The 72,089-nt window shown below is 44.5% G+C and overlaps 1 protein-coding gene across 1 annotated transcript; it reads right to left on the reverse strand.

The window, feature by feature from the left end:
- Positions 1 to 940: 940 nt before the first annotated feature.
- Positions 941 to 49,662, reverse strand: Nedd9 (neural precursor cell expressed, developmentally down-regulated 9). The gene is made up of 7 exons (XM_055595259.1): positions 49,544 to 49,662; positions 29,786 to 30,229; positions 10,076 to 10,177; positions 9,489 to 9,590; positions 7,435 to 8,676; positions 5,868 to 5,957; positions 941 to 3,192 (listed from the first exon to the last, which is right to left on the reverse strand). Exons 1-7 carry the CDS (start codon positions 49,553 to 49,555, stop codon positions 2,683 to 2,685), a joined length of 2,502 nt encoding a protein of 833 aa, XP_055451234.1. The 5' UTR covers positions 49,556 to 49,662; the 3' UTR covers positions 941 to 2,682.
- Between the last annotated feature and the right edge of the window lie 22,427 nt (positions 49,663 to 72,089).

Genomic DNA, 72,089 nt, shown 5'->3' on the forward strand with positions numbered 1-72,089 from the left:
ACTATTTTGGTAGGGTGTGGATACTCCAGACAGGTCCTAGGGAGGATGTGGGCCTTGTGAGTATTAAACTAGCCCCACCCGTAGCCCTCAATCTGCTTCTCGATCCAACAAGATGTTAGCAAGCCAGGCTGCAAGCTCCTACTGCCAGGAACCAAACCAACATCCAGACCCTCCAGGATGGACACACTGACTGCACCCTCTAAACTGCAAGTCAAAGGAAACCTCTCCTCCATGGTTTTTTTGTAACATATTTTATGGCAATCACAAAAAAAGTAATTAATACACAGGTGTATTCAAATGCTTTCAACATCTCAGCGCATTATCTGAATAAAAGGGTGGGACATTAAAAGTAGTAATCCACATGGCTAGGGACCTCTGTCTCTTAACATAATTTGCTTTGAATCATTTCTTTATGCCAACTGCAGAATGAATAAAACCATGTCTATTGATTCTAAAACGTCTTGAGTAGTCATAGCCACGGAGTAGAAACAGAAATCATCCTACCCACATTAAATGTGTGGGTGCTGTAGCCAGATGTGGTGGTGCACACCTTTAATACAAGCACTCTGGAGGCGGAGACAGGCCAATCTCTATGGCTTCAAAGCCAGCCTGGTCTACAGAGAGAGCTCCAGGCCAGCTATGACTACACAGTGGATTCCTTTTTCTCTCTCTCTCTCCATATACATACATACAGACATATATATTAAATGTGTAGGCATTTGATACTAAAAAAAAACAGTTTCTGATATTTAATTTGATGATATCCACATATTCTAGAATTTTCTTCAATTCAAAGGTACTGGAGTAACACACACTTTTTCTTAAAAACAATCTTATCTATAGTATATATAAATAAATAATAATTTGACTTTCTATACTCAGATAAGCCAATATTTAAATCTGTGATAAAGACAGACACAAGGAAAAGAAATCCAGTGGCTATGAAGAAAAAGATCTAAAAATTTAATGGCTTGTATATACAAGATGGCAATGAGCAATACAAAGTGAACAGTTTGGTTTTGACAATGTGGAATGTCATCACTCAGGTTAGGACAAAGCAGCCATCATCCAGCAGATACACACTGTATAGGAAGATCGACAAGTACACCCTTCGTGACTTCTTCCAGTGGTACTGACGCTGCAGGACCCCCATCCTGACACACAGAACTGCCATCCAACAGCTCAACTGTTCATCTTCGAGAATTATGGTTGTAGTTTGTTTTGAAAAGCACCTTCTCTTTGATAACTTCCAACTGATTAAAAAAAAAAAAAGAGTCGCATTGAGAGTACATGTTCTTAAGCCCCTCCCTGCTTTTGTAATTTGGTTGTTTAAAACAAACAACATTAACTCAGTCAAGACATCCACCACGAATAAAAACACATTTGCAAATAGGCTGCAATGAAATATTTCCACGGATGCAGACCACAAGAAACATACTTCTGGACTTGGTCATGAAGGAACAGGGAAGCAGTTTATCTGCCCATGATCAGTCTGGTGGCTCCTGTGTCATTGCTGTATCCACACAGCAGGTGTGAAGGGACAGACCATGGGATCGACACCGTGAGTAGCTGTCGCATGGTGGTGCGGCTTATGCACAAGGTCCATGGCTACAGGGAAATGTGAAGCTCAGATCCCTGCCGCTGTTGTGAGGATGTCTGCATATGTAAGTTTTTAGAAGGGTGTAGGATACACCAAGCAGTGAGGGAGCAGGACAGGGCCTGGTGGCTCCACAGCTCAGTGACTGGGGAGCTGGCCATTTCCTTTAGATAATCAGGGCACAGAGGACTTTCTTGAACCACTGACAGTTGGAAACACCCCTTCTTTTTGTCCACAATCAAACTTTTGATGTATCTTCATGAATTCTTGTTGCAAATTATTTTTTAATTCAACTTTGAAAATATCCTTTGGAAAAGCTCATGGCTGAATCCCTCACAAGTTCAGCCCCGGGAAAGCTGTGTTCTCTCCTTGCTGCTGTTTCCTTTCAGAGCTGAAGCGTCACAGTCACTGCTGTAGACATGGCCTCTTAGCACATGTCCCTCGCCTCTCTATCACCTGAAACACTGGACCTTAGGTTAAGGCATACTTTTCAAAACTCTCTCCCTTTTCAAACAGAAGTGGGGTCTGTTTACCACTGTGTTAAGGACAGTCAAGTTTGGAAGAAGTTTCCAACAAGAATAAGCCATGCCATGACTTGCTATGTGGAAGGTGAAGACTTGGGGAATACATCATGAGTTCCAGATTTGGGGGTGCAGGGCCCAGATCACTACTAACACATGCAGAGCAATATTACAACAAAGCAGTATAATTTTTCACAAAACCCAGACAACACAGCATTAGAAGGCGCTTACTAAGGTGCTTCTTAATTCATGTTTTTAATGGAATGTATCAGACACACATCTGCAAACAAACACGGCTGCAGAGACATACACCAACATGGACACATTTCTTTACAGCTTAGGTTTTAGAGACTTAAATGTTTATATAAGAACCACACAGGGGAAAAAGAAGATTTCCCACTTCAGCTCCCTGAATTGATGAAAATCAACTAACTCACAAAACATTAAAATATTTCATTGTCATATAAAACATCTACAAAAATAGATAACATTTACAAAAACCAGATAGTATTTCCAGTTTTCCTTAGCAATTATGCACTCAGTCCCTTCCACCTCCTTTTCTTCTCAGAAGGTGGCCATCTCCAGCAGGGAACGCTTGAAGAGCTGAGCATTTCTGGACAGGTCTGTTACCTGATGCACCATCTCCTGTAAGGCAGTAGTGCTGGGGTAGTGGAGGGCGGCCATCTTGGTTGCCATCACTATCGTCTTGAGCTGTTCGCAGAGTTGGTTGCTGGAGTTCCTGACTTTATTTCGAATGTCCTGGGCAGCCACCTGCCTTGTCAGAGTGTCTCCAATGAATACCAGTTTGTGTGCACTGAGAATGACAAACTTGCTGTGTGCCACAAAGATCCGTGGGGGCTGAGCTGAGCTGACACAGCTGAAGAGGGCATCAATGGCGTTGAGGAGGGATATGAAATGGGTCTCACATTGGTCATAGTAGAAGCAAAGCAACTGCCTATCCTGAGCGCCAACACTGTTGTTCGTGGTTGGGAGGCTTTGAGAGGGCTTCCATTTGGAGATGTCATTCTCCACAGGCTTGGTGATTTCTTGTTCCAACAGTTGGAACTGACTTAGCTGGAAGGAAGATAAGAGCTTTCATTAAGGGCAAGACATGCACTGTAAAGGGAAAGAAATGTGGGGGTGGAGTCAAAATATAGCAGTTTCATCCTAATAGATATCAGGTACTTAGGAGCTATGAGACCTTGGCCAGGTTGCCTTGCTTCCTAAAATGTACAACATGAACACTGGGAAGATGATTCCCAAGGGATCCTCCAGTCTAGACCTTCTGCTATCACACCATTTGTCTTTTTTGCATTGACTGAAAGGCAACAGCCTCGTCTTCTATGCCATTATGATGGTGCAATAAAATACTGTTATTCACAAAGTGAATATTAGTATTTTTCAGAAAGTGCTTGAAATACTGTTTGGTGAATTGCAAGCTCTATGTAAAGGTTTTGAAATGTTGAGATGCAACAAGGGAAAAAATCAGATATAGTGACATATCTGTCAAATAGATCACCAAGAATTTGTTACTTCCTGGGCAAGGCCTCACCTCTCTCTTCAAGATGGAAATTTCATGAAGACTCTCTCTACAGTGAGAATTTTATAATTTTGGTTTCTTAAAAAAATATACAGCAACATTATAAGAATATGTTTCAGTTTTAATCCCAGGTGTGGAAATATGGGGCTGCTTCTCAGCAGCTGACCATGATTTGCCTCATGCTCTGGTAAGGGTGTGGTTTTGCCAGCTGCAGATAGTTTCTGTGAATGCGTTATGTTTGGATTCTGGGGACTGTTCAGAGTATATATAAATGTTAGAGCCCTAATAGGTATTGCTGGTTGGTGGTTGATGTTACTGGTTGCTGTTGGTGGCGGTGTTAAGTAGCAATGCCCAAAGAAGAAGAAATGAGATATTCTGACAGTGAAGGTCAAACTTGTCCCAAGGAGCTCAAGGCCCCTAATCAGTAGGAAGTAGTCTAATGATAATGACACCCCCTTTCCCCTCTATCCTTTTTTCTCTTCTATCTAGTGTTAGAGGCTTGAAAGGAAAGAAGGGGGTGGAGAAGGGTGGAAGGAAGAAGAACCCACAAAGTAGCAAATGTCAGCTACATCTCTGTCCTATTCTTTCTGTCAAGATGTACATGTTATTATCCTTTACTATAGGGAAGTCTTAGAAAAGGACACAACAAAGAAACCTGGGCATTAATTGTTTATTATAGTTTAACGTGTAGGTCAGAGGACAATTCATGCAGGTCATTTCTCTTCTATTGTGTAGTTTTTATGGACCAAACTCAGGTCACTGGCTTGGCAGCAAGTGCCCTTACACGGAATCATCTCAAAGGCCTGAGAACCAGCTTTCTTGATTCTCTCATTAGCATTCCTAACTGGACTGTTATTTCAAATTGAAATGATGACTTTTAGCTATTTTACTAAGAACCCTGAGTTTGGGACTCAGTTAATCTCCCACCCTGGTTCAGAGCTGAGTCAGTCCAGGGACAACCTCATCCTGCTTTCCTGCTGAGAAGTGCATAGTCAATTCTGTATTCTATAGAACTACTTACTTCTTAGGAATTACTTTAGCTTCTGCTAGTTCCCTCAAACTCTGCTGTCTTACTGGGCCAACTGCCAATATAAGCATAGTAGATATACAGTGGTGTTCCAATTCCAATATTATATGATAATAATGAATTTGATTTCAATTCATGTGTTTATAGAGAGTAGTACTTTCCCATTTTATAGAGAAGGAACTGAAGTTTTGGCCCATAACCTGTTGGCTAGAAAGGAAGGGTTTGAACTCAGGTTTCCTAGAGATCTCTTGTGGTGTGCTATTTCATGTCATCTTAAATATTTAGTTCATTTCTCTTTGTTTTCATGTCTTTGCTTTAGCAATATCTATCCTTATCTGATCTGCTCACTAAACCTCTGAGTGACTGTCCCCTCAGAGCCCTTGGTAAATAGACTTGGACAGGGCTCACAAACATTGGATCTTTCCCTTTGGCCCATAGACTGGACCATACAAAAGACAGGTAGAAGGATGGGGTTGAGGAGAGAGTTTTAATCAAACTCTCTTGGGAATTTGATAACCACAGAAGGGAATCTAAGGAATTATCTAAGGATTATCTAATGAATCACAGATGAAATGCCATATACAGAGAAAGCTTTGGAGCTGGGCATAATGGCACACACCTGCAGCCCCAGCACTCAAGAGACTGAGGCAGGAGAATACCAAGTTTGAAAACAGCCTGGGCTACATAGTGAGAACCTATTTCAAAGCATTACACAATGCTTTGAGTGGCCATTTATGAGTCTTATGAAGTTAGATGGGAACTGAGTGAGGAGGTGACTAGAAAAATGATTGGGTAGTAGAGGAGAATGAAGCAGCTATTGGGAAAACAAGGAGAGGAGATGGGCCTTATTGCTGTCAGTCTTGGCTGCATCTTCATTCCCTGGAATTCTCTCACCATGGCCTCAGAAGAAAACCAATTAGCTTGGGCCAGCCTGACAGGCTCTTGTGTCTTGAGGCCAAAGGGTTTAACTCAAACAGTCCTAAGGTGTGATACGGTAACAGGCGCAGCCTGGCATACTAAAAGCTGTGGTCGCAGGCCACACACCCTTACTTGGTTCTTACATACTGTTATATTCGTGGGTCTTCTTCCTGCCAGTGTGCTGGCAGGACCCCGATCTTTTCCGTTCCCTACTAAGCGGAGCCCCTTCCACCACCGAAGAGCCTTTGTTCTGTCTGAACTTACCTGATGATGTTCCAGCTGTGCCTTGCTCTGCTTGATGATATTCTCTTTCTCCAGGAGCTCCTTCTGCTGTCTCTCAAACTCCTCCTTGCCCTGTTGTTTTCAACACAAAGACCAGATTACCTCATTGCGGTGAGTCACTTATGTGAACAGCTTCACTGACAAGTGCACTCAGCAATTCATCCACTTCCCTCATGTCCCATTAGACACTGTGAACCACAGAGAAGGACTTCCGGAATCACTGTGGAGACAGGCTGAAAAGTAAAGCCTGTTTTCACGAGGGCTGACAGGGTTGCTGCTCTTTCTAGCTGGAGAGCTTCCCAAGACCTTCTTCACACCCTCTTATGAAGCATTATTTTTCATGTTTTTTTTTTAATGGAGTATATATGAGCTTTCAAACAAAGGGTGGAAAAAAATGGGTGCATATTACACTTCCAATTTCTTTGAATACCTCTCCTTAGTGTTTTCCAGTTTACAATATGAGGAGACCAGTGAGATGAAGGTTAAATACCTTCATCTAACCCAGGCCACTCCTCAGCATAAGCTGTGGCTCAGTTGATCCTTTCTCCTTTCCCTTCTCTTGCACCAGGGGCTTTCAGTACCTTAACAGTTTCCAGTACAAGCCGTGGCTCCCAGGCAAATGGAAACGATTGGGAGAATAAGACACTAAGCCAAATGCTAAATCACAGATTATGGTAGGTGCTGGAATTCTTCAAAGCAGGCCAGGGAGCTTTCAGGATCCCAGCTGAATTTGGGAGCTAGCACAATTTACACTTAGAGAAAGCAGCTTGCAGAGTTTAACATATGCAGGTCAGGCTGTTGGCCAATGGGCAACGACCACAGGGCCTCCGGATCTGATGGAGCTATTGTCTATGTCTCTCTCTCTCCTTCCCTCCCTCTCTCTTTCTCTCAGCCTAGAGAAGTGGTTCTTAACCTTCCTAATGCTGCAGACCTTTAGAACAGTTCCTCACGTTGTGGTGACCCTCAACCACAAAATTACTACTCCATAACTGCATTTTGTTCTACCATTATGAGTCATAATGTACAAATAGCTGTGTTTTCTGATGCTCTCAGGTGACCCCTGTGAAAGGGTCATTTGACCGCTCCAGGAGGTCATGCCCCCACAAGTTGATAATCACTGGCCTAGGGGTACCTTAGAAACTCTCTACGTACAGATAGTTTCAACAGGTTTTTTTCCTTAACAGTGATATCTTTTTAAATTTATTTCCGTCACAATGGGCTGTTCAATGGAACTATGCTATGAAACACAAACAGAGGAAAAACTGATAGCATGACTCACGGACCCCACCAGTCCACATTGATGAGTGTCCTCCAGTTTTCCTGGGGTGTATCAATGAGACTGAATACAACCCTTTGAGCTAATACTTTCTAAAATAAAATTAAGGCCCACGGAGGTCAAATAAAGTGGCTATACAATTTTTGTACAATCTCACCGTCAGTTTTCATAACATCATGCTCTGTCCTTTGGCTGTCCAGCCTAACAGCCCCATGGACATCAGTCCTAGGATCCTCGAAATGTGGATGTGGGGACCCTTATCGGTATCCTTACCTGTAGATGAACATAATCATAGTCATCCATCCAGCTCCTCTCAGAACCATCACTGCTACTACAGTCTGGCGGCTGGTCCTTGCCTAGAGCAGGAGGCAATGGCTTACTGTGGACCTGGGCCTTGTAGTCACCAGGACGCAGCGGCTGTATCGGGGAGCCCGTATGCGTATACTCGATTGAGTTCATGATGCTGTCAGGCCCATTCTTCAGATGGGAACTGCCAGGACCTGCTCTAAAGAGGGTCTCTGCAAAGGTGCTGATGGTAGTGGTCAGTTGCTTGGCATCATCTGGCACTGTCTTGGCTACCATCACAAATCGGTCCAGATCATCACACTTATTTTGGGGCTTATTGATAGCTAGGATATTCAGGGACCAGCTGCATTCATTCAAATCGTGGCTGGTCTGGCTTAGAATCTGGTGGGAATCCTCTACCCTTTGGAGTTCGCGCTTCATTTTGTTGTGGAGGACGAGTTCTGGGAGGCAGGAGGCATTGGCTAAAGCTCCCTTGGCAAAATGGAGGTATTCCCGCAAAAACAGCTCCACCTTGTCCACTGCTGTGCGGATCTCGTTGATGTGTCTTTCCATGTATCCGTAACACCGCCAGTCTGTGGTGGCCAGTGACATGAGACCACAGACACCCATCTCCAGGGTCTGCTGGAGCTGATAGAGCTTCTCAATGGCCGTGTCTGGGTCCAGCAGGAGCCTTTTGTCCTGAGATGGGGAGGCTGACAAGGAGGACTCCTTTGAGGAGGTGGAAGATGTGGACATGTTACTCCTGGTACTGCCAGTGCTGGAGAAAGACAGTCGGTTGATCCCGTCTACCACGTCCCGAGCTCCTTTGGCATCTGTTGGGTTGTGTAAAGGGATATCATAAACACCATCTCTTTCCTCCAGATTCGCCTTTTCACTGGTTTCTGTCGGTGCCTCCAGGAACTGCACTCCCCGGGGCACATCATACGCGTCACTCTGAGTGCCCTCAGACTGTCCTAGCTGGGAGGGTGGGTGGGGCAGGGAAAGGCTCTGGTGTCTTCGTGTCATCGGTTCTGCAGCTCCTGGAGCATCGCAGGTGAACTTGATGTGAAGGTCCTTCCCTGCCGTCTTGGTGCTGGTTGGAGGGATGTCATATACCCCTTCAGGTCTGGTGTCTGGCCTTCCATCCTGCTTCATAGGAGGAGGGAAATCATATTCCTTTTCCCTAAGCCCTGCCTCATCTCGGCAAGCCGACGGTGGAATGGAATAGACCTAAAGAGTAAGGAAATAAAAAGGGGTCAATTTAATTGTTTAGTTAGAGCTTGGATGGAGGCAGAAAATGAATAATCCGTGAAGTGTGGTCCAGAGTTCACAGACTTGTTCCTCCTATCGTTTACTAACCTCAGATGCTTCCCAGGCTACAGCATGCTCGTTAGAGGCTGTGCGCCCTCATCCTTCCACATGACCGTCCTTTACCATTCTCAGTGCTAGCTTGGGTCTAGCATTCTCCTAGCTAAGTTGTTCACCACTGGGCTGCGGTCTCATGTGCATTCACTGACTATCCTACCCATGTTTATCCATGCAGAGAGACACAAGATATGATGCACCGGGTTGAGGGACCTGAGTTCTGTTCTTTGTCATCAGAGCACATGTGTGAAACTGCCTGAGTCTCCCCCGTATTCACAGGCACAGTTCCCTATAGCAAAGTTAAGTGTACCTGAAGTGGAGCTGTGACCGGAAGATAACAGAAAATCGAATGAGCTACCTCTTATGTATGGACCAAGAAAGCTGTAGGGTCTAAAAATACGTGATGTGTTAGATATTGCCAAACTGAACTCATTACCTCCCCTTTCACTTGACTGTCATTACTGATGTCTCTGTATTTTAGGGGCCCCTTTAAATTTGTAATTTTAATTGCTTTCTTGTCTCTTGCTTCCTACACCCTTTTCTCTCTCTCTCCTTTCTCTCCCTCCCTCATGAAGACAGTATGTCATTTTTTTATCCCAAAGAACAAATATACATAAAACCCCTACCACACACACACAGATACTCATCCAAACACTGTGCTTTTCCAGTTCACTTACCCCTTGGGTAGGGGGAATGTCATACACCCCTTGAGGTTTGATCTCTCCCACTGGAACTGAAAACACAGGGCCTTTCACTGATGAAGGAGGGATGTCATAAACCTGAAGAAAAATACTTGAGTTACCCAGAATGGAAATGTCATTCCCTGCTCACTTCTCTTGCTTTTGTTTCCTCATGAATTTATTTATTAAGTCACATACAGACTTGGACTTTAGCAGCATTCTATGCCATCAGGGGTTTATGGAATTTTTCTTTATAAATTTTGCATTCTTTGATTTAGGTTAAATATGAAAATGATCTTACGTGAACTATTAACTCAAATCTAGATCATTAAAATTGCACATTTTCATAAATAAAATGACAAACTGATAAAGCAAACAAGAGATTTCTCAGATAAAAGACTAAACTTTCTGATAAAGCAAACCTAGAAAACCCAATTTAAGTAACACTGACTAAAATGGTCCCAGGACAGGCAGCTTAGGGCTCCATATTGTGAGGTTGTGGCTGGTGTCCCTCTTTTCCTGCGTGGTCCTGAAGAGATGCTGCCCCCAAAGCCAGATCCCCTGGTGATGTGCCCATTACCTACCCCTTGAGTGGTGTGGGAAGGAGGAACATCGTAGACATCCTTTTGGTGTCGGGATGGGTACTCGTACACGTAGCCGTGGCCTGTCCTCACTGGGGTGATCACCTGTGGGTGAGAATACACAGAGACATCAAATGACAGCCCCAAGTCCTCAGCATACCTATTATCCTGTAGTCAGGCACACAGACCTGATAAATACCCCAGAGAAAGGAAAGAAGGGAGAGAAAAGGAAGGGAAGAAAAAAAAAGGATAAGAGGGAGAGAGAGAGATGAAGACACATGAAGATACAAGGTTAGAGTATAAAGGAAGTGTCTGAAAAAAGTTCATCAATAGAGTCTCAAGTCCCTATCTCCAAGGAGATTTGTTTAAATTAAGAAAGTCAGACTGGAGAGAAGGCTCAGCAGTTAAAGACACTTGCTGCTCTTACAGAGGTGCTAGGATTGGTTCCTTGCATCCACATGGTGGTTCACAACCATCTATATCTCTGATCCCAAGGTCACTGATTCCCTTTTCTGGCCTTCAATGTTACAAGGCACATGTGTGGTGTGTACACATGTGTGTGTACACATGCAAGCAAAACATTCATACACATACATATAAAATAAAAATAACTTGTGAAAGTGTTAGCCAATCCTTTTGGAGTGGCCGAAGCATAACACTACAGTTTTTACAAGGCTCCAAAGCTTTGGTGAATACAAATAGTTTGGCCACTTAAAATTCCTCTCATACCTTCCGAAGTATGCCTCTTCATTTGAAATTATTATTGTGATTATAGCTGAAATTCCATGGGTTACCCTAGTCCTTTCACAATCCACTGCAACAGTCCAGTTCTGCAAACTGCCTGGGGGCGTTCTCTCTAATGTATGAAACAAGAGAAACACAACCCCATTCCCCCCGTGTCTACAGGAGATGTTCCAACATCCTTGGATGCACAAGCCCACCACGGGGTGAGGGGTTTCGCATGTAACCTCCATACATCATCTGGCACACTTAAAACGCTCTCCAAATTACTGTATGGTCTACAGTGCTTTACAGACACCAAGTCAACGGATGGCATCCAGTATGGTTTAGGGAGGCCCAAGTCGACACACATTCACTGCAGGTACAGTTATTTGCTAGAGAATTTTGACTTACAGCTGGTCGTCTTTTCTGATGTGGAACCAGTGCCAAAGAGGGTGAACGGCGTGTGCCTGTGAGGAAGCCCTCAGGGCTCTCAACCTTGAAGTATCCTGTTAATCTCTTATCATTTTCCCATTTCTACCAGTGACGCAAAGACCCCCAATGGCACCCATGTCCAGTGGGTGTCAGACATCAAATACAGTCACCGTGGACTGTGGCAGTCTGAATTTAGCAGACTGAATCTTTGAGTGGGGCAGCCTGCTTATGCCCTCCGTCCCCCTCCTCCCTCCCACTCCCTTCATCCCTTCTTCCTCTTTTCTCTGTGTCCGTCTATGTGGATGCACTCTCCGCATATGCGCATGTGGAGGGCAGCAGTCGACCAACGTCATGTATCTTTCTCTATTTCTCTTCACTTTATTGAGACCTGGTCCCCTCACTGACCTACAGCGCAACACTTAGTTAGACTAGCTGGCCTGTTAAGCTTTAGGATTTTCCCGTCCCCTGCCTGTGGCAGCACTGGGGTTACAGGCACGTGCTTTTCCATGTGTGTTGGGGAACTCAGGTCCTCACATTCACACAGCAAGCACTTTACCCAGTGTTCACAGCTGTGTACTGATTGATGCTTGCCAGCAGGGTAGAGACACTGTTTCAACCAAATTCACTTCATCTTCTTAGGGCCTGAAAATTGCCTCAGTCTTATTTTTGCCTGACGCCTCACCCCCCCCCCCCCAAGTCCCACACCATTAATAGTGTCCATGTCAAAAACTGTCCACCGTGTCTATGCGAAGCGACACCGAAAATTAGGAGGATCTCTCTGTTCCCGGGAGGCCCTCATCTTTCACCCTTTAACGTGAAAACTCCGGCGTCAGGCTGCCTACAAAACTATGTGAAAAATGTTCCACGTCCGTCTCAAGCTGAACCGAGTGGAACACAGCCAAGTGAGCCAGTGTTTGTACCCCAGGGGCTCCAAACTTCCCTGTTCAATTTTGTTTAGAATGCCTGATGCTTACAACTGATTACTTCTTACACTGAAGGTAAAAGGGATTAGTATGCAGGGAACATTCCCATCCAGTTTCTCCATTGTTTTGGGTTTAGAAAAGGAACTCGGCGCTTTAAGTTTGTTGGCATGGAGTGACGGAACCATTTTATGAAGCAGCCATTGTATTGTGCACAGCAAATATTCCTTCATAAAGCAGGAGGCTGTGTGCTGAAGTGCTTTAATGCCATTGCATGTTTTTTTTTTTTCCCACTTACCATTGTGCAGGAAAGATATGAAGATCTTGTAGACATTCTGTTTATAGCTCTCCACTTAGCTTTGTCAGAGAAGCTGCCCACAAGCCAGCTTTTTTGGAGTGTGGAAGCTTCTATGGGTACCGTGCAAAGCTGCCAACTTAGGGATGCTCTTGAACTAATGCCCATTAAGCTGAAGTCCTGCATCCCTCTTCATCTTGGAGGGCGGGGGAAGGGGAGGCAGTGCTGGTGTCTGAGTGAGGTGTTGGGGAAAGCAGGCAGGCCATGACCCTGTAACAGGGATGGGGACCAAGCCACCCCTTGCCTTTATGGCCCTTCCCTGGCACGATACATACAGGCTTCTTGGTATTTACCATTCCACTTCCTGACAAATGTCACAGAACCCCAACTTGCTCTCTCTTTCTCATTTAGAGGATGCCTGTGGTCATCTGGTGTTTAAAACTTTGCATTCCAAACCAGTCATTTTTCCTTGTTTATGCAGTTAAAGAAACAGATGGTGAAAACCACGGGAGGAAAAAGCCAATAAAATACAACCTGCCCATCCCAGCATTCCCGACGGTACCAACTCACATGGATCCACCAATGACATTTAAGTAGGACCAGAGCTTCGCGTCTGGTGAGACGTGTCCAGAGCATCTAGTGATCCACGTGGTAATTTAGGAAAGATGGCTGACGCCTTCTTCAGAGCTAGCTTCACCTTTGCCCTGGCTAAGACCTGTTCCATGCCAACTGTGTGTTCCCTCCTCAAGGAAAAGTGCTTGGCCGGCCTGACCTTCAGGCTCTCTGTTCCTGCTTGACAGGAGCACACAAAAAGCACTCTATCTCCCCACCGCACCTCCCAGAACCACTGGCCATCTGGCCAAGAAGCTGACCAAGACCATGAGTTTGAAAGAATTCTCCTGAGTCTTAATGAAATCACTACACAAGGGCATTTTCAAACTAATTGTGTCTCAGTGAAACCAAGTCAGGTTTCTCGTGTCCCTTTTCTCTCTGCCTGTGTTTTTTTCTTTTCTGCATTCCTTTTACTCTACGTATTTATTTGTAGTTGCAAAGGCTTAGCCCTAGGAATTACCAAGATGACCTGTTAATTCATTACTGCTTCCCAGGGAGCTAAGCTGTGAGGTGGTCTGGGGCCCTAATGGTCCAGCACTCCAGCAGCTGCTTCCCTGACTGTGATGACCCTGTAAAGGATCTGCAAGGTCACATTCGATCTGTCTCTGTCCCGAGGAGGAATCCTGTTTGTGTCAACTAGCCAGAAAGCCCCAGAAGAAGAGCTGTGAGGCAGAGAACAGACTGCAATCATTTGGCTTTTTCCCTCCTTTCCTTTAAACATTTGAAAAAATCAACTCTGATTACTTGTTGTGTATGTGTGTGGTGTGTGTGTATGTCTGTGTGTGTGTATGTGCATATGTGCATGGGTGTGTGTGGTAGGTGTGCACATGTGTATGATGTGTGTGCATGTATGTGTGTGTGGTGTGTGTGAATATATATGTTTGTGTGTGTGTGTGTGCTTAGGAGTGTATGAATGTGTGTGTAGACAAAAGACTGATGTCAGGTGACTTCTCAACCCCTTTCAACTTTCTTTCCTTTCCTTCCTTCCTTCCTTCCTTCCTTCCTTCCTTCCTTCCTTCCTTCCTTCTTTCCTTCCTTCCTTTCTTTTATTAATTTAAGAAAAGAGGTCCACAATCTGTTTGCATTACTTGTCAAGGTATTGCTATTACTGGGTGTGGCACTATACACCTGTGACCCTAGCAGTCACGAGTCTGAGGCAGGAGGATTGTGCGTTTGAAGCCAACCTAAAGTACATAGCAAGACTGTCTTAAAGACAAAGACAAAAACAAAAGCAAAAAGACACACCCTTCCCCCAAACAAAGCCTCCCCCCACCTTTAAGTATGTCATAGTTTTGTTTAAGGGGTTTGGAGAACATGTTAAACTTTTAGCTATGAATGTCAAATCTCCGCTGTTAGATAATGTTTCACATTAAAATTCTCTATGGAAAAAAAAAGATTTAGAAACATTTCCTGTTGTTTATGTACGTGTACCATGGGCATTCAGTCTCCCCAGAGGCCAGAAGAAGGTGTCATATCCCCAGGAACTGGAGTGGTGGACAGTTGTGAGCCACCATGTAAGGGTGGGAACTGAACCTGGCTCCTCTGCCAGGGCAGCCTGTGATCTGAGTCATCTTTCCAGCCCTCGTCTTACTCTTTGAGAGACGGCCGCTCACGGAACCTGGAGCTCATCAGCTCAGGTATGCTGGCCAAAGAGCCTGAAATCTGCCCGTTTCCGTCTTCCCGGTGTTGGGCTTATAGACATGCCTGTTCAAGTTTGATTTTACATGGGTGCTAGGGTTCCTAATTCAAGTTTTCATGCTTGCATGGCAGGCGCTTTGCTGCCTCAACCATCTCAGTAGTCATTCACTGCGCCTATTAATGGGGCTCAGTGTGGTAGCCTCATACATGCATGGAACAGGCGCTGACTGCAAGCACTTGCAAGCCAGGAGTCTATTGAATTAACCTCTAGAGCTGGGCCCTGGCAGGTAGAATGAAAAGACCGGAAGACCTAGGGTATGCTAGCCCTCTAATTAATGTGTTTACATCCAAACAAGGAAACAACCTCAGCTGTTCTGCCCTGCACTTCAGTAGCCTTTGATTCTCCCTGCATTTGAGCCTTAGATTCTGACTACAGGGACTGCTTTTGACACTGCCTGCCCTTTGTAGCTGCAGGCTCTGAACCCACAGATTTAGCCAAACTTGTGTATGTGTATGTGTGTGTGTGATTCATAATTTGGAGAGCCATGCACATTGAAGTTAAAGGAAAGTCCCTTTGAACAACAGAGAGCTAGAGGTCTGTGGATAGGAGGAGAGGACCTTGGGGCCCTTTGTTGAGGTCGCCTGGGTTTGTTCCAGAGCAGAGCAAGGACCCTGCATTCAGTTGCTTGAAGGCCTAGCAAACACATGCAGAGGAGAAACAGGCCAGGCCCTGTACTTGGGAGACAGTGTACATGCTATAGAAAGGTAGGCAGCCATGCTGTGTTCCAGTCAACTACTGTGCTGTGCCATAGATCGTCCATGCTTTCAGAAGCCAGAAGTATAGAATTCTTGTTTTCAAACTTGGCTCAAAAATTTAAAGCAGTGTGTTGGCTGAATAAACCACATTTCTGGCCCCTAGGCTGCCCAGCTTGCTTTCACCTGTATTATTATTTTTTTCCTTGTCTGTGTACTCTTTCTCCTTCCTTCTTTGGGACCTTGAAAGCCCCAAGTTCTGACCAGTATCCTTTCTACCAAGAATGAAAGATTGGTTTCCTTAAGTGCCCCAAACACCCACACATCTGCACCTGCTTTGTCTATTCAAAATTTCCCTTCCCTTTTCTTCAGACTTTATTATGCTTTCAGAAGCCTTTCCTAGACAGACAGATGACCACTGTCCTTGTTATGCCCAGAGTACTTTATCTATACCTCTGACAGTGTGTGTGACTTATGATTTGACCCTGTCAGTACACCGCTTTTCTTCGTATGTTGGCATCATTTCTTATCCATTCATATATAAGCAGCAGGGCCTACCACTGTGCCCTAGAAAAAGCAGATTTTAAGAAAGATGGTGCTACAAGGACGGGAAATGACATCTACCTACATAGAACAAGCTGAATTTCCAGGTAGGCCAGCTCTGGATTGAGTGCCACCCCAAGGCTAAAAGACAGGAGGTGTATCAGCCACGGTGATGGTGAGCAAGTGGGACAGCCAAGAAAAAGTAAGTGTTCGGTATGGATTAGGGATCAGCAACCACTGACTAATGTATCGGCAGTTGTGCTGGGAGAAAAGAAGGCAGGGTACTCTGCTATATTCTTTGGCCTCAAAGGGAAAAGGTGATGCATAGGAGTAAGCAAACAGTGCCCTTTCCTAAAAACTGTGTGTCAAAGGCTAAAAGCACAGTGGCTCCAAAGAGGGAAACAGTGGATGGCCCAAGCTGGGGGTGAGAGAGCTAGCTCTGCCTGTGGTTCTGCCACTTAGAAATCACGAGAGCGCGAGCAAGGTTGCGGCTGGGCTGAGCAAGGTGCGGGACGTGGAAAAGCCTGAGTTTAGATTTCCCTGGGCCTGTGAGGCTGGCAGATAGAGATGAAATCCTCTCTGAAGGTAGAGAGCATGTCACAGACCCCACATTATTTTTTTAAAATGATCTAAATGACAGTGTTCAAGACACCCAGGGAACCAGTACTGCAGGAGATGAGACAACAGCAGCAGGTGGAGGAGAGCCAGTTCTTGCTTGCTTGCTGGTAGAGATTTTAAGGCTGTTTGTCTTCGAAGTGTTTCATGATTAAATATAAAGATAAAACAAAAATCCCTAACTTCTATGTTCAAGTTAGATGAAAAGAAGGTCATCTTTACACATGTGTAAAGCATTGAAAGCTGAGGCCCAAAAGGCACCAAGCTCTTCAAAGCAAAGCCAGAAATGACGGGGACTTTGCTTTTTAACAGCCACCAGCAGATTTACCCAGGTTATTATTTTATCAGTATTGCCAGTATCATGGCTGTCATCAACATAGGTCAAGATACTCCAGTGGAAAGCCCCCGGGGAAGGCATGCTTTTGTAGGGTTTAGAGATGAAGGCCTTTTCTGAACAGAAGGGTGAAGAGGTCCCATACTCAGGACACACGACTGAAATTCTCATTAGTGGGAGACCACAAGCTAAAGCTTGTCAAGAGCATCTCAAAAGAAGTAGGGCATCGAGCCTTCTCTCAGCCATGCAATAGTAAGTGGAGTATTGCCCCAGAGCTAACTTCTAACATGATGTCACTGGGGCCAAGGCCTCAGCAAGTCTGTTTGGGCTCTATCTTCCTTTGGGTATCTGCCTCACCTCCCTAATGCAGAGCTGGGGATAGGAAAACTTCAGACTCTTAACTGCCTGCTGCTAGCTGACCGGGGCACAAAGTGAAGCCAGAAGTAGCCATCTGCCATTCAGGAAGGTGAGTTCCTCTTCTCCCCCACCCGAATCCTCAGTTCTCCAGTTTCTCTCTACCTTCCCTTCAAAGCAGCATCTCACCCCTTCCCTACTTCTTCGTGCTGCAGCAGCCGTGAGGAACAAAACAGTGGAAGCTAAAATGTTGAGCCCGTCGAAGCTGAGAGTAGAGTGAGTAGATGATGATTAACAGGAACTGGGAAATGGGTGGGCGTCGGGTGCAGAGAGAATGGCGGATGTATACAGGCATCCAGATGGACAGAAAAAACATTCTACAGCTCTCTGCTGCAGAAACGTAGCTGTAGTTGGCAAGCATTCATTGTGCATTTCAAAAGAGCTACTAGAGAGGGTTTCAAATGCCTCCAACATCAGAAAACAGTAAATGTTTGAGCTGATGAATCTACCCTTAGCTGATCAAGTATAGAAATATTCTGTAAATATGTACAATCAGCATGTACTAATTTAAAATAAGGCAAATGTGATACATAAACATACACAATGATATAAACATAAACATATATATACAATGACATACAAGGGGCAGAAAAATATTTGAGTATGAAAGAGTTGAGTAGAGTGGAGGAGAGACATGGAGATGGGCCTGGAAGAGCATAGCAAACCTCAAAAATGTTGCTCACATCTAGTTGGTCTCAACTCTATCATTTATCTATATACTTATTGCCCTACCTACCAAGTCTCATATATAACAAAAAGCTGGAGTTGGGGATATATCTCAGTGATGGGGCACTTGTACAGCTTGTGCAAAGCCCTGTGCTCTGTTCTTAGCACTGTCAAAAAAAAAAAAAAAAAAAAAAAAAAAAAAAAAAAAAAAAAAAAAAAACAAAAAACAAAAAAAAAACCAAAACAACTTTACAAAATCCCAAAATATAATTTTAAGAAGAATTTAACAAACAGTAAAGAATTCCACCCGGAAGCATTTCCTTCTAAGGGTATCACAGAGCACAGGAAATCACAATTCTTACAGCCATAATTTTTGATTTTGTGACTACTTTTGTATCCCATCATCCTCTGCCCAAATCACTGCAGAGCAGCGTTAGAAATGGTGTAATCCTTCGCCCCTGCTGCTTAGCTGTGGGCCAGTGAGGTTTCTCAGAAAGTAATGGTGCTGGCTGCTAACCCTGACAACTTGACTTCAATCCCTGGGACCCGCAAGCTAGAAGGAGAGGATCGTCGCCTGCTAGTTGTACTCTGATGTCCACACACTTACCACAAATGTACATGTGTGCACACACACTTGCACACACAGACATTCACACTTATTAGATATTGCCTAAACTATTGAGCAGGATGGACTACAGCAGGAAGTGAATAACCAGCCCCTGGTGTTCTGCCCTAATGCCCTCACCAGAAAGCACAACAGGCACTAATGAGAGATTAGAAAGTGCAGCTAGAACACACACACACACACACACACACACACACACACACACACACACACAGCCTTGCCATTAACAAGCCCTCAGATGGTCTAGTGAACAAGCGTATCACCCAACTAGCACCTATTGCTTTGTCTTGGCACAAGTGAGAAATATAATTAGGCTGCTCCCCGCCTCACTAGTCCCCCCTTGATTTATTTATACTACCCCTCTTTGAGTTTCACCCATTAACAAGACTATTTTTTTTTATTTTTAAAACTGCTTATTAGATAGGAACTATTTTACCCAAATGAAATTTAAAAAAAAAAAAAGAAAGAAAAGAAAAAGCACTGATACAGACAGACACCACTGCCTTTGTTGGATTTTATAATAACCCTTTGTGTTAAATGAGCAATTTACTCGCTTCCTTTTTCAAGAAAACCCCAGTAAAAGAAACATCAGCACCACCATTGCTTGCCCGCTTGGAAGGGGCTCAGTTTTCAGCAACTGAGAACTACAGCGGGCTGCCTGTTTGAAACCCAAGATGATGCCTTGCACTTCTGTGAGGAGAGGAAAAGCCACACGTTGTCTACTTTGGATTTATTAATTCTCCATAAATTCTCTCTGCCCAGCTCGGGAGCAGCAGTGAGTTCATTTGTTTACTCGCATAGCAACAATGTAATGAAAACGCAGTCTGGCCTTAAAAAACATTCCCTCCCAAGCTGTATCCAGGCTTAACTCAACCTGATGTTTCTCTGGAGTTCATGGAGACCTCCTTCTCTCCACATTGTGGATGTGACTTACTTTCCTTCCAGGACATTTGACACTTGGTTTTATGCTGGAACTAAACGTTTTGCAAGCTGTCTACATCACAGCTAGCCTCTCCCTCCACTCAAGGAAAAGGCAAAGAGGAGGCTCAGAACTGCGGTAGCAATCTTGGGCAACTTCCATTCCACACAGCTTTGTGTGGCAAACTTCTCGCTGGAAACAGTACCCTGATTGTTAAGCCCCTAACATGTCTCCCCTGCTGCTTTCAGGAAGCTCTTTGTATAGTGAGCACTAAAGCAATATTTAGTTATGGACGGACCAAGCACCAAAGAGCAGCGAGAAGCACTAAACATCAAACCGTGGTGGGAAATGACGTCTGGCTTCCCCAAGTGACCGAGGTCTTTCATGGGACAGAGCTGAATGCAGCCCGTGACAATCAGGTATTGAAAGCCAACTTTTATATCCCTTTCAGTCGACTGAAATGCTCCTTTGAATGAGAACGTAAAGGAACAGGCATTTGGGCTCTTTTGATACCTAAATAAATTCAACAGGACCATACGGGTTACATCTAGATTCAGAAAGATGCCCTAGATCGCCCTGTTGAACCGTGGGTGGGAGGTGGCAGAGAGGAAGTCTGGGACCCAAATGCCTTTGGGTATTGTTTCTCTGTGAACTAGTGACCCCTCACAGCCTCGTGTAAGGACGAATATAACGGCCAACGGACAAATGGCACCGGTCACAGATGCAGTGCTAGTTGTGAAGGTCGCTGCCATGCTGAGAGGCGGCGGCAGGCCCATCCCTCTGCCCAGACCATGAGGCTTACACAGGGAAAGATGGCAGAAAAGAGCAGGTGCAAGGAGGAAGCACTCTCCCATCTGGATGATAAGGCACAGAGGGGGATTCTCCAAATGAGGAGCTCCCTGGAAGTGTTCCTGGGTACAATATCTGTGCCTCCATCTGCCCTTGCCAGCTTCTACAAGAAGAGGAGGTTCTTCTACTGCCCACACTGGCTGTGAATGGGAAGGTGAGATGGGCCCAAAAGAAGGGTAGGATCAAACTGCTTGACCCCAACGTTTAGGGGTCAAGTTGAATTTTTTTTAAAACGAGTTTTGAGGATAGGTCATCAATTGAAATCTTTCAAGTGATTCTGGGAAAGAATCTGATAAGGATATCTGGATCATAAAATTTTGGCAAAGACCATTAGAGAGAATCCAGTTTCAGTGGCCATTTCACAGTTGAGGGAACTAGAGTTCGGGCAGTTCAGTCAGCCAGTCAGCAAAGGAGTGAGTGGGAATGTTAATGCCTGCAATCCTTTCCTCAGAGTCCTATTGACTGTATTAGTGACACACACTTTCCAGAAATTTAGAAGGAAATGTTCCTCAAGAAAGTGACTTTCATATACATACAAAAAAGACAGCTTAAAAATTAGGTATCTTAGCCAGGTGTGGCGGCACACGCCTTAAATCCCAGCACTCCGGGAGGCAGAGGCAGGTGGATTGCTCTGAGTTTGAGGCAGGCCAGTCTGGTTTATAAAGCCAGTCCAAGACAGCCAAGGCTACAGAGAGAAACCCTGTCATCGAAAACAAAAACAAAACAAAACAAAAAACAAACAAACAAAAAGAAAATTAGGGATCTTATGCTTTAGGGTTTCCCCTCCTACAGCTAGTCTAATCAGGGAGACTGAACCCTGTTTGTTTACATGAAGTTTTGGAGCAGTGATGTCACTTGAGAAAATGTCCACACAGCCATATCTTCAGTGGTACTTGCAGCTCTGACATCTCCCAGATGAGTGCTTTGGAAGTACAGCTGGGTGGCTGGACCACCTGTGGCTAGGCTCTCTCAGCTCTTTGGCTACTATGTGGATGTGAGGTGGGAGCCTCCAGCAGCAACATTAGTTCTTCCTGGCTCACACAATACTTCTTAACGCCCAGGGTTCTGGTGAGCTGGGACTGCTAATGAAGCAAATGTGTCCTCTTAATTTAGGCCTGGCAATGCCACCCATGAGCTAGGATGTAGAAACCATTAGCGTTGGAGTCATACAGAGACGAGCTCAAATAGCAGGCCTGCCTCTTGGGAGAGACAGTGAGTTAAGTCACAGGTAGATTAACTTCTCAGACATCAGCCCTTTCCTTTCTCGGGGGAAGGAAAGCTATAGTGTGTGTTTCGAAAGCTGCCAAGAAGGTCAGGTGACACAGAAGATAGAAAGCCCTCAAAATGGAGCAGAGGCTGGGAGGCACTTTAAGGTCATTTCTGTACTTCAGATTCAAAGCCACGTTGCAGAAGAAGACGGAGTAACTTAACACCGCCATGTCTTAGGCTCAGACATTCTGTGAGGCTCTTTAGAAGAGTGGACACCTTAGGTCTCCCCAGAAGTTGAGAGCGACTTCTGAGGAGGTCATGGTCTGATGCGTGAACCGCCAGTTCCTCTCACACAGGAGGGCACACCTCTAGTAGCAGCCATGTGCAAACTGCAATCTGTGAGCTGCATGTATCCCTGGGTAGCTTTGAGTGTCACCCAAGACATTCGTAGATGGCACTGACATTTTGCAATGTCAAAAAGTTGGGCTTGCGTGCTGGCTGTTACTGACACGATGGTTAAGATCTGACTATTTAGAATGGAACACTTTTGACCTCTGACATTCTCTAGCCCCACATTTTATGCAAAGCACTCTTCCTTTCTTTTGCGTCTTAAAGATGTATTCAAACAAGATCATTCAAGTTTTATCCTCAAATACAATAAGCAGTTTTCTCTGCCTCCCTCTCTGCCTCGCTCCCTTCCTCCCTCTCTCCCTCCCTCAGAGAGCATTATCCATCCAGTGAGGCAGGCAGCTTCCTCACTCTGATAAGCAGTCACTTACCATGAAATCAGTGGGAAGGGAAGGCTGACCTCCGTTGTCTTGGTGTGGGTGTATAAGAAGTTATCAACACACCCTCACAAATACATATTATCTGCGAGCTTTATGACAGAGTGCTGCCAACTCTGAAGACTTTGGCATTGACCAAACAAAAAGAACCTTTGTTCAGCTAAGGAGGTGTTAGGGTTTGCTCATTCCCTTGGCGTGGGTGACTGTCTGGGAACACTGCCTTTCAGTTCAGGGTGAGCTCAACAAGCCCCTCCTTTCTTCTGCTTGAGGACCTCTGCTTAAGGCTGTGCAAGATGTAAAATGCACCTTGATTTTTCAGGGGAGGTAATGTAGGTGACATTTCAGTTCCTTGGGCAGTTTTCACAAGCTAGACATTTATAAATATTTATTAGGTTTATCTTCATATATTCTGGGACATAATTTACTTTATTGGGCTTATTAAGAAAAAACTGGGGGTGTCCTCTGCCCTGCAATTAATGTTTTAGTTGTGTGTATGAGAGAAAGAGGAGAGACAGAGACAGACAGACAGACAGACAGAGACAGAGACAACTAGACACAGAGAGAGATAGACAGAGAGAGAGAGGGAAAAAATAGGGAGCAGAGAGGCAGAGACAGACAGATAAGAATGAACAAAAGAAAGGGAGGTGAGAAGTCAAAATTTGTCATCTTGGAAACTTTAATTTCCTCTAAATCTATTTTTACTTGTGAGTAGACAAATAATATTGCTTAATACATACATATATATACACACTATATATATCAGTTAGTTGGCTGGTATCTGAGGTTGCTATGGGCAACTGGATTTCAAAATGCCTCACATGCCAGCAAGGGAAGTCTTTTGTTCTTAAGCCAATAGTCATGGGTGTCTGTGTGTATGTTGTGATGATTCAGTGTCTAAGGAGGCATGGACACCATAACTAATGCATTTCAGGATCTTATATTACCTTTCAGGAACCAGCGTGAAAGACCTGCCTAAAGACTTTGAGTCACTTCCTGTCAGCAGCTGTCTGTGCCCTATTTTAGAATTGCCCATCTTAGAGGCGATGCTATGGGGCTTGGTAAATCTCAACAATACTTGAGTTCTCTAAGTAGCCGTGACCAAACAGTGCTTGCCCCAGCCTAGACCGAGTTGGCCAGCTCATCTCATTTCCAATGGACCCAAGAGCTCCATGATATCAGTGAGGTGTGCACATATTACGCAATCAGAAAACAGAAAGAGAATACCGGGTTTCCAAGAGAAAGTTTCAGGCTGGAGATGAGTTTTAAGGTATGAATAGTTTGAAAACACAGTATAGGAGGGAAGGCATATAGGTGCCAGACATCATGGAACCCACAAAGGCTGGTCTCAGATTCAGTATACAAAGTATGAGTTTTCTCTCTAGGAGACTATGAAAGAGTTGACCAGTTTTGCTGTCTATGCTAGGCAAACAAGTCAGGCCTCAGAAAAGTCCAACACAACATTTTTCTATTTTAATTTATTTTATTTATTTACTCTCTCTCTTTCTCTTTTTTGAGACAAGGTCTCATGGACTCCAGGTTGATCTTCAATTTAAAATGTAGCCAAGGACTGCCTTGAATGCCTGATTTGGTTGCCCCTGTCTCCTGCATGCTGGAATTACAAGCACATGCAACCACACCTGGCGTAAATGGACCCTAGGGCCTCATGCATGCTGGGCAAGAGCTCATTTAAGAAGCTACATCCCCCATCCCTAAAGCCCATGTTTGTGTCAATCAGCATTTGCTTTGACATCACATTTATTATCTAAGGACAGTTACAATCACAGAAAATGAGTGGCGCATCCTCCAAGGCCCCTCTCATGGGGGAACTCTGTTGCTGTCTGTCACACTATGTGGTCACGAGCTGTTGGGAAAGGTGTGAACAGTAGGAGACTAAGCGAGTGAGAAGCTTGGAATCACCTGTCAGTGGTTAGCTTTGAGGTTCACTGAACTCTAACAGTTTGTTCCTTGCTCCTACTTTATTCATCCACTCATGTTGACCTGTGTGCGGACACCTAGCTGCATGATTTATCCACAGTAGAAGGCAGGTAGTGTGCCTCCTGGCTCCCTGGAGTCAGAAGGGAGCTCCAGATTAGTCTTCAGAAGGAGGCAGAGCACATACCATTTTGCTGTTTGGGTAAGAGCAGTAAGTCTAAAGAACCATCAATGAGGGCGGTCAAGATGGCTCTGTGGGTAAAGACGCTTGCTCTCAAGGCAAAAGAGCTTAGTTCAAACCCAAGGACCCACATGGTGGAAAGAGTGAACTGACTCCTTCCAGCTGCTCACTCACTTCCACATACACAGTGCACACACATACACACAGGAAATACACAAATGTTAAAAAAAAAACCTAAGTTAGGTAAATAGTTTTTTTAAGAAAAGAATAATCAACACTGTTCGGCGTGTGGCTTGAGTCCTCTTTGGCAGTTTGTTGATCACTGAAGCAGAGGAGTAAGTCTGTTTTCAGACCTTTGAAGGCCATTGTCTTTAGGGCATTTGGGCTCTCCAACTCGAGTTCAACTCCCATATTTTAAGTAGAATTTTCCCTTTATAAAGACTGCAAACTTTTTTTTAAATTGGCTTTTCAAAATGATTTGACTATGAGTAACTCTTTTAATTTAGAATTGTCTGTGAGTTCTTGGCAACCTCAGTACGTATTTAACAAGTCTTTGCAGAGTGAGAAAGCTCTGACTTACAAACTGTTTTCCAAATGTAATGGAATTGTTAGGAGTCTCACATATAATTAATGAGCCTTGCATGATGTTCTTTCTTAAGCATTTGTCTGTGAGTTGATTAATTTCTACTTTGCACTTATGCTTAATATTCTGCAGCTCAAAGTTTTCTTTTTTCTTTTTTCTATTTTTTATTCAGCTTTCAAACTTTTGCACAGGCCCTGGGCACTCTGCCCATAATGCCTGATGAATAAAACATCCCTGCACACAAAACCCAGCGTGAAGGCCAGGGAAACGAAGCAAAGGTGTCAGTGGGTGAGGTTCCCAGATAACTTTGATTCTTCCCCATCCTTTCCAGAATTGTTATGAAACCAGGGAGAGGCCTGCACACTCAAAGGCTTAGTACATTTGATGGGACAAAAGTATGGACATACTCAGCATATGCTGAGACACACACAGGTCCATACACTTAACATGAACTTGGAAAACCAGGTGTGGGCTCAGACACCTGTTATCCCAGCCCTGGGGAGGATCAGAAGAAGTTCCAGGTCATCCTCAGCTACTTAGGGAGTTTGAGGCCAGCCAGTGGTCACTTGAGACTTTGTCTGAAGAAACAAAACCCAAACAAAAGGCTGAGAAAGAAGAAAGGAAAGAAAGGGAAGGGAGGGGACTCATCTCGAAGTTTCCGCAATGGGAAGCACCACGCGTGCCCGAGCTTTCTACGTACTATTCCGTGGGTGCAGGAGGGCAAGGGTGGAGGCTGGAATTTCCAAAAGCAAGGCAAGGTAGAAGGCAGAATTCACAGTGTGATTTATTTACTTATTTAGTGATTCATTAGGACGTAGCGGTGGCTGAAACTTCTGAAGGCCACGCCGAAACAATATAGGAGGGTTCCGAACTACGGAAAGTCCCCATCACAGTCAGACTGGAACCCATCCAGGCCCGCCATTGTTGCTCTTTTCTGTTTCTGTAAGTGCGGCCCTGGGCCAACTCTGGCTAGACTATGCAAAGAGTTTGAAAAAAATGTAGGTGCCTGAGTCTCCTCTCCTTGACCCCCTGAAGGAAAGGCTGTGAGGTGGGCCTGGGAATCCGCATCTGACTTAATGTCCTTCGCTCTTGGTGTGACACTATCTTGCTCATTAAAGTCTTCAAGCTCAGAACAAGTTTCCACTGTTTCCTCATTTTTCTTAAACAGCTTTTAAAGAGGGTAGCTAGAACTCCTGGGGACAGCTAGATCTTAGTTTACCGACACTTACAGACAGGAAGTTAGAAGTTGAAATGAGTGAGTTATTTAGCAAGGCCAGGAACACTTCTAAAATGAGAAACAATACCTAACAACAAAACTCACATTTGCTCTTCCAAGTCTGACAAGTCGTTAGGATTCCTGTGCACTGGGAGCTACTACAGCAAGATGGCAGTTACCATTGCCTGGAAGCTGCAGTTACCTGAGAGGCGATCATTGCCCTCTCCACCAAAAACGACGATTTAACAAGGAAGAAAGGAAGGGTAAGGAAGGTAGACATGGAGGGGGGGGGATGGGGAGGAAGAGAGAAGGAGAGTGGGAAAGGAAGGGAAGAGGAAGGCAAGTCAATAAGACAGAGAGGAGAGTGTGGGAATGGGAGAGCAGGATGAAAGGAAGGACAGATGGGGAGGAGGAAAGGAGAGGAAGGGATGGAAGGAGACGGCAAGGAGGAGGAAGAAAAGCATCAAATGAGGGATGGAAAGAAAAGGAAAGAAGAGGCAAAATTACTCCTTTGTGTGTGCTGGACAAAGGTTCAGGGGAACAGAAGCAGGGAACCTGTAATCTCAAAAACACTCTTACAGGGTATGTTGCAGAGGACCCTGGTACATGGCAGGGAAGGGCTGGGGTCACCTTCCCTGTCGTTTCCATCCTTAGGCCATACCAGTCAGACCCTACCCTGAGCAAGCTCAGGTGCCCGAGTGCCTTGCTTAGACTACACTGCATCAGGGCTGGCAGGGGTTCTTAGAGGCCGGCTCAGTGCTGCCCCTTGCTAAACACCTGAGGCTCTTGGGTGTGGAAGTCACAAAAACAAAACAATACGTGGAGTGACCTGAGCCACCGGAGGGCATCAGTCCCTGACATCAATCGAGAGCAGGAGAGAGCCAAGGAGAAGGGCACCATTAGCTACAACACAAGCAATGGGAAGCAGTCTAAAGCGTCAGGCTTCCCAAACATGGAACTGAAAAGGTTGAGACTGAGAAGGAAAACATCTCATCTTCCTGCCAAAATAAACTATGATGAAAGTTTGGTCCCTCTACCTTTCAGCCAAGCATTTCCTGTTCTGGCCTCCTCTGTCTGCCTCGAACCAGCTCAGAAGAGGGAGGGCTATTTTTAAGGTGCAAGCAACCAAGACTAAGAATGAGAGAGTTACTTATTTATAGTTACACCTTTCAACTGTTCTTTTCCCCTCTGGGGACGGAGGCCAGGCTTGGCTCTCCCTTTGGAACTGAAATCACTGGGGCGAGAAGGGCTTTGGAAGGTCACGTGGCACTGTCCGTGGCCTCTAGCCAGGATCCCTGTCCTGGGGAATGAATGTAAGTAGGGAAGCTGTTCACTACTTTGTAGAGAATTCCTCCTCTTAGAGGAAATTCACGTCATGTGCCCTGGACATGTGTTTTGTTAAAACACACATTTTGTATGATAGGTGATTAGGAAATGAATTCACTGTTGAGGAATCCAAAAGTAAATCTTTCTTCCCCTGGTGAAAGAAAGGAAGAAAGAAAGAAAGAAAGAAAGAAAGAAAGAAAGAAAGAAAGAAAGAAAGAAAGAAAGAAAGAAAGAAAGAAAGAGGGAGGGAGGGAGGGAGGGAGGGAGGGAGGGAGGGAGGGAGGAAGGAAGGAAGGAAGGCAGGCAAGCAGTCCTAGGGTCTAGAGAGATGGCTCATCAGTTAAGAGTACTTGCTCTCACAGAGGACTGAAGGTTTTGTACTCAGTACCTACATGGTGGCTTACAACTGTTCTTAACTCCAGTTCCAGGGAATCCAACTCTCTCTTCTGGCTTCTTTCCTTGGGTACCAGGCATGCATGTGGTGCACATACATATATACAGGCAATAAACTCATCCTTACTTAGAAAAAAGATGCTGGTATCACGTAAGCTAATATTATCTAACTTACATAGGTTTGCAAATCCATCTATATTTTGTGTCCATAGAGTCACAAGTTCTTTCTGGTACCTAACTTCATCCATCCTCCTGTAATCTGGAGATTTTTTTCTTATCGTATGAAATTACTCTATTCTTATTATCGAACCTTGAAGGAGCCACTGGAATCTTCTGACAAATGGAAGAGGAAATCCTTCTCATTTAATGGGCACAAAAACATCATTGTAGATTTATTTGGCTGTTGCCCTATACGTCATGTCAGTATTTTCTTCCCAGTACATATACCCGGTCTGACCATGTATTTTATTGTTGCCCTCATTGCATTGTAAGCATTGTTTAGTCTTTAATTTATCACTGTATGACAGGGATCAAAAACACACGAGATGTTCGATATTCATCATTTAGTGAATGCGTTTCTGGTCATCTAAGATTGTTCTGGGTTGAGGCTCTAACATATGGTGCTCCCTAGGCACATGGTTTGGGGATCGTCTGAATATCCCCTCAAGAATCTGTTCTTACTAAAGGCTTGGTCTGCAGGGTGGGAGACAGTTGCACCTCTGAGAGATGGGTGCTGATGGGAGTTCTGAAGTCACTGGGGCAGTGCCCCAAGGAAAGATGTGATGACAACTGGCCTTTGCCACAACTGAGCTACTCCCAGTGGAAGGCTCCAGAACCACCAAAACTCTGAGATTAATAAATAAATGTTCTCTTTCTATGGAGGTAGCTGTCTCAAGGATTTAGTTATAGTGATGAAAACCTGATGAATACATCACATGTTTCCTGTATTTTTTTTTTTTTTTGAAACTTGACATTTTCCTAAATATCCCAGTTCTGCTGTGTTCAGCTTCTACTTGGACATTTTTATAAGGACTATTTCACAGAAGCAAGGATTAATTCTAAACCCATTAATTTCTAGGTATTTTCAGTAAGTCAATCTTTAAGCCCAACACTCTAAGGAATGACTTAGTAGAGAGGATATACTTTTGGCCTTTTTACTCCCTCTACTTTCGTTTCCTTCTTTGTCTAGCTAGACTAATTCATGATTTAGCTCTTGGCCCATGGAGAGGGCTCCATACTAAGCCAGTGCTCTTGAGCAGCAACTGGGGCTACCCTAGTCAAGGAAGAGGTAGGTAAGACTACAAATCATTTACACACAGAATCCAGGTCTAGCAGACTCATCACACATTGGAAGAGATGCAATTGTATGCTCAAGTCTGACCCAGGGTGAAATACCATTTATTCACCCATTTATTCATGTCAGTCTATAGTAGTGGGCACATGGTAGTTCAAGAAAGTTTTGTTGTTGGATGTGACATCACTTGTCTGTAATGCAGGTGCTCAGGAGTCTGAAGCAAGAGGATCTCAAGGTCAAAAACAGCCTAGGATGTACATAGTGAAATTCTGCCTCAAAAAAAAAAAAAATGCTGTTGACTGATTAATGAAAGTCTGATGCAATAATGATGTCTGAGGTAAGACATCAGTATGTTTGCTTTTGGGCATTTTCTAGTTATTATTTGGGCTTGCCTCTATTATTCTAAATACAACGAATGGCATAAAAGAAGGAACGAAATTCTAGCTAATCACTTACCTTTTGGCCTAGATGGGGTCCATTAGTGACTCCAACGTTTCTCTGAACTGATGGTGGCACTTGATAGACATCTTGTTCTGGGGTACCATGGCCGGTGGGTACTTGGTAAATTCCCTGATTCTGGTAGGAGGGTGGCACCTGGTAGATGGTATCACGAGATGCTGCCTGCGAATTTGGCACTTGATAGAGTTTCTGTTGGCCAAAGGTCTGATGCATGGGACCAGGAGTGGGTTGTTCATGGCTGGAGGTCTCTTGCACTGGACCAATCAGAAGTTTCACCCGGTTGCCTGGGACGATGCCCTGGCGACCATGTAGGGAACACAGCCACCATCCCTCTAGTCCTCCTGTGTTCTGCTCTATGACAGTCAAGATGTCTCCCTTGCGAAAGGCCAGCTCCTCAGCACATTCAGGAACATTGTCATATAAGGCCCTGGCCATAAGATTCTAGGAAGGGGAGAAGAGAAGAAACAGAGTTAGAACTTTAAGTCTGCCTCTTTTGCACTTACATGGCTCATGCTTTCAGGGACAGGCACAGTTCCTGAAAAAAGACAAGAGATATGAACAATAGCCTATAAGAAGGAGCGCAGATGGTTCAGACAAAAGGCAGACATGGCCACCCTGTGTCTGCCACCAGTGACATCAGATGGACACTTCAGAAAAGCGCAAAACCCCAGAAGAGATCTTCCCTCCAGTGGTGGGTGCTTTGGCAAGGAACTGGGCTAGCATTGCTAATGAGTTAGGAAGGGGTCACCAGGCAAAGCATTTTTCTAACTTTGCAAAGTGAGCTGAAGGGGAAGAATGTTCCAAGGTGTTCATGCATCACTGTAAACAACTGTTCTCACAACTGTTTTCATATAGTCTAGGTAAATAAATAAATTAAAACATAAAAAATCAGTCAAAGAAAATTCTAAGTGACACATACTACAAACAGAAATTTTATTCAGCATTGAAATGTAAATAGAAGTACACATAATTGTGCCTTGGCAAAGCTCACCATATCTTCTATGATTAAGGAGGCCCTTGGATGCAGGAAGAATCTATGAGTGAAAGCACAGGGACATACTATGGTAATCAAGCAGGGATGCGGGGTGAGAGCAGTCTGTCTCGCCAGATCTGACTATGCAGAGGCACCGAGAATGCGTTCATAGATAGGTCTGGTCTCTCCCAGGCTTCTCCGAGGGCCCTTCCTTTCCCTGCCACGTAGTCACCTACTTCTTAAATCTCACCATTCTCATCTGAAAGGCTGTGCCTTCCTTTCATGGGCTCAGAACACTCTCCGTCTTTGTAAGCAGGCCTGTCTGGCACATTCAGTCCTCAGCAGACAGCTAAAGTGGGCATTGAGCAGAGAGTGGGCAGGCAGTCTGTGCTGACATTCCTGGAAGGCTTTCAAAGGCTCTGAACATTCCCAGCACACTGGCAGCCAGTCCGCATGCCTGCCCCTTCCCAGAGTGCAGAGAAGTGGGGGAGCACAGGGAAGCCATCGCAGGCATCAGAGAAACTAGATGTGACCCCTGCTATATGTCACTTAAGTGTCTGGGTGCACTCAGTGCCTCTGTGGTGGGGGATCATTCAGGAGCAAAGGACTTCTTATGGGCTGAAGCATGCTTGTGACTTTATTTCACACCATAACATATTTGCAGACGTTGGGGCTGCTTTTCTTTGGACTCTTGCCCCTGTTTTCCTCTCCAGAAATGTGGACTTGATCTTTCAGTCTCATGCTTTTCATTTCTTTAAGACGGACATGTATTAATCATCTCCCCGGGGCTCTGCCTGAAACCACAGCACTAGCATTGTGTGTCACTCTCTTCAGCGGGGCGGCTGTGGATGGGAGGGCTCTGCCTCTGGTCAGGAGTCTGGAAGAAGTCCAGTTCCGCTACTCTTCATTTTTGAAGTGATATAAAATTTATTTTGTTTTCATTACATTTTAAATTATTATTTTTTATTTTTTTCATGCAATACATTTTGATCATATTTTTGCCATCCCCTAAGTTTTCTCAGATCCTTCCCATATCCTTACTCAATTAACTTCATATTCTCTCTCTAAAAGCAAATAAAAAAACAAACAAAAGGACAAAACCCACTAAACCATAACAGCAGTAACAAAAAAACATGTACACACACACACACACACACACACACACACACACACACACAACTCAAAACAAAACAAAAACCAAATGGAGTATGTTTTCATTTTATCTTGGCTCCTGAGTCTTCTTTTTCTTTAAACATATATACTTTAAATGTGTGTGTATTTGTTATACTGCCCAGACAGGCTGGACTTTAGAAATTCTCCTGCCTCAGCCTCTTAAGTGTTGAGACTGCAGGTACATAGCTCTAGAGATAACTAGCCAGTCTTCTTTTATTGTGAATACATAATTAAAGGAAGAGAGATAGAGACACAAATATCCGCCCTCAGGGAAGTTAGGATAGAGCTGAAATCACTAAGAGATAAGAGTTGTTTGACTGAGGGCAGGTAGAAGGGAACTGGGGGCTTTCGTTTCAGGCGAAGGTTACTTAGCAGCTGTATTCTAGGAAGCACTGGGTTCCTTCTAACAATGTAAAACTCACCTATAAAATGATAAAATCAGGCCACACCCTTGCTTAGTTTTCAGGGCCATTAAAGAATGTGCCAGGATGCTAAGCTCTGTTTCTCTTTTTCCATCTTTTGTGTTTTATCACCATAAAAAAAGGGGCTATAGGTTTACTGAGGACAAGATTCTGGTCCTTTGCACCAAATGATTTCAGGGAAAGGACTCCACCAGGATTATGACTTCAGAGCTCTGAAAGAGCAGCTGCCTCTCGTCTGTCCTGTTCTCCTGGGCCCCTTCAAAAGGAAGGGTTTCGAAGGAAGTGCCTAGATGAAATCAGAAGTGATAGAGTTGGGGCAGCCCCCTCGGGAGCTGAAGATTGATAGCTGTGTGCAATCATATTGGCTTCAAAGAGGAAAAAGAAGAGCAAGAGAAAACAGTAGACAGGCAAAGGGCTGCAGCTCAATCAACCACAATCAGCTGGAGGCATTCGCAGTTGGGCCATTTCCAAGCCCTGGAGCTCTGCGAGGTGCTGAGTGGAGCGCCGGGCCACACTTGAGTAGAGGCAGATAGAAATCCCCGTGCGAGTCTGCTGGGTATGCTTCATGATCCTTCCCGGTGACCTTCCCACCACCTGGCAAGCAGCACGCTCATGCCTGCACACGAGCCTAAGGGATGTGCCTAGGGCCACTCCAGAGCCTCCTCAGCCATGTGGAAATGGACACTGCTGGTGAATTCTCCTGTCCCATGGCCCACAACATCCGCCCAGTCTTCTCACTGCATATGGAGAATGGGATTTAGAAAGAACTTGACCCAGATGTTGGCGGGCAAGGACCTCTCACTGGCCCCCAACCCCAGGCTGATACCCATTCATACCTGGTAGATATCAACCCTGACTAAAGACAGCTGTTGTAGATAGTCACTCTCCTAAATGGCTCATTATAGCCACACAACTCCGGAGAGAGCCGTGAGCTTGTGAACCTGTAGCTCCGTTTTGAAGATGAGGTCAACTCATCATTTCCCCGAGGGCCCCACTTGGTTATCAGAGCTGGATGTAGAACCTGAGTTTCTTGGCTTGACTCCCTCTCTGGGATGCTACCTTAGCCTGCCCATCAATGCCCAGGCTGGGCTCCCTTCCATTATACAAGAAAGTTCTGTAGGTGACCTTTTCTTCACCCCGTTTTTATGGAAAAAAACATACTCTTTGGGGTCTGCAGTTCCAACTATGTTACTTGGGCTTTTCCCTTGCACACCCTATCCTCCTCATCCCTAGGGTAAGACCAAGGCTGTGGCTGGGTACAAAGCCTTGTGGGTTTTCTGCAGGAATGAAATAAGTGAATTTTGAGTAAATGTTTCCGAACTGCTGGACACTCAGCAAGCCATTATGGGCTTTTAATTTCATTTGCTGGGTGGCACTTGACTTCCGGCTTCCTACTGACCTCCTCCTTCTTGATTTTCAATCAAGAAATAATCCCAGGGCTGGTGAAATGGTGTAGTGGCAAAGAGCACTCACTCCTCTTCCAGAACACCTGGGTTTGATTCCCAGTTCCCACAGGGCAGCTCACAACCATCTGTAAAACTCCAGTTTCAGGGGATACAGTGCCGTCTTCTGGCATCTGATGGTACTAGGCATGCAAGCAGTGCACAAACACACATGTAGACAAAACGCCCATTACACATGGAAAACAAAAGGACATTTAGAAAGTCTTGGGTAAGAGGCAGGGCTTCTGGTGTTTACTTGGTGAGAGGGCAATAGTCCAGTAAAAAGATAAAAGCCAAGAACATAGGGCCCCAGCTCCAAAGAACACTCACTCATAAGATGGCCAAGCAACAGTTAATTCCTACTGCAAAAGTGTGTGTCAGGAGGGGGATTCTCTCCTTCATAGAAAAGGTGTGATTCCCCCAGGCCCCAAAGTCAGAAGCTCTTATCTGAACATCTTAAGAAAACACCAGAGAGGCCAGAACCTGTCTATTCAAGATCTACTCTTTCTCAACCCCTAGCCCCTTGGATATTTATCTGTGGGGGAGGGAAGGTCAACACAGAAACAAATCAAGGAGAGATAAGAGAGCTGGGCAATTCTATACCCAGCTGGATGCCAAGCATCCACAGACTGGCAGTTATAAAAGCTGTAAGAGTGCTGTTGGGGCAGGGTGCAGAACTTGAAAGCCAGAAAGATCTTCAAGGAGTTAAGAGTCCAACTCTTCCACTTGACAACTAAGAAAAAGGAGGTTTGAAAAGTTAATGATTTTCAAAGTCACCTGGAGAGAAGACCTTAGGACTTGGGTAAGAAGCCAGGGCTCATGTTTCCAGGCTCCCGGGAGGAGGAAAGATATTCTAGGGCCACACTGTGCCCTTCCTTTTGGCTACCAGACTATTGAGATAGCGGACCCTAAGAAGCTGGAATTTCCCCAGGAATCTCATGCTGGGGAAAGGGAAAGGCTAATACCTACCAGTCAGAAAAGGAACTTGTCTCCCCCCCCCAATAGAGATTTCACAGAGTTCTGCCAGGGTGTCAAACCATCTTGCAGGAGCCCCTGGAGGTAGACCATGATGGAGCAGGACCACAATTTGACCAAGGGTAGCTAGTTCTGTATACCTCTTGCCCTCTGTAGGAGTGTAAATCCCATGCCAGTGCTCTTGAAGATGAGCTGGACACTCACTGGACCCTCTTATTTGTTCTTTTCTCCAATGTGGCCATGTTGAATAAATCTCCTTTCTCCTTTATCTACTCTTCACTGTTCTGCCTGACTCCTGTTTTATTTCCAGAACGTAAGCCCAATGTCTGAAATAAAACCCACACCCAATCTCTACTCAATTGAAGGGGCGTCTGACCTCTGTATCCCTGGTTCTCTCCCTTGAGAGTGGAATTGTTTTTCTTGAGAATTTAGCTGTTACTTAGGTCTTTAATTGGTGGAGGGAAGACAGGTAGCCAAGACTAGCTTGTTAAGGCTGCCAGGGCTCAGATTTACATCATAAGAACTACAGTAACAGTGACTCTAGTGGCAATTGAGTCATTATTTGAATCAGTGTTTATAAATCCTATCCAAAGAAACCTTGTTTGTCATTCCCACCTCACATTCTCCAGAAATTCACTTCATTTGGCCTCCATGCTTTCTGGTTCTTCTTCTTCTCTAGACCACTTATTCTCTTTCTCCATCAACTGACCGTCCCGCCACCCCCATCTCTTAAATAGCCATGCTGCCAGGGACCTCTCTTATGCACTTGCCTTCTCCTTTAGCCCCATTGTTCTCTAAGTGAAATGTCACCCAAGTGATGTCATGTATTCAGGTGCTACCCAGACCTACAGTGCAGAACAGATACTTCTGCACTCTAGTTTTCAGCCACCTCTCTGTCTGAGCGGGGCTCTTGATCTCAAGCCCAACAAATGAGAGAACCCTCTTCCTGTTGTTTTAGCTCTCTTGCTCAACACAGTGTGCAGTTACCTGCCCAAGTCGGGAACCTGAGGTTGGCTCGCTCTTCACCACCTGACCTGAACTGTCAGACTCCATATCCTGCCACTCTGCCACCCCAGGTGTGGATCTTAGCAACAACTGGTTTTTTGTTTATTTCATTTTCCTGGACTGACGTTTAACTCATTTAAACCTCTTCCCAGCTTGGAACCCATCTTCCATATAAACAGAATAACTGTCTTTACAAAATCCCACCTACTTATCCATCGTACTGTTTCTCTGCGACTGCATTGTGAGGCACATTTGTGCACAAGCATGTGGAGGCCAGAGGATAATTTTCAGGAAGTAGTTCTCTCTGTCCACCATGTGGATCTCAGGGACTAAACCTAGGATGGTAGGCTTTACCTGCTAAGCCATCTCTCCAGTTTGCTGTTTCTTTAGAACAAGGTTTGCATCACCCCATTCCAGGCTGTGAGCTTAAATTCAGAGATGCTCCCTGACTCCTCTTCCAGAACGTAAGCCCAGGGCATACTTAATTTCTACTAACTTTAAATAAGTTCTGGCCTCTTCGAGGAGAATGGAATTGTTTTCCTTGGGGATTTAGCTAGAGACTTAGTTTAAAAAAATCAGATGGAGGTGCAGGAAGAAGATCCAAAGACAAGGATAAATGATGTGTCTAGTTCACTCAGTCCTGACAGCCTGAGAATAAGGGAGACAGCCAGCAGAAAAGTGCCAGCCCCTCCCTATTAAAACAGGAAAATGACGCAGATGGGGGAGCCTCCCTGCTCCCCAGTCTAGCGTGTTCACAACTACTGAGCAAACAGGAAGGCCAAGAGGAACTGACCAACCCAGCAACATGGAATACAATGGTCTCTTTAAAAAGCCTCCCCTTCTGTGTCTGGTAGGTGACAGAGTGGCACTCACATACTTTCTTTACCAGAAAGTTTGCTTCTGCTCTTTTGAGGGCCCAGGAGTTATGGCCCAGGAGTAGGAAATCAGGAAAACAAAACAAACCTGGGAGTAGGGGAGAGCCATGGTTGCAAGACAGCTTCTACCCTCTTTCCTCCCCCGCCCTATTTTCCCCAGCCCTATCAAAATGTCAAGAAAGCTTATTGCTTCTACTGCCAGGGGAATTATCTGTGTCTCCCAATATAGAGAGGTGTGACGTGGAATTTCCATGATCATTCATGCTGCTCTTTGAAGAGAACTGAGACACAATGGCTGGTGTGTCACTCGCTGTGGCCGACAGCATCATCAATGGATTGGCTTCCTCTTATTATTTATACTTCATTCTCTATTTATGCAGGAGAACCTGCCAAGGCCCCAGGGCTGCCTCATTCTCGATGACAAGACTTTCCTGTGCCCAACCCCCCCAAATGTTAGCACAGGTCTCTGGTGGACCCCAGCACATGCATGCACTCCAGCACACGCACGCACAGGCCCTCAGAGACCAGATCCTGAGAAACAGGCCTGCTACGGGAAATGGCCATCATCAAGGAAATCCGCGCTTAGAGGAAGCTGCTGAGAGATGAACATGGCCAAGGTCAGCCTTGGGGCACACTTGATGAAGAGAAAGAAAGGCTCGTGTACTTTTGCTTCTGCTGACAAAATCAGCTTTGATCAGAGACTAGTCCTACCATTTGGTTACATTTCCCCTCCTGTCTCTCATCAGCATTTTTGATGTGGGGTGTGTGTGTGTGTGTGTGTGTGTGTGTGTGTGTGTGTGTGTGTTGGGAGGGTATGCTTTCCCTAAGGAAAACAGTTATAGTGTCTGAAAGCATGGATATTTACAAGTATCAAGAGTTTGATACTTGGCTCACACTTCTGTTCTTGCAAATCAAGATATGGAATACTCATTTTTTTTTTTAATTTGAAGCCTCTAGCTATTATTAAGTGGCAGATGTGATATCGTTGGGCATGGAAAGTAGAAGATACAATATATTGTGATATGGATGTTTTTTGAGTAATCATTGTTCACTGCATTCTGCTCACTTCCACTGGGTGACCGGAAACAGCCCACAGAAAGGTAGTGCCAGGCTCCTACATCTTGGAATGCTGGTCAAGCCTCTGACCATGGGGGTTGGGGGAGAGCTGTTCAACATTCTCCACTGAAGACTGCTCTTGGCCAGCGGGCTACCTTTCCACTGATGATTTTTGTTTCCTGGAAAGTGCTTTTATTAAATTCCAAAGCTTCTGCAAATAACTTAGACCTTCTGTGACTCTTCACACCATTCAATTTGACCCAAGTGTTGTGATCTAGAGTGATAATCAGATTCAGTTTTGTGAATTTTTTTTACTGAGAGATGCTTCAGTAGATACAATATTAAATACTAGGTTCCAACAGGGATTCTTTGACAAGGCAGAAGCCAACATTAATATCCCCTGTGTCTCCCACTGTGTGAATGGGTCCCCACAAAGCTCCCAGGCATATGAATCTATATACTGGCTTATTTCTGTTTGCTGAGTGGTCTGTAACCCAGTGCTTTTTGATGATTTATAAGCCAAAGTGATGGTTCTCCCTGAAGAAGGTGAGGATACCTAAGATTTTTAACATTCAATATGTAGAGCCCAGAAAGAAATTTCAATCTCATTGGGTTTGTGCCATGTAATCTGGACAACATACCAAGGAGACTGGAATGTTTCTTGTAAGGTTGGCCCCAGTTCTTCTCTGTATCTGAATGGATATCATACATTCTCTTATGATATGAGATTGATGGAGGCACTGGCAAGATAGCTCAGGGGAGTAAAAGCACTTGACAAGCAAGACTAACAACCTGAGTTCCATCCTTCAAAGCCATAGGGGAGGCAGAGAGCCAACTCCCGAAAGCTCTCCTCTGACCTCCATGAACATGGTCTTCATACATATACACACTAAAGAAAACTAGAATTAAAAAAAAATTAATACACAAAATCAGGCGATGGTCATAGGCTGAGACCTGTTTCCCATGCAAAACCAGAACAGAAGCCTTTGCTTTGCAGATGAATAGATAGGTAGATATGCTAGTCTGTGTGTGACTTCAGAATATCTTAATCCATGATGGAAGATGAATTTGAATGCTGACAACATTCAAGAAAAGGGACTTAGTTTTTTTTTAATAAGGCTGATAATATTGTTATATCTATCCTATGATATCACATCATAGCTGCCTACTAAGCAATCATTCTTAAGAGTTCAATTTTCCACTTGACCATAGCCTTTGAACTATACTTATATGACACTAAGGATTTTACAGAAGATGAAAGTATATAGGTTCCTCTATACATTTTCCAAACTAGTTGCCCATAGCTTGACCAGAACTAACTATAGTAGGCGTCTTTGTTTTCAAGGCCAGGAGGTCATAGATTAAGTTAACAGCAAAGCCAGAGATCATAGCTGGCTATCTTCCCCCGCTAGAGCTCCCCACATACACACCAGAATCCCCTGCTCCATTTAAGAATTTAGTGATATTGCTGTGAAACATTTGTCCCAGGTTGCCTTGTTTTGATGGTTTTCAATATAGTGTATTGGCAAAGGATCAAAAACATGGGGCAAGCATAAACTCTTTTTAGGGTTCTGTCCTAGATAAATCTGACAGGCGCCATATAATGATGAAGTCTTGACACCCACTCACCTAAAAGATAGGTTTTATTAACAATAAAACAACCTTTTGGATTTCAGCCAGCATTACAATGCTGGCACTGGCTCAGAGCTGACTGCCTGTCTAGACAAGTCCCCCAACATTCATGTATTAGGGGAAGAGAAACAAGAATCAAGTTAAACAGGAGCAGGAGATCCCAACCTACTTGATTATAGCATATTTCCAAAAATGATATCACTTCTCAAAATCCAAGATGCACAAGCCGTAACACCTATAAATTGTTTGAAAGTATGAAAAGATCCTGTTTTTACAACCTCGTGTCTTTATCTTCCTATACCAAAATATGAGTCCAAGGTTATACTTAAATATGTTGATTCAAATATACCACCAGCCACCACCCTCCTTGTCAGAGCCTGAGTTCAAGCCCCAGAACTCATGTGAAGAAAGGCTAGGCATGGTGGGACCTACTTGTGATTCTGATACTGAAGAAATAAAGACAGGTAGATCCTTGGAGCTGGCTGGTCAGTCAGTCCTGCCTAATTGGTGAGCTCTAGGCTATGGGAGGCCCTCACTTAAAAAAGCAAGGTTGACAATGCCTAAAGGAACAGGACACCTGACATTGGCCCCCAGCCTCCACACACATACACATACCCACATGAATGGGAAAGCCTTCCTCCAAAGTCATTTGCCGCAGGTTTGTTGCCTTACTGCTATTATCTACTTATCCTGTGAGCTCTTCAAAGGGTTTTAAAGCTTGGATCCACACCCTTGGCTAAGAGGTGTGTACACTCATATATCATCAGCAATGCCACTGAGCAGTGGTCACAAAGCTTTTCAAAGCTACAGCATGTCAGTTTGTTACTGACTGAGAACAAGCAGCTTTCTGTAAAACTGAAGTCTAGACGCATACTCCAACACTCCTCAGATACTCAGAGAGGGATACAGACTTGGGAGAAGTGGCTGTCAATGGAGATGGCTTGGAGGCTTCACACTTGGCCTGCAGGAGATCTTATGCTTCTAAGTATTTTCTGGTGTTCCCATGGAGGGCTAATCCTATAGGAGCAAGTTAGTTTGGGGGAAGGTCTGTTATGTTAAGTTCAACCCCAGTCATGATTAAATTATGGCAAACACTTCCGGGAGTGAAATTCTGGGCTTCCATCATATAAAGCCACGGCCATTATGTTTAAGCAGAAGGAAGCAGAAGAGAAAGAATGGTAGCTCAGAGTAGAAGAGATCTTGTCCAGCCAGGGTACATTCAACGTTTTACGATATTTCTTGGTTGGTACAGTGTGTGTATATGTGTCTGTGTCGCTGGAATCTAGACCTATGATGCTGCTGAACCAGCATGAACCAGCCCTCCACTGGCTGGTGGAGAAGTGACGGCTAAACTTCATTAGGGAAGTCTAGTCTCAATCCTTGGACGAGATTAATGACAACTGCCTCTGTTTCAAAGTCAGCAGAATAAAGAAGTTCTTCTTGGAGGTATTTTGAGAGCTTACCGATTTACACTCTTTCATCCTTCAGAAGAAAGATGCTCTATGAGGTGGGAGCACTGCAATGAGCTCAGAGGACTGTGTCTTCACCACATTCCTCCCCCCACACAAGAAAAACTCCTCCAGGAAAAGAACACAAACCAGGAATGATCTCATCACGATTATACCCGCCACACCAAAAGGAGGCACAGTTCAGAGAAGGAAAATTCTTTCCCTTCGGCTATGAACTAAGTTGCTGCATCTGTAATTAAGATCTTAATAGGACGGGTGGGAGGACGACTGGAGCTTCTGCAGGCTATGAGGCACGGAGCTACCTGACCAGGTTTGAAGCAAGAACAATTCAAACACAACCCCCCGCTCAGGTGTGCCAAACAAGCCCGCATTTCAAAAGGAGCTCGCTTTCATTTCCAAAGATGCCTATTTCTGCACGGAGACATAAACAAATAGTGCCCTATTATTTACGGCTAGATGCTACTCATGACTCTTTATGAAGAACCCAGCCATTGTCCCCCTTTGTAGGAAGTGCTCTTGTATATGTTTCCACAAAATGCTGCCATATGGGAAATGGGATAGAGCTTGGACAGTTGCTTGATCTCTGGGGCAGCTCATGTTGACCGCCTGTACAGTGGCCATGTGTTTCTGAACTTCCCAAGACAGTCCTCAGTTTCAAATATCCTTGCCACTGTCAGACCATATGTCTGATTCTTTGGTTTATGAAATATGGATATAGCTTTGGGGGAATATATATATATATATATATATATATATATATATATATATATATCTCAAAACAAAGTATAATCTGAAAATACATTTCTTGCTAAGGGATCTCTACTGTAATTAAATTAAGGATTCAAGAGAAAAATGTGTACAGGTAAGAGTCTGTGAAAACAAGTGTTCTCTATTGACAAGATGACCTTTAATAAGGGAATAGGATATGACCCTGGGGCCTATGAGCCTCTGGGATATTCGCTGGGAATCTGCTTCACAGTGAATGGGCCCAGGAAGAAAGAGCTCTTGGTCTTTCTGTTGTTCCTGTCCCTGTGTCCCCTCACATATCACACAGAGCTTGGCATGGAATGGGACAGAGAATCATAGCCCAGCATTGGCGCTCTGTCCCAGCGAGCTGGGGCCTCAGGATTCTACGGTCTTTGTTAGCCCCTGGGCCACTTTCCTGCTAAGCTCTAAGCCGTGTTCCAATCGGATCAGCAGATGACCACCAGTCAAGTCAATGACTTTCAAGAAGGCCAAGTGTGCACAGATCTGTGTGTCTGCCCTTTGTAGCGTGAGGGTGTTGCATGCTACTACTGCTAATTCTAGGAGGTGGGGGTCCTTGGCGGGTAGAGAAGCCCAGACCTGTCTTTATGGGTAATGAGCAGGGCCATGAGGACAGAGAAGCTGAGATGAGCTTCAGCCAAATTGCCTCGGGGTGCTAAGCCAAATTAGGCACAACAAACCAGCAACTACTACCAATGAGCTTACCGTTAAAATACAGGAGTCACCAGAGGACTTCTGCCTAACAAAAAGAAATAAGGACAAGTATGCAGGGCATGTCACGCTGCTGAAACACACAGCACCTCCACAGAGGAGGAGGAGACATGGTCCCCCCCGTCTGAGTGGCTCATGAGTTTTGATTACTGCAACTTTCCACTGAGCTTTGCAAATGAACCTCGTCCCTTCACTGTTCCCCGTAAGAATAAATAAAGAATTAAAACTGATCTCCAAAAGGAGCCATCAAGCATTTTTGTGGTTGGCATGGCACTTTTATACATCCATTTTTGTTCCATCCTTATTTCCGGTGAGCACAAACATCAGCATTTCACACAAGGAGCGTCCACCCCTCCCCCTTTAAATCTTACAGCTATTACTTTGATATATTAGAAATAGCAGGAGGAATTAAAATTTGCAACACCAAGGTCTGCTAAGAAACATAATACCGTCCAACTTACCCCCCGCACTCAGCCTTGAAGCATATATAGAATTCAGTGGATACGCCAAAGCCCAGGCAAAGGAGGAAGACATTCCAGCGGCAATTTTGTGTGTGTGTGTTCATGTGTGTTTGCACACATGTGTGTGTGCATAGAGAGTAACAGTAGGTGTCTCCCTCAATCAGCCCCCACGTTAGTCTCTGAGGCAGGGTGTCTCACTGAACCTGGAGCTCACCTATTCATCTAGCTTGCCTGGCCAGCGAAGCCGCAAGGATCCCCTTGTGTCTGTCTCTCCAGCAAAGCATTCATAGGCTTTTTACACAGGGGCTAGGGATCAAGCTCAGATCTTCACGCTTGCATAGCAAGCGCTTTACTAGCCCAGCCATCTCCCTAGCCCTTCTACGGACAATTTTAAAATCATCATGATCAGCTGCCCCAAGGTCCCACCTCACCCATGACAAAGTGCGGTCACATACCATCAGTAACCATGCTCTCTGGAGTACCAATTGCATTGTCATGATGCCCCTCCCTCAAGTTGTCCAGATCACACTGTCTATTAAAAGCACCCTCCAGAAGATCCAGCCTTCCCAGTTAGGGGTGGAAAAGGTCTCCAACAAGATCCCCTACGTTACAGTGCAAAAACCTTCAGGAAGAGTCCTGGCAGCAGACTGCAGCTTCCCTGGCATGCAGAGTCCTCATTAGCCAGCAAGAACTACCGCAGGGAGATGACTGGAACGCTCAAAGTAAATAAGACGGAGGGGGTGTTGTTGACGAAGTCTAAACAGGGCTTTGGGGATTTTCGTCTTCTTTCCATGCCCATGGTCTTTGCAATCAGCTATTGCCTAGGAAACCAGCAGCTCTGGCATTTGAAGTTGGAAAGATGGTATTTGTTCCCAAGGGCACTGTTACATTTGTCTTTGGCAGAGAGGCCTGGTAATTAAGTCTATATGTTTCTGAGGTCCTAGGGTCTAGCATTCCAGATCAACTTGTCTACTGCTTTCTAACCCTAAAATGATCTAAAAATAGGTACCTCTTATATGAAGTTGACATCTCTGGGTCTGCAGCAGGATAAGAAAGAGTTAATTATGGACTTCTCACAACCCCCAACTCACTTGCCATGGACTGAACCTTTTTAAATAAATGTCCTTTTCCTTTCCTCACCAGCCTTCTGTTTAGGGTAAACTCCCCCACCCCTGTCTGGTATACATGTGATACGTATGTGTGCATATGTGGTGTAAATGCATGTGGCTGAAAGCAGACACTGGGTGTCCTGTTCTGTCATTCTGTCTCATTCCCTGAGAGAGGGTCTCTCACTGAAGTTGGAGCTGACGATTTTTAAAGCCAGCAGGCATGAGCAACCCTCCTTGCAGCCATGCCCCCCACAGAACTGGGGTTATAGGTGTGAGCAGTGACAGGTTATCGTGCTGGGGAATCTGAACTCAGGTCCTCATGCTTGCAAACAGAGTGCTTTTAACCACTGAGCCATCTCCCCTCCCAAGAGGACACAATTGTATACTCTTAAATCTTTTACTGCGTAATGTTAATATATCAATGTATATGCATATCTGTTTAGGGATGCAGATTTCTCCATGGCCAGTTCCTTGATCACATCTTAACTGTGACAAACTACTATGCTATTCTATCACTATTCATGGATTTGTGTGGGCATCTCTGTATCTATGTATCTATGTATCTACTTATCTATCTATCTATCTAAAATTGTATATCATATAATGACACAAACAGCTGTCAGTTATCAAATGCCTACTATGCACTTAGAACTGATGACCTTCATATATTATTTTCTTCCAGGCATCCAATAAGACAATGGTCTAAAGTAGTAGCCGAAAAAGATACTGTCAGACACAGGCAAAAGTGGGATTTGAAATAAACACACTCTTTTGAATGTGTCACGGAACACTGGAACCATTGGAAAAAGTTGTTGGCATAGGTGTTTTCTGTATTTCAGCATTGATGTAGGTGCTGAGTGCTCACTGGGAGGAAGGTCCTGTAACTTCAGGAATTTCAAGGTTTGTCAGTCACAGTGAAGAAACTAGCCTATGGAGATGACATTGGCATGTGAAGGCTGTGTGTTATAAGCACGCTGCTGGGTCCTTCTACCTGGGATGAGCATTCCCCATGTCCTCCTACCTGTGGAATACTTCCTAATACTCAGCCAGCTTCATTTAGTAACTGGTATTTGGACAGAATCTTGCCATAAAACCAACCCTAACCTTTCAATAGCTACTGAGTGCATATTCTACAAGGAGAGCTGGGGCCAGCTAGCATTCATTGCCTGCTTTCTGTGTACTAGGATCCAGGATAAGAACTTTATACATTAGCCTAGACTTCAGAAGAGTAGTATAAAGCAGTTAATAATCTCTCAAATTTGCAGATAAACCCGAGCTTCTGCCCAAGATCATGGGGCCTTAAGTCACAAGAAATGGAAATGTCTTTCTCCGCACTCCATCTTGTTTCTGTTACTATTATAAGAGTATAGACAGCCACGTCCCCTCCTGTTCAAGGCTAACAGAGCCTCTGTTATACTTTCAACAAAGACTTGTCTGTCGATCTGCCCCTTCATATCAGTAAAGGATGGGCCTCTTGTATTCAATGTGGCTTCCTTAAAACCGAGTCCACTGCAGGTATCATTTAGATAGTGGTTTGTTTGAAAGGGTTAATAAGTAAGGCAGTGCTAACAGAGGAGGGCAGAGGTTAAAAAAAAAAAAAAAGTCTGTTTCAGGGATTAGAGGAGACAAAGGTCCAAGGAGCAGTCAAGGCAAGGGGTAAAGGATGTGCACTAGGGTGTCATCCATGTGGGCAGTTGGGTGGGAGTGAGTCCCACAACCATCTGGTATGAGAGACACAAAGGAGTGTTCATCTGAAAAGGTTAAGATGTGATACTGCCACCAAGACACAAAGGACAGACGGAATCTGCCAAGGCATTCGGAAAGGTGTGCCAAGGCAGGGTTTGGTCCAGCCTTTTTTTTATAAATTTTATTTTTGTTTTACCTTGTCAGAGACTGGTGGCGGAGGACATGGGAAGGCACTTGTGAGGGACTGAGCATAGAGATGGTGTGTGGTCCAACCAGAGGGGCTGCTGAAGGACCCAGCCTGTGCTGTGACAACGTGCTAAACTTGCTATTAACAGGACACCTGCATCTTGACAAAGCCTCTTCTGGGCAGGTCGGTCCTTTAGCTCTGAACTGGGTTTTCTAAGTAAATATAAAACCATGGATAACGAAGCTATTTTCCAAAACATCTTCTGGTGCTTTTAAATTCACAGACAACAGACAGCATTGTAAAAGCAGGTGGGGATGGAAGGGGCCTTAAATTTGAATTGAATACAACAAATAAGAGAAAGGTTTTAAGGCCAAAGCATTACCGCAAAGAGGGGACTGACATTTGCGTATGTTATAAATGGCCATATTACATAAACCAAAGGCCTACTGCAGCATCTCCCTTAAGACAGCTTTGGAGAATAAAAAGTATTTTCAAAGTTTCCTCCCCAGAAGCTTTTTGTGGTATGTTTCCCTTTTTCTTGAATTATTTGGCCCCATCCAACTGTACTACAAGAATCTGAATTCCAGACTATAGGGTTTTTGTTTGTTTGTTTGTTTTGACTGTTTTTGTTTGTATTGCCATATTCAACCATGCTTCACTTTTAAAGTCAAAACTTTAAGAGTGATTTTTTTTTTCTTAATATTGACTAGAAAATAGATTAGACTTTGACTATAGACACGTAAGGGTTCTGAAATTTGGCAAAACCACAAAGGTGTCTCAGGCACGAGAACTCACTCACAGGTTGCCTTTGCTGAACACCTTCCAGGCTGGGCATGAAGTGCACGGGGCCCCATTCCCAGCCCACACTATGTGGGCCGGGCCCTTAGGGCTTCTGATAAAGACAGGGACTGGAACTAGTCCCTCAGCTTCAGGACAAAGGGCAATCTCCACCAGCCCTCTAGACCCTTGGATCTTCTACTGGACAAGCAAGCCAAGGCACAAGGACCATACACTATACATTAAAGGGATTTTGCATAGTCCGTTTTGTTGTGTCATTGTCTTTGAGACAATGTAGTCCTGGCGGGCCTGAAACTCATAGGAATCCACCTGCCTCTGCCTTCTGAAGCGCTGCAGTTAAAGGCATGCTCCACCGTGCCTGGCTTCTTTATGTAAATTAACAAAGGAAGCCTCCCCAATTTACTGTCATGCAGACAGACTCTTCTAAGTGAAACCAAACATCAAACACCTATGACAGTCTTCCGTTGGACCAATAAAAATATAAGTAAAAATGAAAAGCAGGCTAGAAGTGCGCCAAACAGAAAGATTTGCCTAAAGCAATAGCGTGCATTCCATAGTTCTCATCATTATAAATAATTGCCAGCCACCTGGAGCTGTGTATTTTGAGGACAAAATGAGCAGAAACTGATTGCTCACTAGTTATGAACTCCCGAAGTCGCTAAACAAGATCACCTGGTTAACAAGAGAGAGAAAAAAGAAAGAAAAAGAAACCTTTCAAGTCTGACTTATAAATTTCACAACGATCCATTTTTAAGCCTGTGCTAAATTTATAGCTTATGGCGCAACATAGTGTTTAAGAGATAATTCCAGGGTTTTACAATCTAATAATTATCTTAGGTAGCTCAAATTAAACAAATAAATGCCAACTTTGTATTTCACTTGGTAGAGTTACCGTTGAAATGAAACAAAAGAAGACACCCTGAAGGAACACTTGGGATGAAATAGTTCTGAACTTTCTGGGGCCAGAACATACCAGTCAGAGGGGTGTTTTACAGAGGATCGCTTGTTCAGTTGTTTTTTTTTTTTTTCTATCTGTAGTGTTTTAAATCATGAGTATTAGATCGAGATAATTTCTAATCCTGTGATCCTCAGCTGATATATTGGAAGAATCACTTAGCCTGTGTATGCCACAATTGCTCTGAAAATGAGTGTGCCTGAGAGCTATGGGGAGAGTTAAATATGCCAGTCTTGTAACTCTCTAGTCATCATGCCTACATGACTAATTCTCTCCTGAAAGACAGTTATCTTTCATTAGCTAATAGACTTCATGGCAGGAGGAAAGTAGCTCGCTTCTCCTATGGTTAACACGGGGTGTCTGTGTGTCATTTGTTTCCTTGAGGAGCTCAGCATTTTTGCAGGTGAAGTAGAATACGATAATAATAATTAGTAATACTAGTAACTGTTTCTTTCTATTGCTTGGCAAGGTGCTCAACCCTGGGCAGACCCGTCTGAGCGGGAGGCTTTTCCCAGTTGCAATTTCTCACCTGCAGTGAACATCATCAGTCCCCATGATACTTTCTTTCCATAAAGAGCAAAGCTAAACATGATGAGGTCACTGAATCAAAGTGACTTTAGACTTCATCACTTTCTAGACTGTAGCACTCAAAGTTCACACCAGCCATTTAATGTTTCCAATCATAGATGGAATCCTTTCCCTTTCCTCTATAATACAGTCTTGATTCAACAACAGGGAGAAAGGGAGAAAAAAAAAAACATCCTAGGCTAAATACCATGTAGCCCCATCAGTTGTGAACAAGGAGACTTAGCCATGGAGAGAAACCCTTCTAAAAAGATTCTGTTCCTGCCAGGTAGAAAGCTGTGTTTCTGACTGAATCCTGGATCCATCCTATCGTCTGCTCCTACCCACTGATATTCAAAACCACCGAAAGCTGATAGTGGGGTGATAAAAGATACCTGGGTCTTCAGACTGCTGGAACTTTGTCAAGACCCATCACCCAGGCTTTGGTTCACAGCTTTTGAACAAGATTTACAGGCACTGAACAAAAGATTGATATTCACCAGTGGCTGTTAGCTACAGCAAGTGTTTACAGCCCTCTGTCCAAAAGGAAGGGCCAGAAGCTACAAACCTCTGAGGGAAGCGAAATTAGCTGCTCCATAGGTCAGTTAACAGGATCTGTTAAGCTACCTTACCAAAATGATTTTTTGTAATAATACTGTCCTTTAAATGTCTATTCACCATTAAAATAATAATAATAATAATAATAATAATAATAATAATAATAATAATAATAAAAGAATAATAAATAAGCACGGCCAAGTCATCACGAACTGCTACTGGGCCAAGTCCCTTGGAAACTGCCTGCCTCCTTAGGCGGGATGTGCTGAGCAAGTCATAATCATTTTGCCAAGAGTAACCCCAGAAACCGTGGTGCAAAATGCAATGGAAAATAATGCTGCCAAACTATGAGCACGACATTCTGTAAGCGTCAGGGAAAATAAGCCAGCCGGAGCCTTCATTCTTTCAGACCCATTCAAACCTCAATAAAGTGTTATCCAGAAATGACTAACACCCGTTTATTCATAAAGCCAAGCTATCTAAGGAGGTGGGAATTCTCCATCGTCGCCGCTATGATGGTGTCTGGGTTTTTAATTTGCTTCTGCCGAGAGTGCCTAGGGCAGACAGCTTCCCAGATCAGGTGCTGAGGGCAAACTCTGAAAAGGTGCTTTTAGAGCCCGCCAAGAAGCTCAGCAGTTCTGACTCTTTCCTCCGCTAAGGCTCCCCGGTGGGCTCTGGTCGGGTAGCGACGCGCCTGCTGCGGAGCCAGTCAGACACCCCCGGGTCTCCAGCGGCCGCACCTTACGCTAACTTTCCGCCGCCGCCTCCCGCTACCACAGCAGCTTCCAGAGCTGGGTGCTGAGCTGTCTGCTCCCGGGCAAACCCCGGGGAACCCTGGAAACCAGAACAGACGCAGCCCGGCGAGGCCAGAGATGCGCAGGGATCCCGGCACCGGTCGGGGCGAGAAACCCAGGACGCCTGTGTGAAAGGCGCCCTTACCTTATACTTCATCTCGGCGGCGGTCAGGGGAGCCCCGGTCCTGGCTGGTCACACAGTGAGGCACTGCAGTGTCCGCCCCTCCATGGAGCGATGGACGCCAGAGAGAAGCTCGCCTCCCCGCGCGCTGCGGCGTCTCTGAACGCACGGCCTGGAGGGAGACCCGCACACCGCGGACCTCATTTGCATCCTCCGCCGCCATTGGCTGGTGGGAGGGAGGTAACGCCCCCGTCTCCGCCCCGCCCACTTCTAACTTCTGAGACGCTCCGACACAAGAGTGTGTAATACGATCATTTCTTTTCACTTTATCAAAAAAGAAAAAAAAAAAAAAAAAGGCGGAGGAGAAAAACAGAAAGTGGGGAGGCGGCCCCCAAAACACCACCCCGCGAAATAAAGATTTAAAGAGGAGAGAAATGGGAACCAGACAAAGGAGATACGTTCCTCCTGAGATTAGGCTAAATCTTAAAGAATCCGAATTCACAAAGCAGTCTGACGACCGCGCTTCCTGTGACCTAGCAACTGGTTCATAAACCCATTTCATTTCAAAGCCATTCACCTTACAAGCTCTACATGAAACGAGCTGGGGAAACAAAAGGTTTTCTGTTTCCAGCACCCCCCCCCTCCCCGCCTTTTTTTACTAACCACCCCTGCTGATAACTCTCTGTCCTTTCTCTTTCTCTTCCCTTTTCTGTGGCTGTTTGCTTTCCCTCCCTCCCTCCCTCTCTCCCTCTCTCCCTCTCTCACTCACTCTCTCTCTCTTTTCCATGTTTAAAGTACTTTTCAAAATCAGCCTGCTAGGAGCTGGAAAACGTTTCTCCTTCAGTGAAAAGGAACTCAGGAGCGCCAGGCTTTCCGGGACCGTCTCACTGGGACCTCAGAGAGGAGTGTCAGACACATTAAGCGACCTTGGCAGTCTTCGGTGGGGATAAAGGTTAGCTGGGAATCCATGCAGCTCCTATACAACGCACCTTATACATCATGCCTGTCCGTCCAGCACTCAGCTCTTTGATTGCTTGGCATGGCCAGATCCAGCTTTGAACACCGAGGTCTTTTCCTTCTGACCTCTCTCCCTCAAATGACCCATTAACCCATTCACACCTATTATCCAGGGAGAACCCTACTGTTTGATAAGCCTGCTTAAAAGGGGCAGAATCTCTCTGGCAAAGCACGGAACATGATTTGTATAGCAGTTCCATTTCGAGATTTCTATAGAGAAAGAGAGTCACTTAGGAGACAGAAGTTCCTTTTCCTTGGGCCCCAGGACTTGGAGCGTTCAATGACTTTCCCCTAGTTGGGATGCATTCCAGGCAGACTGCATGTCTTGGGCCGGGGTGGGGGTGGGGGGAGGATTCAGCTCTTACTTTTCCTGACTTAGCTGGGCCGGAATCAGTTTTGCCTCCAACCTCCCTCTCTAAATTCCCAATGGATTAAAACAATCGAAAAAAAAATTTTAAGCAATGCCCCACAAAAGTGGTTTCTGGGTGTAGCTCTGATTCCTTTACAGGATGCCCCAGCAGCCTTGGTGAAGTTGATGCCCCTGTTCAGACCCCTTCCAGGTCATGGCTTTGGCTCCTGGGCCTCAAAGTAGAATTGAACTAATGCTATCTGCAGGGTCTTTTGGACACAGATCAGGCACGAAGCACAGTGTGGTAGAAGGATTGTCCTGGCAGCCCTGCAGACTCAAAGTAGTGAGATGCGTTCGTAGTGTGTCTTGTGTCTGTGGAGGCACAGGCAAGACTATAAGTCAAAGGTCTTCTCTCCGGAGGAGGTGTTCTGGGCCCTAGGAGATGGAGAGAGCGTTCCTTTGGCTTCTTCAGCAGCCAGGCTGAATCGCCCTTTGATGAATGCAAGCAAGGCTAACCCACACCATGTGAATATTGCAAAACAATTTTGCTGAAGCCTGCCCTGCGCTGGGTACTTGTGAAACTGCATTCTCAGCTAGAGGGCTTGATTCCTATCAGGCAATCCTCTCGTTTTGGAATCTCTACAGATTTCTTAACCTGGCCATTTTAATCTCCTAGGGTATAAAATAGAGAACAAAAATCATACACACCTGCTGGGGTTACAATAAGGATTAAATGAAATAATCTCTATAAGAATCAATGATACAAAATATGGTTGCTTGTTCCTCGTACTATTATCTTAACATCAATGTAAGTTTTAGTATATGTTATTTTGCCCTTATTTATTTTATTATAGATCACTAGTGCTGTGAATTAAACACTTACCTGTTATGTTAATGACAGCCATTCACTGATGTTAGGTTGCTCTTGATTATGAGTATTGGGGGAACTCACACATAGGCAGACATAGCCCCTATGTGTGTCTTATTTCTACATTTTACTTAATGTGTGTGAGTATTTTGCCTGCATGTGCGTTTGTGCACCAAATGCATGCCTGGTGCCCATGGAAGCCAGAAGAGGGCAATGGATCTCCTAGATCAGGGGTTAAAGATGGTTGTGAGCTGCCACGTGGCTGCTAGGAATCAAACCTGCTCCTCTGGAGGAGCAGGCAGTGCTCTTCAGCACTGCGGCATCTCTCCAGCCTCTCCCCTTTCTGTGTATCTCTTTATAGGGAGCAGTTTTCTATTTAACAAGTCTCATCTCAGTGTCTATCATGGACCAGGTACCTTTCTAGGAGGGAAGAGATGGAAGCATTCTAGACAAAGTTCCTGTCTCTCATGGAGGGAAGTAATTGAGGGAATATAGTATGAATCGAAGTAGCAAATGCTATGAGGAGCATATTAAGTAGTGGAAATTTCTAGAGGAAAACAGACCAGTGTCTGTGTGGAGGATGAGTGGGTGTCTTGCTTTTTTTTTTTTCCCCCCAATAGAGCCAAAGGGAAGCTTCTTGAAGGAGGTGATATTTAAACAAAATCTGAATAACACGTGGGATGGTACCACTCCCAGATCTGAGGAGAGAACATTCCAGACAGAAGTGACACGTGAATAGGCCTGCAGGAGGCCTGAGCTCCATGTGTTTGGGACCATAATCAGTGGTTGGGGCAAAGTACACAGGACAGAGGGAGACCATGAGAAGAGGCGGCTGGAAGAGGGCTAGGGGTTTTCCTTGAGTGTGATAGGAAGCCATTGGAGTATTTTGAGCAGAGAACGATCTATTTCCCTGTTCTCACCATTAAACTATTATGCAGTGCTTGCAGCATAACTGAGGTACCACAGGTAATTGTGCTTTCCTGGATATGCTCCCTTCAAACACTTTGGAGAAACACAAATGCTATCAGTGATTAAAGAAACAGCCCTTTCAGTATCTATTGCCTGAGACAGTGGAGGTGAAAAGAATGTTAAAACTGGAATTTATGTTTGAATTATACAGGAAACCCGTGGGCTGGTACCATCCCAGAATGGACAAGGAGCCTGGGGCTCAGACCCCACCCTGCATTCAGCAGCATTCATTTTGGTAGCTGCCTCTTTGGCAAAAAAAAAAAAAAAAAAAAAAAAAAAAAAAATGATGTCTGGTTAGACCCTAGTGCTTTTAGGAGTCAGGGAAATGGCACCTGGTGGTATCTGAGAGATTTTATTAGCAGCTGTTGGACATTGGTAGGGACATGGATGGAAATGAAGCCAGTGCCGGGACTGTCCACAGCTCAGGCAGAACCTAGTGGCCATTCTGTAGGAGCCAATGTCTTGGAACTAGAGCCTGGAAGGAGGGAAGAGAGCCACCTGGGAAACCATCTAGGCCAAGCCTCCTAGAGAAGACAAAGCTGATACTCAGAGAGGTGGGGACCTCTGGAGGTAGGCCTACCAGCTGCCGTCATATGTGTATAGGTCAAGCCACCCTCCTGAGTCTCCACTGTACTGATTTCTTTTTTGTTTCCTTCCTCGAAATCCTTCTGTGTCTCCATCTTCAGCATTTACCACCTATTTACTTCCTAAGGGACAGAGCGGATGACAGTCAGATTGTGTTTGACAGTCTTAGTGATATGTTAATTAATGCCTCAGGAAACAGTATCAGGACACTGTGGTGAGGGCTGTACTGGCAACTTCACCCCTTCCCATTTCAGTTTCCTCCTCCACAGGACAGGCTTATACCTTCCTGGCTTTGCACAGAGGGGTCTCTCTGCAGAGAATGCTCTAGCCAGTTGTCTGCTCTCAGGCCTAGCTTAACACACTAACGTCTTTGTGTGTGCTGGTCACAGCCCCCACCCTGCCCACCTCATCCTTTTAGAACAAATCCCTTCTTCCCCTGACTGTGCCCCATTGTACTTGGAACACAGATCTTTGAAAGTGCCTTTCCATGTTTGGATGGTGGTGGTGTCTTGAGGGTCGTTTCATCCAGCTTTGGGTGGGTTCAGGAAAAACAGGGCGATGACTGGTTGGTCTCTCTATCTCTTTATACCTTGTAGGTGCTTAAGTCATTGCCATATGGACAAGGGAGTAATTCAGAGAACGCATGTTTACCTCCAAGTTCGGCATAGTGCCCGGGAAAGGAATAGGAAAAAATAAAAGTTATGTCTGAGAACAGCTCCCAGTTCACATTTATTAGAAGAGACACAGGATGCACCTTTTCAGAACCAGCGCCAAGCTGCTGTCAGCTCTGTCTGTGTGAGCTAAGAATAGCATTTACATTTCTAAGTGGCTTGGGAGGAGGCTAAAGAATAACATTTTGAGAGATGTGAAAATTACGTGTATTTCAGATTTCTATGTCTATACGCAAAGGTTGTTTTCTTTTTCTTTTTTGGCACACAGCCATCCCTGTTCATTTACATACTCTTTGTTGAGCTGCAAAGGTAGGGCTGTGTGGTTGCCCTTGAGTTGGTAAATACTGCAAAGCTAAAGAACATGCTTGCTATAAAATAATGCAACAGCCAGTCATGCCGGCACATGTCTGTAACCCCAGCTCACCCAGGAGCTTAGGCTTCAGTAATGATGAGCTGAGACGACCCCCACACCCCCGTGAAAATGACACCAAATCCCACAAAAGTAAAAAGTAAAGTAGATACAACAAATAAAGTACTATTAGCTGGCTCTCCATAGAAAATGTGCTACTTATGCTCTCAAATAGTACAAGATCTTTCTGGCTTTGAGTTCAGATCCCTCTGCGTGGGAAACAACCTAGAGGCTGAACGAAGAACAGACCAGGGAAAGCAGGCTAAGTCCTAAACAGAGGCACGCGAGGACCATGTGTTGCCATTTCTAGTTTGACATCACCTTGTGAAAACCTGTACATAATCAACCATCTCAAAAAATATTGTTCGAACCACTCTTCCATTCTATGTCAAGTCTATAGAACCTGCCAAAGTCATGCCACTTAGGGTTTTCTCTTTCAGCTGGACGAGGTTTTGACCAGAGCTCTCTCAGGTGCTGGGCTCTGAGGTAGATGTTTGCAGACATCACCTCGCTTAGCATGTATCTTGTGTACTGTATCCAGAAGGCAGAGTGGTCTTAGTTCATATATTACAACATGGAAACTTTGAAAAGTTTTACAGTTCACACAGTTACAGAGCAGATGAGTGACAGGTTTACAGTAGAAACCCAGGCATTCTCCTTCTGGAGCTGGTGTGGCCATAGAGCTACAATGCCCACCAGGCTTTCTCTCAGCACCAGTATCTGAGCCCTGTTGATGTTTCTTTAAGGGCAGGTCTATAGCTTAGTGGGGGACTAGGCATATTTGTGAAGCAGATGGTAACACTGTCAAATAGTGTACACACGTGCGCACGCGTACACACACACACACACACACACACACACACACAAACACACATGCGGTCCGTTTCATTATTCATTGTCCTTTTCCTCCTCTGCTTACCTAGCTCTTATCTTGCCTCAGCTTGCAGCCCTTCTCCATCAGGATGCTTTTCCTAGAGAATTCATTGCTGCCTACACGTTCCCATTCCAGGCTCCCATCTTTTTCTGTGTCTCCCTTCATCTATGGCCAAGATCTTGGCTTCCCAAATCCTACTTCCCTTAAGAAACAACCATTACTGCGTGACCTTCTTCTCTCTGCATGTTGGAGTCAACAGCTCCTTGGCACCCCTTCCAACCCCTTTAATGTATTATAGCTTAGAACATGAACACAGTCTACTAGCAACAGTGAACTAGAAATAAATTACATTTCCTGAAGGGGTTGGAGAGGAGATATTTCTTTAACATTTGTCTCTGCAGATGAGGGTAGCCTATATTAAAAAGGCTTGTTGGTTCATGATCCCTGGGTTCCTTTAGACTTGGTTTCTCCCTAACTCAGTGTCAAGCTACCTGGTGCCAGGTCGGGCTCTGAATTACCTGAATTGAAAACGACACCTCTTACTGCATGACGTGGTAGAACGAACTGCCCAGTGGAATGAATAGTTCATGAGGTCTTACGTTCAGCAAACCTTTCACCACATGCTGCTGTACAGTCTTCCCAAAAAAAAAAAAAAATTACACCACTTCTCCCACTTCTAGCATCTGTTCCAAGAATGCCATGGTAGACTTGAATGACTTAGTCTCAGCCAATCGTCCATAAACGTGGACACACCATCAGAAGCGGAGTGATTGCCGGCAATATCTGGACTTACTTTGAAAACCTGTGCAACTGTGAAGTTTTGATGTTTAATGCTGTTAACTAGGGAATACTTAATTACCGCCCTTTCTCTTCCCAAAGAACTAAGGAGGGTTGACAGCTTAAATTACACACTAAGTGAATTCACTCAACTCTAGTGAAATATGACAAGCAACTGTGGGGCTCGGCTCAGCACTTAGCATTTTTTTTTCTTTGAAACTGGGGGGTGACGCTGTAAGAAAAACAGCGAAGCACACAATAAAGATTTACATCTATCAGTTTCCATAAACAGGCAAAGGTTCCCATTTCTATAGTTTATATGCACCCAGCTGGACCGAGGCATAGTGTTCACCAGACAGAAGGGACTTAAAGGCTGCCTGGCAAGGATGCATGCCTGTTTTCTGAGTCAAGGCATTCTCTTCTTGCAAACGTTACTTTGTTCAACTTGTTGTATAAAACCACCATGGATATCCCTTCTGAGGGCAGGTAGAAATTTTAGATTGTGGATTTTTTACAAAGGTTAAGGTGATCTGCCAATACCAAGTAAACAGGAAGCTTATGACTGGATGGGGCACTGTTTTCTTATATGGCACCGCCCAACATAACGTTCTGCAGAACATCTTTTAAATGATAAAGACGAAGACATTTTTTTTCCTACCCTTTTTTGAAGGGTATGAAGGATTTTTGCTAATCCTTCATACGGTGTCACGCTTGCAAAGTACTTCCTGTAAATACTCTTCCTTCTATTTTTAATTTATTTAGCTGTGCATGTGTGTGGGTGCTTTGTGCATGTTCGTGCATGTGGATAGATGCAGAGGTCAGAGGACAATCCTGTGTGTCACCTCCAGGAGCCGTTCACCTTGGTTTTTCAACGCTTATTTTTTATTTCTGTGTATAGCTACATGCTACATTTGTGAGTGCTCACAGAGTGAGCACCGGATCCCTCCCACCTGCCACAGTTACCTGCTGGAGTTACAGGCAGTTCTGAGCCATCCAAAATGGTACCGGGCACTATTCTCTTAAAGAGCAACACATATCATAACTGATGAGCTATCTCTCCAGCCCCCGTCCACCTTATTACCTGAGAGATTTTCTTAACAGGACATGGGTCTCTATGTTTTAGACTAGGCTGGCTGGCCAGAGAACCCCAGGAATCATCCTGTTTCACCTGCCTAATGCCCGTGTTGGTGAAGTAACCTAAACAAACTATGCACCCTGGGCCCTGGCTCTGGTGTGGGGCTGAATACTGTTTTTGATGTACTCAAGAGCTTTGCCATTTCCAGGACACAGTGGCTGTTGACAGTCACTTTCAGCATCCAGCATCTAGAGTAACTCCAGGTGCTAGTGGTGGGGGTAGGACAATGATGTGTGTGTGTGTGTGTGTGTGTGTGTGTGTGTGTGTGTGTGTGTGAGACACAGAGAGAGAGAGATCCCAAATGACCACTTTGCTGGAGTCAGTTAGATCCAGCAGCCCTAAAGAAACCCAGCTGTCCCAATCATCAGAGAAAGTCCACCCATGTCTTCACATCAACAGCAAACAGTAACAGACCCACTGGCCTTCAGGCCTGTCTGTCCAGTCCAGTTCATTTCCAGCTGCTGCTGCTGCTGAGCCAGGAGAAGGAAGCCCAGCCACTCGGGGCCCTGGCAGAGGAGGCAGGAGGGGAAGAATGTGAGGGGGAGGCACAGCATGCTGTGTGCCCAGTTCCAGCCTGACATTTGAAGAGTTTTGATTCATTAAAAACAAAACAAAACAAACAAACAAACAAACAAACCAAAGTGCTCCAGCTACCAGCAACTTTTCATTTTTGTCTGCTAGAAAGATGCCAGTCCGGCGTGGGCCCAAGGCTTAATCGGTGGCAGAGGCACCCACCACTTGCCTAGTGGAGTTACGGATAGCACATTCCTTCCTGCCCAGAAGCTGAGAAATAGGGGGTAGCTTCCTTCTTTATATGGAAAGCTGGAGGGAGGCTGTGCTAATGAGCAGGCGCTAGTGGCTCAGTCTTATTCATGTGTGCCGCTGAGGGTTACGGAGTATGGGATCCCTTAATTTGCCGAAGTCTTGGTACTCTGTGGTTTCATCCTTGAAGATGTAGACAAGTGGGCATTACAAGGGCTTCCTCGAACTTTTCATGCCTGGCGGTTCCCGTGACTCATGTTCTAAACTTGAGCTTCTGGTCTTACTTTCTGGCAGAAAGTAGTGACTAGAAGGGACCTGGGCCTCTGCTGACCTTTGGTGGCAGAAGCCACAACTCTTAATTTGCCACCCACAAATCACCCTTCTTCGGTATCTGTGGGGGGATTGGTTATAGGACCTCATGTGATTACCAGAATACATGGATGCTCAAATCTCTCTTTTTTTTAAATTATACTTTATTTACTTTGTATCCCCCCTCTAGTTCCCTCCTTCCTCCCCTCCCAATCCTTCCCTTCCTCCTCCTTCTCCACACACTCCCCTCCCCAAGTCCACGGGTAGGGGAGGGTTTCTTTTTCTTCCTTCTGATCCTAGTCTGTTAGATCTCATCAGGAGTGGCTGCATTGTCTTCCTCTGTGGCCTGGTAAGGCTGCTTCCCCCTCAGGGGGAGGTGATCAAAGAGCAGGCCAATCAGTTCATGTCAGAAGCAGTCCCTGTTCCCATTACTATGGAACCCACTTGGACACTGAACTGCCACAAATCTCTTGTATGAAAATATAGTAGTGTTTGCAAAGGACCCCTGCACATCTTCCTGTATGCTCTAAATCTTCTTTAGGCTGCTCACACATTCTACCCTGTGCAATGTAAATGCTACATAAGTAGGTGATATAAACAAGTAAAAACATCTGTGTATGTTCAACAGACCTGTAATTCCACCCCCTCCCCCCCAAACATTTTCAGTTCCACAGATGACTTCATGGAGAATGTGGAGCCCACCATATGGAGGGATGACTCAAAAGCCAACCCCTATATATCTCCAGTGGTCAGGATAAAAGTTCCTTCTTACAGATAGCTCTTTAATTCTTTCCTCTAAAGACCACTGAGGGACTCAGCTCCCCAGTTGTTCTGTCTGCCCTCAGTTCCCTTCCCTTTCATGCCCTGGATAAATTCAGGTCTTCGCTCCCTGTATACAAACTCACAGCTCCTTGTTATTCCAGATTACAACTGGCTTCTATGGGGTGAGCGGCCAGTTCCACGAGCAGATTCACTCACCTTTCAGAGGGTTTGTGGAGGAAATGAAGAAGACACAACCTTGGACCAATCCAATGAGGTTTTGAGGCCAAGTGGACCATGGAAAAGTTCTAGAATTTTGTGTATTATGTTTGTGGCAGTCTGAATACATCCTCAAGTCTTCGGAGTCTCCCGGTTGCAACCAGCCCTTTCCTAGTGCCTACCAATCTCTGTAGCCAGAGGGCAAAGGGTCTCACATACTAGCCTCCTTACTGTAGCCTCTGTCCTGACGAGTCAATGATCATCCTGAGCAGAAGCACTCAGTGCAGTGCCAATGTTTACATCACTAAACTAAAGAGATGAGAATGGTTCACAAAGCGATGGCTTATAACCATGACAACGATGATGAATTATTTCAGTCAGTACAAAATGGCTCCTGTGGAATTGCTGTCAGAGTTTTTAGAGAGTTAAGAATGAGCATGTTCTTAATTTCTGCTCACTAAGGTTCTGTCTAGCATGTGAGTTCTGCATGGTCCATTTGAGGGGCCATGCTCCACTGAGGACCACCAGCTTCTCTGCTGCTGGAGCTGGAGGCTCTTCTCCATTTGCTAAAACCTTTGCCTCCCCCCACCTCCCTGGACTCGACGAGCACTCACTTCCTCTGGCCTGAGCTAGATGCACTTAATGATTTCCAAACAGACACCTGACCCTCTCATGCTCTCCCACTTCTTCCCAATCCTTTCTTTCCAGCCAGAATTCCCCAAAGCTCCATCCTCAGCATTTTTGCCTTCTGCATCTGTCCCCTTCTCTAGCTCATCCTCTCCTGTGACATGTACTCTTGCTTCTACACCAATAACGGTCCATATTTCATGACGTAAGTTCACAAACTCATTTCCTCCTATGCCCAAATATTCCAGGGACATCTCATTAGATCTCTGTGTTCACATGCTGTGATTATATAGTATGAATCAAAGTGGCAAATGCTATGAAGAGAATATTAAGTAGTGGAAATTTCTAGAGGAAAACAGACAAATGTCTGTGTGGAGGGTGAGTGTCAACCTGGCGAGGCCATGTCTCCAGATATTTAAGGAAATTAGCATATTAGATGCTAATATGAAGATAATTTTCTAGAAGAGAGTAACATTAACATCAGTGGACAATGAATAAGGCAGTTGATTCTTTATCACCCAGGTGGGCCTCATCTAAGCAGTTGAAGGTCTCAGCAGAAAACAAGGTTGAGGAAGATAAAATTCTGCCTAGGATGGCCTCAGGCTCAGCTGCTTCAGAAGACTGACAGGTCTTTCTTGAGTCTACCAGTCTACACTGCACACTTTGAACCGTGAGCCATTCCTTAAAACACAATTATCATCCCTCATCTGACTCTTTCTGACTGTCTCTGTCTCTATCCATCTTCCCCTCATCCACACAGTTATGCATTAGACAAGAAGTTCTCAACCTGTGGGTCACAACTCCTTTGGGGTCACATATCAGATATCCTACATACTAGATATTTGCATGACAATTCATAACAGAGGCAAAATTATAGTTATGAGATAGCAACACAGTAATTTTATGGTTAGGGTCATCACAACATAAAGAACTGTAAACATAAAGAACATAAAGAACTGTATTAAAAGGGCTGCAGTGTTGAGAAGGTAAAGAACCGTTGGTCTACTGGAGAGCAGAGGGATCTTTAGGAAGTGGACCGAATCAGGAAGGAGTTGGATCACTGGACAGGGATTGTGGGATACTGGTCTTTTCCTTCTATGTTTGGTACCCAGCCCTGAGGTGAGTAATTGCCTAGGCTACATACTCCCACCATAATACGTTTCCTTGTCACAGGCCCTAAAGCAATGAGGCTAACTGACTATAGATGGGAAACTTCAAAACTCTGGCGCAAACAAACATTTGTTTTTAAGTTAATCATCTCAGGTGTTTTGTTATAATGGAAAGCTGACCAACACACACACCACCACCATTACCACCAGAACAACACGAATTCTGTTCCTTAGCATAACACAAAGAAGAAACTCTCTCTAATAAATACTGTTTAGCTAGTTTTGTTTCGACACTGTTACTGTATCAGTCACCTAAAGATAAACCCTCACCCTGATTGCACTTCCCATATACAATCTGTGTCCAAGTCCTGCCAGTTCTACACCCCCAGTGGTTACAATGTTACTGCTTTCTCTCTTCCATCCACTAGTGTATGTTCCTAATCCCCATACAGGCCTGGCCAATCATAGGCTTTACCCACAGAGATTTCTCAGAGAAATTTTGAGTCAAAGAAAATCAGTCTGAGAGCTTTGATATTTTGTATATGCACCATGAAATGATGGCCTCTCCATCTTTGCATCATAGACTATAAACTATACTTAGCAATAAGTATCTTTTCTTTTTGTAACACATGTTTATAGAGAGAAAGAGTGGGGTTTACAAGCAAAACAAAAAAAGGAGACATTACATCAAAAGAATGGAATGAGTCCTGACCTTGTCTGTGTCTCCTGAATTAGCCATGCCTGAAGTCTGCTCTAAGACTTCCAACTTATAAGGTGACATGCTGGTCGGGTTTTGTCAACATTCTAGAAAGCTAGACATATCTGGGAAGAGGGGATCTTAATTGAGAAAATTTCTCTGCATTTTCTTGATTAATGATTGATGTGGGAGGACCCAGCTCATGGTAGTGGGGTATCACCACTGGCCAGGATGACCTCAGTTGTATAAGAAAGCAGGCTGAGCAAGCCAAGAGGAGCAAGCCAGGAAGCAACACTCTTGTATGACTTCTGCTTTAATTCCTGCCTCCAGGTGCCTGCTTTGAGTTCTTGCTTTGACTTCCTTCAATGCTGGACTTTGCTGTGGAACTTTAAGCTGGAATAACCCCCCCCCCACCCCATTGCTTTTGTTCATGGTATTTTATCACAGCAATAGAAACCCAAGACAAAAATATTTTCCCCTCATCCAATCTTAGTCTGACTTCTTTCCATTGCACTAAAGTGTCTTCATTAACCCTCTACCAGAGGACAGGCATCTCCCCATTTATGCGCACTTCATGTGTTCTCTCCATAGAAGACTTAAGGTCAAAGACACCCAGTCAGTTTGTCCTTGAAGCGCCAGATATATCCCAACACCTTGTAAAGGGGAGAGGAAGAAGAGGCCACCTAGGTGGCAGAAACAGAAAGAAGAGTCAGGCATTAGGAAAGTGCTGGATGACAGCACTTCAGAGCACAGTAATACAAAATCATTAATTGACTGGGACACAGCTTTAACAATGAAAGGGAAAGCAAGACACAGGTTCAGTTAGGTTGCGGGGAGCTGGAGTCTGCGCACCTGCATATCCGTTTAGACATCAGTATCGCATTTCCTTGCTGATTATTTTGTCCTTGTTAATAGCTGCTGAGATTTCACTCTCCCCTCCATCAATCCTAATTGCTCAACACAACAGTAGGCTCCATGGGAGCCACGGAGATGAATAACACCCAGACACAGCCCTTACTTCTTAAATACCTATTACAGGAGCAGCCAAGGTAACTTCATGAAGATTAAACTTGTGCTGGGGAAAAAAAAATCACACCACCAAGTTATGTAAGTTTCTATTTTAAAATCATCTGGTTCTAATTTGCTAAAGTTAATGCTTTCAAGCTAATGCCAAAGTGCTACATTTGATTTATGGAAATACTTTAGCACATTTTTCCATCGCACTCTTGTACAATATATTTACCACCCCTTTTGTTATGGTTAGAAAGATTACAAACCCTAAAACAGCCTTTTTATGAGCTTGCTGATATTTTATCATAAAATTCCATAAGATGGAATAAAAAAGTCTAGTAAGCAGCACTAGTCAGAGACCATTCCACATGGTTTAACTTTATTTTATTTTTTTTATTTAACAAAGTGATCTGTCTGGAAAATGGATGCTTAACTTTTTTTTTTTTTTTTTTTTGAGGGCAGACAGTATTTTTTCTTTTGGGGGGAGGCTGGGGGGGAGAGGGAGGCAGGGGGAGTGGGGCAGGGTGGATGATTAGGCAGGAATCACACCAAGCTACCACTGCTGCTGGACAAATAATGGCGTCAATACCAAAGGATAAAGACATGCACCCACCCAGACTTCCCGTACCCCACAGAGGGGGCTCTCAGAACATCCCAGGCATCCCAGGCATCCCAGGCAAATGGAATGAACGAAACATCTTACAGTACCGTTGGTGTCTGTGGCTTGGGACCATTCACCTGGCAGGGAGGGGGCAGAGCAGACCATGGCTGAGGCTGATGGGGCCTCAAGTCCATCTGCATGCCCACGCTTCATGACATAAAATGACCCATGGCTCCAGGGAGAGGTAAAGGCAGACCCACTCAGGCTCTGGGAATGAAATATCTTGATCTATTTTGTGATGCTAGGGATTGAATCCTGGGCTTTCTGTGTGCTAGAAAACTCTCCCATTGAGTCTCATTTTTAGCCCTTCAATAACAAAGTTATACACATATGCACACACACACACACAATATACACACATAATATGTATTCACTTGCATTTATAATATATATATAAATATATACACACATATAACAAATACATCTACATCTACATACACACATATGTAACACATTTTTTTTTCAGATGCTTTGAAACTAGAACTAAGCACAAACTGGGCAGTGCTTTACTCCTGAGCTCTGTCCCCAGGAGGAATGGGCCATTTTCAAGTTCCTCTAGTCTCAAGTTCAGCCACATCACTGAGCATGACCGTTTGTTCACCAACTCAAGACACTGCACAGAACAATCAAGGACTTTTAGCCACATTTTGGCCCAAGCCTTCCAGACCTGCAGTGGTCCAGCTAAGGAAACCATTCTCAAAGTTCATGTCAGCCCATTGGGCTCAGGGTGTTCTTTCTGTTTCTGTTCTCTGCAGGAAGTGATGGTTTTCACTTCACACCCACATAAAACAAGATGTCTGCCCAGGAAACTCCCCCTCCGCCTGGCTCATTCTGGTTCTTTAAAACAAAGAGGTTTCATTTCTCTTAAAGGGCCTTTAGACAGCTTTTGCAGTGACAAGCTCCAAAGGCATGGTGAGTCAGGAAGCTGTCTTCCCAAGAGTCCCTCTGTTTGCCTTGGTGCTGGGACTCAAGCTGTAGGTCCTTAAGCTACCTCTGTAGAGAGGCCTTGTAACTGCTGCCAGGGAGCCCTGTGCTACAGCTAGTTTTGATATTTCCCATCAAAACTCGTGTTGAGCCTCGGTCCCCACTGCAACAGTGACAAAAGTGATAGTGAGGGCTGCATCACAAGGTTCTGCCCCCTTTTCCCTCACTGGGATGGCGGAGCCTTCGAAGGACTTCCACTTCCATTTCTCCCTGCTCACACCTGCCTCCCCTATCACTTATATGTATATAGTTGGTATAATGTTCTTTTGAAATGTATACACCTTACCCTTGTTCATTCAAATACCGACTTCTACCCCCACTCTCTGGTTTCAATCTGGATATTGCATTGTGATATTTATTCTAAGCATCACCTGTCTCAACTTTGTGTAAACATACAAAATAAAACAACCGTCATGTTGAGCAATAGAGAGGGAGGAGTAGGTGGGAGAGGGGAGGAGCCAGAGGACAGGAAGTGGTGGGAGGCAGAGAAGGAGGAGACAAATGGAGCTGGAAGAGCAGAGCTGGAGGACAGATCTTGGAATGACTTGGAGAATGAACAAGACCTAAGATTTCACAAAAAGCAAGTATAACGGGTAAAATCTAAATGTTAGCAAACTATGAGGGCTTGGAAGTTTAGGAGGGAGTAACTATTGCCCAGCATTGTGTTCTAGATTAACTAAATAAACCCAGTCTCTGTGTGGTAATTTGGTTATACAGCTGTTTAGGATTAACAGTAGCTTTATCAGAAGATAGATCAATAGTAAATATTAATCGACACATACAACAATATATATATATATATATATATATATATATATATATATATTCTTGTTAAGTCTCAGACATTCAGCTATAGCAATATAGAACAGATCAAGACACCATTCTTTTCATGTTTGCCTGGAAACAATGTAACAAGACATGAATATTTAAAACAAACAAAAGAGATCACCATGACCTGTTCTTTCTCGACTCTTTTTGGGGATGCTTGTCTTTTGTATCAGCCATTCAGGTCCATCTGATCCCTGAGTCCTCAGCTCCCGTTCCATTCCCTTGAAATTTCAAGTAGCCCCTGGTGATAAGTGTTACATCCACCCTCAATCCCACTTACTACAGTACCGGGGCATGCTGTCTCATTGTAAACCTCATCTGTGCCTTTTTGCCAGCAGGTTCTTTGTACCACAGTTGACAAAAAAAAAAAAAAAAAAAAAAAAAAAAAGCCAGTTCCCTGTTTGATGCAGACAATAGCAAACTGTTTTTAGTGACATAGGATCCATATGCATAGACTATGCATAGTGTATACTTCAGTTATTCTTGCAGGATCCACAGAGGTGGATCAAAGAATTTCAGAACCCTTTCTTTACTTCACAATGAGACTGCTTACTGGCTGGGGCCATTACTCATCTGTACTGCAATCCCTTGGCAACTCATCTAATTCCTATTTAGAGGCAGCTGCAATTTTGCCTTCATCCCAGTTTCAAAGCCAAACACAAACATGAGATTGGCTGTTATTTTTTTTCTTCATGCTTAAAAATATACTCCAGATGCATGAATACATGTATCCATCTAACACTTGACAAAGAAAATGAAGTGAAACAGCGCCACCATGCCAATAAAATCCAGAGAAGGAAAGCAAACTTTGTGGGTAGTCAGGGCTTTCAGAAAGAAGGAGGAATGAGGTTCAGCAGAGACAAGTTGATGATTTCTTTGTATTCACCAAGGAGAGGCCCCTGAGCCAGATGGAGCTAGGTGGTTACCCAACTTCCATTATGACTCATCAGATAGGAGTTAATTACTCTGCATCACAAATGCCGAAGGAAGTGATGGCCTAAACCAAGAACACATGGCAAGGGCTCCACAGAGGCTAGCCTGGCATGGAGCTCCATGATCAATAATTTGGCATCACCCTTGAACTCTGTGGATGATCAGACAGGTGTGTGTGTGTGTGTGTGTGTGTGTGTGTGTGTGTGAGTGTGTGTGTGTGTGTGTGTGTGTGTGTGTGTGTGTATGTGTATGTGGTGCAATGTTGGGGATCAAAGCCAGAACCTCACGTATATGGCAGAAGTCTTCACACTGGTTAAGAAAAATAGTCCAATAAGGAAATTGTTATTCCGCAGATAGTGATTAAAATAGCAACAGGTATTGTGCTTTAGCAGAGCAGGCTAAACAGCATGGGGCGGGGACGGGGAGAGGAGGTTGGTCTGCTAGCCTATCTCTGAGCTCTGTGGCCCTGTGTTTTTCACTGGAAGTGAATTCTGTTCTCATGTTCTAAAATTGTGAGATGCCAAATGGTTCCTTAAAGACAGACGAGGCTGCGGGTTGTAGCATCAGGCTGTGAAAGGAGCTGGTAAATGTTCTTTGCTCTGGAGTTCTGCCAGGTTCTGGGGCTTTTTCCTCTCTCAAGTAAACTTTGTGTTATAGTGAAATGGTCTTAGTTTTTTACGAGTCTACATAAGTAGATACCCAAGTAGAAAGGTGTGGCTGAAGGCAGAATCAAACAGGCACTTAGGATTAGAAGTCACATAGAGGGGAGGGGAGGACCCTCAGAAGAAAAGAAAGAGCCCTGGTAGTGTATGTTCTATCTGTCTGTCGTCCTTGGAAGTCATGGTCTCTGTGAGGTTAATTTTGTGAGTTGCTGGCTCAGAGAAGAGTTAGAAAAAATGCAGAAGCCAAAGCCTAATCTAATTTGACACACCACGGAAAAGAGATGCTGGCGTTGCCAGGGTCACCGCGTGCCATCCTCCATTAGTCTCCTTTCCCAGGATGCCTTCCAGCATCTCTTCTTTTCTTCAGTGTCATATGTACTCAAGGGAAAGATCCAGGTCTGTACAGTGTAGCAGGAAGGGCAGAGCTGGTAACTGACAAGGATCTCACTCTGTACCAGCCCTGGAGGAATTCTGCTGCTGATGCAACAGCCGGGAGGTTGCTGGTGTCCCCTCCCTCACATACCATTCACTCAATGAGATGGCTTCTCCCCAGCAGAAATCTGTCCTCTAAGTCAAACTACCATTTTTCAGCTTTGTCATGACAGGATAAACACTGGGAATGGATCCTGACTTCTGCTCTGAGATTCCAGAATGAGGCCTGGCTATCCAGACCCCAAGTGTCTGTTTCTTTACCCTCATCATCCCAGAATGTTTCAGTTCTTATTTGTCAGGTTAGTGAGGTCCCTAAAATGGACCTTCTTATTAGAACTGGAAAAAAAAAAAACAACAAAAAAAAAAACACAGTACACCTGCAAATTTTTTTCATGCCTTCACCCCTAATTTTGAGCTTTGAGTCATGTGTGACAATTTAATTTCTCTAGGTAGGAGGCTGGACTTTCCATGTGTGAAAATATCTCCTGTGGTCTGCTGCTACAAGTTATCTTAAGGAAACACTGAGGTGTGGAGTAAACAGCTGTTTAATCTGGGTTTTAAAAAAAATACATAACCTACAATGGAAAGAGTAAGTCCAATCCTATAAAACAGTCACACAAAGAGCGGTGGCTTTTATTATATTTTCTTGATCCTGATTCTTTTCAACATGTCAGACTGATTTAAATCTATATAATAGTCAGCCTCACACTGACTTTTCAGTAAAGATGGTGGTTTGGGGGGAACATAAACACGAGTTTGCTATGGTGGCCCTTATCATTCATTTAACTCACCGTTATCTTGTCCTTTGGCCTTCAAGGCTAATGGGATGCCTATGCTGGGGGCCAAGTGCTGAGTTGTAATGGGGAAGGGACTTTGGAATCTAGGGGGAGCTGAATTCGTAGTGCCAACATAGCCGATCCCACTGCAGAGGAAAAATCACACTCTCCCTATGGAACCATTCTCTCCTGAAGCATCTTTGTTTTACATGGTTACATGTTTGTTTTCTCCCCCTCCCCCACTTCTCCCTTGAAGGAGAATTCTATTTGGGCAGTGAAAGGGAGAAGAAGCCAGTTTGGACCAGACTGCAACATTCCCCAATCAAATCCCATTCCCTCCAACCCACTAAGCTCCCGTCTGCTGACCCCTGGCACTGATGCTCAGTGACTCTCAGGGCATAGAAACAATCTGATGAGGCAAACTGGAGCACTGGCAAAGCTGAGCCGATAGATGCTGACCTTTCCCCTTGGTTTCTAGAAGAAGAAGACCCCATGAACTCTAATTGCCCTTGATGGTTTTACACTAGGGACTTTGTACTGATTTATGCCTTGGCCTGGGTCTGTGGTCCCCTCTGGCCCTGCTTGCTCGTCACATTAAATGCAGAAGTATAGATGTGTGCTTCTGTACCTTCCCCAGGGTCTAATCCTGTGTGTTATTGGACTCCTGTCAAACACAGACTGTATTTTGTTCTTTCCGTGCTGTTTGGAACTTGCGTGCCTAACCTGAACACTGCGGTTCTTTCCACTTTGGATTTCTCCCATTGTTCATTGTTCATGTCTATTCACAGGCAGCAGTTCTCTCTTCCCTCCATGTGGGTCCTGGAGATCAAAGCTTGGTCCTCAGGTGGTGGCAACCACCCTTACCCACTGAGCCTTCTCACTAATCGTGTCCCAGGACTCTGCCCAGTGTCCAGAAGGCTGGGCCAGAGATGAGGGATATTCTCACTTTCTCCCAGCCTGAGCTTGTCAGAAAGTTTTCAGTTCACTGGCAGCTGAGAAAACAGATAGACACAAAATCTAAAAGGGCTGTGGCAGCTCTAAAGCGCCAATCAATCAAAGGAGAGCATGCACCATGGGACCATCCGAGCCGGCGTTTGTGTTCCCATTTCACACCAACTCATTTCTGATTTCTGCTTACACTGAGCGCCTTTCCACAATCTGCATCCACAACCCTCGGCGGGTCTGGGTGGTCCCTTCCCTCCTTTAAAGAAGAATATAAATTTCCAGCACACACAGCACACACACACACCCCTTTCACCGATAGGCACTAAAACATGAATCACTGCAAATGGGCGTTAAAGACCCGGACATTTAGAGTTGACCTTTTCCCATGCTTTCTGGATTTACCCCACTTCATGGTCAAAGAAGCACTGTAGCGATCAGAAAAAAAAAAAGCTATAAGGAGGCAGCCATGCTTGTTGCCATCGCTACTGGCTTGAGAAAAGCATTTAGAAATGACAAACTGAAGAAAACAATGTCTCAGAAAATAAGAATAAAGAAGGCCCACATTTTAAATATAAAGCTTATTTCGTGAGTAAATTGGTTCTAGGGTAAAACCAACCTAAGAAACATGTAATGTCCATCTTCCCTGGTATCTCCCAACCTGCCTCCATTCCTGACTTTATGTCCTATTTTATCATTATTATTATAATTAATAATAACCCCTAGACCAATTACTGTGGACCATATGCACATGGGTATAAACATTCTAATAAAAAGTATGCACAGACAAAATTGCCAGGAACACAGCTCTCTTCCTCTTTTCTTTTCTCCTATATCTTCACCAACAAGGCCTTCCTGTGGGAAAATAAAATGAGCCTGCTGGGCTAGGTGTTCTCATACTGATGGTCACATAAGAACCAGTCATTTTTCTTCCGGGGAAGCTGCAGGGACAAGAGAACTTTTGAGATCATCTTAGTGACCTGAGTCTTGCAAACTTCCACATTCTGACGAAGCAGGGTATGTTCTTTCCAGAGTCTCCAGACCATGCCAGATTATGCAAAAATGCAAGGATTTCAGTGTGGATGGGTTCTCATCCTATTTGCTCAGTCTCAGAGTGAGTAATCCCTAGGCTCACAGAGTTCTACCAAATCAAGCCACGCTTTCATGCATCTCAACCATAAGGGTGGGGAGAGTGTCCCCTTGCAGGACAGTGAGAGAGGAGCTGTTTAAAGATGTTCAACAAGGCTTCCTACTCACAGGAACCCAGCCTCCTCGAGGAAGTGGAATGAAGGATGTGCCTGGTAGCAGCTGCTTTTTCTGAAAGGCACATCAGGGTGCATGCCTTCCCTTTTATTTCCTTCTGCTTGAAATATCTTGTAACTTCCAAGAAAACTGCTGTGTGTGTGTGTGTGTGTGTGTGTGTGTGTGTGTGTGTGTGTAGGAGGTAAAGCCTTTTTTTTTTTTTTTTTTTAGATCTGAAGCCTGAATTTCCACAATAAAAGATTTTAGAGGTTCAAAACCACTTACCACTTTCCTTCATTTTATAGCGATTGCTCAAATACAAAATTTGAAGTGTGGAAAACTAGGGTATGGTTTTAAAATGTAATTCTTTCATGGGAACATGCTAAAAGCCCCTACCAAAATCTATTCCTTCTTCCTGGAGATCATACACAGGGACACACATGTTTTAAGTCCAGCCTTTCATGGATTCTAGAAAAATGACTAAAATAGATCCAGCGCCTCCCTTTAAGACATAGCAATGTCTCAGGCACTGATATAGGAATATACAAACAATAGAGTAAATATTATGGAAGAGTTACACACAAGAGTAATCTCATATTGATACTCGAGGGATTCGGGGGGGTCATTATTTTAGTTTTTGAGATAGGGTTTCTTTATGGAGCCCAGCTTATCTTTGAATTTGAAGTGATCATCTTTCTATTATTAAAATATTTTATTTATTCATTGAAAAAATCATGCATGTATACAGTGTATTTTGATTATATGCACTCCTACTACCTGCCCCCCACTCCACTGGGATCTCCTAACTTGTCTCCTTCCTGGCTTCATGTCTTATCCTTCTCCTCATCCTCATCTCCTCTCATTATCATCATTCCCCAGTCTAATTATTGCTGGAGTTATGTGCATGTGTGTGGGTTCATCCCACAGGGCATGAGCAAGCTACTAGCAATCACATTTCCAAAGAAGAGTGACTCTCCTGCGGGACAATTAATTACAATGACAACCATTAATTGTCATTCGCTTCTTTGCTAGGCAAGGGTTCCTATCCATGCCGGAATTTTAACTGGCTTGATCTTTTGCAGGCGACCATCATTGCTATGAACTGATGTGTATTGGACACACCCTGGCTAAAGGACAGCATTTCCCAGTTCTCCTCCACATCCTTTGGCAATTTACATTCTCTCTGGATCTTTTGCTGCTGAGATGTGGATGAGGGAGTTTGACAGAGATGACCCATCTATGGCTGGGCATTCACACTGCCTTGAATTGTTGGTGTTAGGATTATAGGCATACACCACCACATCCTGCTCCGTGGTATTTAGGTTTTGAGATGTGCCATTTACAACCAGTGGTTAACGTTTTGGCACCACCGAACACATGGCATAAAGTATGTGGTTAAAGTTGTGGGTAAAAATACAGGTAGGCTGTCACATTTGGATTTCGGATTAAACTATGACTGGATTTAAGTATAATTATATTTCATTAAACGATTAGGACTTACTTATATAGAAATTTATTCTTTCTTTGTCTAAACTTTGAATTTAACTTGAGTCCTATTTTGTTTTTTTGCCAAAAGTGACCATTTCATATGTAAAGAACAGTAACCTTCATAACAAACTGAACAAGAGAAGTACCATTTATCCCCAGAGCTGGCAAGAATTTACTGCTTATTACAGAGTTTTCCCAGCATGTCTAGCTTCTTCCCGTCTGTATTGTACATCCTCTAAGCCCAGTCGGTGGGATGTCAGGATGCTAGCATCACCTTCACGTTGCCACCCGAGATAATAGCCCATTAGCTTGAATTGCTGGCATTTCAGTTTAACTGATACTTACAGAGCAAGCACTACTTCATGAAAGAGTATTCTGGGTTGAGTCTCTGTCTGCAAGAAGTTCCCAAATTCATGGATGACTTGCATATCTCTAACTGGCGACAACTTACAGAAATGTGGGTGAAAAGAATAAG

This window comes from Psammomys obesus, unplaced genomic scaffold (genome assembly GCF_907164565.1).
Source record: "Psammomys obesus unplaced genomic scaffold, mPsaObe1.curated_primary_1811, whole genome shotgun sequence".
Taxonomy (NCBI): Eukaryota; Metazoa; Chordata; class Mammalia; order Rodentia; family Muridae; genus Psammomys; species Psammomys obesus.

Coding starts and splice junctions, on each gene's coding strand:
- Nedd9 (XM_055595259.1), bottom strand. Junction 5,958..7,434: donor ATGATTATGTTCATCTACAG/GTAAGGATACCG, acceptor TGAAAACAACAG/GGCAAGGAGGAGTTTGAGAG. Junction 3,193..5,867: donor CACAGCTGGAACATCATCAG/GTAAGTTCAGAC, acceptor TCTTCCTTCCAG/CTAAGTCAGTTCCAACTGTT.